Source organism: Benincasa hispida, chromosome 9 (assembly GCF_009727055.1).
Source record: "Benincasa hispida cultivar B227 chromosome 9, ASM972705v1, whole genome shotgun sequence".
Taxonomy (NCBI): Eukaryota; Viridiplantae; Streptophyta; class Magnoliopsida; order Cucurbitales; family Cucurbitaceae; genus Benincasa; species Benincasa hispida.
In genome coordinates this window covers 36,867,648-36,939,736 of record NC_052357.1, presented here as the reverse complement: position 1 = coordinate 36,939,736, position 72,089 = coordinate 36,867,648, and the positions used below count along the sequence as shown (strand labels likewise).

Genomic DNA, 72,089 nt, shown 5'->3' with positions numbered 1-72,089 from the left:
TAAGTAGAGGAGAGCGATCGGAATGAAAGAAAGTGTAGAAAAAATGTTGTGCTCTAAGCGGCTGAAAGACACGCCTTTTATAGGCCTTTAGAGCTGAACTTCCGCGAGAGGGAAGCGCGATCAGCCTCTAAATGTGCACGCAGACGACGGACGGCCAAAAGATGCAGACGGAAGACATGCACAGGGAAGACCGAGAAGATGCGGCCATTTTAAGCCTTAGTCAGATTAAATTGAGATGATTTAATCATTTTGGGCTTGTGGTTATTTATTAGTTTGAAGATGGGAAGAAGTTTGACTTAATGTGGTTGAAAAACTCAAGTTTGACTAAGTCAAACTATAGCCTACTAGGGTTAAAAAAAGTTAATTTTTGTTTGCTTCAGCCACAGTTTTGCCCTTCGTGTTGGTTGGAGAGTTGTCAGAGACTATATATTCACTGGTCGTGGGTGGACTTTGATTCCGCATATCGATTGCCATCGACAACAGCTAGTCACTGGGGACGATTTCAAACGCTGCATACCTTCGCTGTCAACCACCCTTGTGCAGCAATGCTACAGTTTCTTTTCCACTCAAGTTTCGTCACCAAAATTGTCTTTGGAGTGAGTTTTATTTTTTTATTTTGATTCATTCTTAAGTTTTTCTTGACTACCCACAAGATTTTGGCTCCAATCAGCTGATACTCTTTGCATTTCAACTTTAGATTGTGTTGTAAACTGCAAGACCCTCAAACGACAAACATGACAGCAACAAACGGTCAAGAAATGGCGGTCGGGCAAAGAATGGAACTTGCAAAACAAAAGCTCATTATAGGCTGAGTCGTGGAACTCGCTCACGTTTCGCAACTCTGCCTAAGTGTGCAAGCAGGTCAGAAATACTGCCACGTCGTCCCCAAGATAAAACAACCCGAAAAAGAAAACCTGATAAAAAATGCATAGTTACCGACCAGAACACACACCCTTTTGACTGAATGCTCGGAAAATGAAAGCGGGGAAAGAAAAAATAAGCAAAGGAGAGCGATCGAAATGGAAGAAAGTGTAGAAAAAATGTTGTGCTTTGAGCTGCTGAAGGACGCGCCTTTTATAAGCCTTCAGAGCTGAACTGTCACAAGAGGGAAGCGCGGTCAGCCTCTAAATTGCACGTGAAAGGCGGACGACCAAAAGATGCGGATGAAAGAAGCGTGCAGGGAAGATCGAGAACATGCGACCAATTGAGGAATTTTTTTAAAAAAATAAAAAGAAAATAAAAATAATGAAATAAATAAAATAATAATAATAATTTATTAAAAAAATAATAATCACACACACACATGCGCCTTGCCCGCCCAGACGGACAGCGGTGACGCACATGTGGGATGTCCACCGAACCCACATTGGTCTATCTTCTCACTCCCTTCAAAACATGGGTACCTCTTAGGACCCAAACCCATGGCCCAAGGTTGGAGTACAAAAATGAGACTTCCTTCTCAAAATTTTCTAATGTGGGATTCTCCAACCAAAGGTTGGTTTCCTTTTGAATTTTTCTTGAAAAAATAAATTTTCACCCAACAGATTGAAGATTGTAAGTGTTCTTAGTTTCGTTCAGCAAGGCTTGTGACCAATTGATCGGTTATTGGTAAGTTTCCTGTAGTTCTTGCTTGGCCTTGGATGCCCATTCAAGTTTGGTTGAATTTAATGTTTCCTTATGTTATATGAAGCTTAGATTTGAGTTTTGGAAGTGTTCGAGGCTGCCACTTAGTAGATTAATAGACCGGGTCGTCGACTTTTGGTAAGCTTTAAGGTTCAAGGATTTTATGGACTTGGGTGGTTAGTTTTTGGATTTGGGGTTTAAAACCTTTCTATACGGCTTATGTGCAGGTTAAAGTTTGTTCTTGATAGTTTGTATGTGGTTGAGTTCTGTTGTCGAAGTTGTGAAGCTCGTTCTTGGGGGATTTTGGTAAGTTCTAAGAGTTGACAACTCCATTTGAGAATTGGTTTTAGTTGCTGAAATTTTGGTTTAATCCCTTAGTTATTGGTTTATGCCTAAGTTCGAATCATTGAGAAAAGTTCAGGATCAATCTTGAATGAAGCATCAAGTTGGGTAAGCATTTGGAGATCATGAGGATGAATTTTATATTTAGCTTATGCCCTAATGATTTAAGCTAATTTCGATTTGTATGAAGGGTGAGCCAAGATTTTCTTTTACAAGTTAAATGAGACTAGTTTTCTAATTTGTTTGGGCATAAATATAAGGTAAGTAATCTTACTACTAGAACTACCATCATACCAGGCGACGTAATTAAATTGTTATTATTTCCCTAAGGTTGTATAGATATTTTGCTTGACTAAAGAGGAAGTATTAGCATGATGTTAATTTTATGGAATATAAGGATGTAGAAGCATGTTGTTAATTTTATGAAGTATGTTATGAGAATGTATGAGCATGATGTTATCTATGAGATAAGTCATGAGGATGTATGAGCAAGATATTAAGTTACCATGTTGTGGGACTCTAATTTATGTTGCATGGTAAATATGATAGAGATTGCCCCTACTTGTAGTCATGTACTCACTAGAGATTGTGTTTCCTTTGAGATTCACCAGAGGTTTGTGGGTATATCTCCTATGGTAGGGAGGTTTAATTATTTAGTCATGTTTAGTTGAGGTTTTTCATGTCCTACTAGAAAGTTGTATTTTTTAGACATAAATGCATAAGCCTGACCCCGGTAGTGGGGTTACTTAGTGAGTATTTTATACTTATTCTTTCTTATGTTATATTTTTAGGTAAAAGTAAGGACTTACTATTGAATGACAGAAGAAATTAGTGACCGTGTCATTGGGACCAGGGAGATGCTTCCACTCATGTTTTCATGTTTTAAATTCTAGTTTTGATGTTTGAATTTAGAATTCCATTGTTGAAATTTTTATTTATAAAGCCTCGTGAAATTTATTGTGAACTTATATTTTAGGGGGACTCCGATTAAAATTTGTCTAGTTATTTAGATTTTACAAAATCTATTTATTTAATAAAATTCTTTTGGTTTTAGTTAAAATTTATGAGAGAGTCATTTTGAGATTTATACATGCATGTAGTAACAACCTAATATAAATCCTTGAAAGTATGGTCGCTACACAAAAGTTTTGATCACGAAATACAACACATTATGTCATATTATACAAATTATAGATTGAGTATTATAATTTTTTTTCTTCAGAGTCGAGAAGTCTGCTTCTATCTACAAATGGTAACTCTTATCAATTTTTAGTGAAGAGTTTTTTTTTTTTTTTTTTTTTTTTTTTTTTTTTTTTATCAAGTATATGAACGAGTATGAATATACTACTAATTTAAATGGTGCAAAATCTTATCAACATTAATCCTACAAATTTGTATGAACTTCTTTTTTGATAATTTTTTTACTTTTATCTTGATGGAAATTATTTAGGGGTCTTTTTGCTATAAAGTGATTTTTTTTTTAAAAAATAATGTTATCTTAATATTTATTGGAAAAAATAGGGTTATTTGAAAGTATTGACAAATATGGAGTTGCGAAATCGTGGACGAGATCCACGAGTATCGAGTCAGCACATAAAATTGTGTACCTGATCCATGATTTAAGGTTTAATTGTGGACGAGGTCCACAATTTCCTAGCCACATATCATCAATATGTTGAAAAGTAACTTCACAAGTTTGTCTCGTGAAGTTACTTCACAGGACAATCTATTCATCTCCACGAGACGTATTTATTTTTTTCATGATGTTGTAAGTTTGTCTCATGAAGTTACTTCAAGGGACAATCTATTTATCTTCTTGAGACGTATTTATTTTTTTCGTAATGTTGTAAGTTTGTCTCCTGAAGTAACTTCGCGAGACAAAAGATAGAAATGAAGGAAAAATTGCAAAAACCACCCCTGAACTATGGAATTGGTTACAATTACCTTCTTGTAAGTTTGTCTCGTGAAGTAACTTCACAAGACGTATTTATTTTTTTCAGAATGTTGTAAGTTTGTCTCATGAAGTAACTTCATCATCAGCTTCGAGACGCCACTGGGTCGAGCTCGAGACAAGGGACGAGGCAAAAATGTCAAACAACTCACTTGGGTTATAATTGTTTATTAAGGTTTTCCTTCGACTGTGGATGCTTTTGTAGGGTTTGAGGTGACAACATATTATAAAGGTTGGTATTTTAAGGAGAAAGTGAAAGAGAGAGGACGAAGGGGAGACAAGAAGAAGAGAAGGTTTTGCCACGCCAGCCATCTAGTCAATTCTTTTGTTCAAATTTAATGATTTTTTAAAATAAAAATATGGAAATCGTGGACCCCGTCCACGAGTTTGGTCTTCATTGACCCGGTCATATGTTGACATGGAGGCTACGAATTAGTTTAACAATAGTTGTGTACCCTGTTTTTGTCATACTTTTCTCTTTCATCTTACTTTTGTAATTTCTTTCTCATGTACCCTATTTTTGTCATTACTTAAATAATAATGATTTTTTAACTCAACCCTATAAAATGCAAATATTTTTGGTATTCTTCTATTTATAAGAATTTTTCGATTATTTATATTATTTTCTCATAAATAATTCTTTTATTCTCTTACACATTTTATCACCGTATTTCCACAAATCAAAAAAACTTTTCTCCATCATGTAATCTCTCCACTATTTTTCTTTTCCTTATTAACAATATAAATTCATTATTCATTATAATAACAAAATAATTAAATTGTTATTTTTAATTATCTAGAATAATGAATTTTACCAAACACAAATTGATCTTCTTACCTTTTTAAATTTACAACCAAACACAAATTTTGAATTTTGAATTCAAATTTCAAATTTTTAATTTGGAACCAAACATGTTTTTGGATCTTATAAAAAGAAAAATTTATTTTCGTTTTCTATTAATTATTCGTTTTCAAAAACAAATTTTTAGATCACAAACCAAACTTGGCCTAAGGTTTCAAAAAAAAAAATTTCTTGAAATTTCTGGGGATAAGTAACTGCAAGAAAAATTATAGAAACTTAAAATTTGAGGTGTTAGAAATTTTTCTTCACCTTCTTGTAGCAAGAAAGTGCAAGAAAATTTATAGAAACTCAAAATTTGAGTTTGATTTTTAACCATCTAAAGATCTTATTCTCAACGAGGATTTAGCTTAAACTAATTGAAAATTTAAAACTACCACCAAAAAACAAAAGAAAAGCGAGAAAAAACAATTTATTTTAAGACTAAACAAATCAAACAAAAATTAAAAAGAAAAAAAAGAAAGAAAGAAAAAGGCAATTATTTTAAATAAAACCATTAAAAATATTTTTAAGTATAATAAAAAGTCACGATAGACATTTATCAATAGACGATAGATTAAGATCATCAATACCAAATGACATTTTATTATTTATAAATAAGTTAGTTTATTTTCTTTGATTGTACCTTATATCATTTAATTAAAAAAAAAGCCCCAGTTTCCTAATTAGTTTGTATTGTAACCAACATATTTTGTCCTTTTTTAAACTATTAGTATCCATCTTCTAATTTCCCAAAAAACTAAACCCCAAAACACAAAAACTAAACCCTAAACCTCTTCAAACGCCGTCCCAGGACGGAGCAGACATCGAGAAGTCGACAGCAACACCTCCATCCACGGTCAACCTCTTCCTTCGACAGCCGCACCACCGGCAGCAACTCCACCGCTCCACCTCCTTTCTTCTACACCAGCTTCACCCAGCGGAATCGCATTTCATATTACTTGTTCATTAGCTTTGTTTTCGGTCCTATTCGCCAATGGCGCCGAATAAGAGGAGTAGGGATAGGCTGCGAAACCCGCAGCCTTTTATCACAACAGATGACGATACGGTGCCCATCAAGCAACATACCAAAGCAAGAAAGTGCCGTCATCAGGAGGATGAGACGCTTTTGTCCTCTGGGATGAGCTCCAAGATATTTAGAGAAGCTCGTATTCAGCAGAAAGAGAATGAAATTGAAGATAGAAATCAGCATCATGCCAACTCTTTCTTTGACCTTCCTGATGAAGAGCTTCCCAAGGACGAAGAGGACATTGATGATTTTAGTGGATTTTCTGAAACTCAGACTCAAATTGGTACTTATAAGGAGGTAGCGTACCGTCTCTATATACATGAATTTGATATAATGTGCTTTAGGTTTTTGGACCATAGGGATTTTGGGTGATCTTTTTCTGTCTCCAAAATTTTCTATTGTATCAGGAGGACATTGCTGAGGAAGATGAACGCCTAGTGGAAGCTTTCCTGTCGAAGGATGGTGGCCCACAACATACTCTTGCCGACCTTATTGTTAGGAAAATCAAAGAAAACGATGCTATCGTTTCTTCAGGTCTAGACATATTTTAGTGTTTAAGCAAGTTTCAATTTGATGATACACTTCAGAATATTTCATTTGTGTTGTGATTTCATTGCCATTGATGTTTGCAAGTGCAGATGCACAACCATTGCCAAAATTAGACACCTCTGTCATAGACTTATACAAAGGGTATAAAGCTATCAATTCTCTTTCATCCTTTTTAAAAAAAGAAAGTTGGGATATTTTGTTGAGCTGAATTAACATACTTTATGCAGAGTGGGAAAATCTCTCAACAAGTATACGGCTGGAAAAGTACCCAAAGCATTCAAGCGTATCCCTTCCATGCCGCTCTGGGAGGAAGTTTTATATTTGACCGAGCCTGAAAATTGGTCACCAAACGCTATGTTTCAAGCCACAAGAATTTTTGCCTCCAATTTGGGAGTAAAAAAGGTGGAGAAATTCTATAAGCTGGTTTTGCTTCCAGCAGTAAGGAAAGACATCCAGAAGAATAAGCGGTTACACTTTGCCTTGTATCAAGCATTGAAAAAGGCCCTGTATAAACCCACTGCCTTCTTTAAAGGAATTTTGCTTCCCCTCTGCGAGGTATTTAAGTCTTATCCATGACTTTTTTTTTCTTTTTCTATTTTTAAAAAATTTCATAGGAAATAAGAATTTCGTCATTCAAATGAAACTACAAAAGGAAATTCCTATTGAAGTACAAAAAATTCTTCCAATGTATAAGAGAGCTTAAACTATAATCACAAAATGGGGAGGACGATTTACACCAAGAGAGTGCTAAGAAAGTAATATATGAAACCAAAGTGTCAATATCTCAGATGGCTTTCGGAAAAATCCAGAGGTGGTAGAATTACCAGCATGAGGGCCTCTAGTTGATATCCCTCTGAAAAGGGGATGTATAGGTCTAACTTTAGGGAGGATTTGACAACCACTCATATATTTTTTACTCTCTCCTGATTGGTTTCGTGCCTTCAAAGACTCCTCCCTTAAGAAATTATCTAGACCAACTTCCGATCACTTCTCATTGATGCTTTCTTTGGGATATTAGAGGTGGGGTCCATCTCCCTTCAAAAATTACCAGAAGCATGATGGCCTTTAATGCTTGGGCTATGGCAACTTTGCCCCTTTAACGTAATTTTATAAGGTACCAAACAAGGGATGTATACCCCTTACCCATTCCCATCTGTATTCCCATTTCATTCCCTCAATCCAAATGACCCCCTTCAAAGATTATAGGTATTGTAGAGGCATGATGGAGCCTTTTGTATTCCATTTGAGAAGGAAAGGGAAAGTTTTTGTACATCATTTTCATTCTGATCCTTTGGTGGTTGCCTAACATATACTTATAATTCCCCAGCACAATAAGTCTTTGGCTCATCGTTTTTCCCTGAATTTATGCCATTTTTCTTTGGAAACAAACGGATGGCAAAGAATTTGGAAAACATATTTGGGCTTGGTCATCATCTGTCTTGAGATAAGACTTTATCTAGAACTTCAAATCATCCATTATTTCAATGGAAAGTCTTTCTGTTTTTTTTTTTTAAAAAAAAATCCTTGGAATCATCCAAAAACTATTTCCAACAGTAACCTATTCTTTTCAACCTAGACTTCTCTACAACCATCATTTTCTTTAATAAGAAACAGTTTCATTGATGAATGAAATATTTAAAGAGTACAAAAGGGATATCACCCAATGCAATGCAAAAGTAGAACCCAAAAAGAAACAAACAGATAAGGATGTACAAAAGTAGGGATAGAAAAAAACAGGCCAATTCATAAAGGATGAGATTCAATACGGTGTAGAAAGGACACAAAAGCAAAGCACAAAGATCTCGAGGAAGAGATGTGATCAAAACGAATATGACCAAAACTTCATGTAGACCACTCGAGAGGAAAGAGTTCCAACAACATGTAGACCACTCACACTACAAACTGGTGTCACACTAATACAGATCCCTCTCTGAGCAATGGTTGAGCCTTTTTGTCATAGAAATAGAGCTTTCAAGATTTCGTAATTCTCTCAATCCTTTTTTTTTCCTTTTTTGAAAACTGGTTGGGTTGCTTCTTTGTTGGGATCGCTTTTTTGCAAAGACCAAGATCTTTAAACCAAGGGGCTAGAGTCACCAAATGTGGAGCAGGGTTAAAAGGACCAATAGATGAGGGATGGACAAAATCGTACCAATTTTCCCCCGTGTGGTCAAAGATGGAAGTGGGATGGGAAGAATCTGACGGGGTGGGGTTGGGGCTAGAAAGATAGGTATCATTGTCGGCATCCGATGGTAAAGCAATGATGGCGGTGGAGTGCTTGATGTTGGGGCGGAAGGTAGTCTTTTTGTTGGGAAAAGGGGATGAGTGTTGTTGGTGGTACTTGAAGGGGGATCCAGATTTGGAGGGGAAAAGGAAGGTAGTTTAGAGGGTGGATGAGAAAGCAAAGGGGCTGTTGATGAAGGCTTTTTTATGGGTGAAGATGGCTTGTTGATGGGAGAAGAAGTAGTTAGAAGGGGAAGGGTTTGTGGATTGACAAAGATTGATGGAGAATGAAGGATAACAGGAGGAGGATGCTCTTGGGAGACGCAGTGTTTGAATGGGACAGTTGGAGTGGAGGGATTGGACAAGTCAGATAAAGGGTTGGTCCTTTTCTGCAACATTGTATGGTGAGATCTTGATTGGTGGAGGGTTAGGTAGAGGGTTTGGTGAAGTCAATTGCAACTAACTTGAAGAGGAGCATAAGGTCAAATATGTAGGAGCATCAGTTGGTAAAGATACAGCAGGTGGAAGGTTTTTGGCTTCTCGATGATACTGTTTTTCAGCAATGTCCTCAGTGAGATGATGGGGTTTTGTCCTATGTGCATGGGGAAGGGGGGAGTGGGCCTCCTTGCATTGTTGTACACGCATCGGCCAAGGAATCGTACCATGATTCTCGGTAATGTACCCAATGAGAGGTAAAGTTTCGGAAAAAAAAGGGTTAATGTGGACAAAAATTAGCTCTGAGGATGAATAAGGAAGGATTATAGTAGTTGGTAAAAACCCTTATTGATTTTTCTTTACTTTCAAACAAACTTCCATCATATCCATACGGGATAGAGTCTTCTATGCTACTTCCAATAAAAAACCCCACAATGATCACTAATAAATTTGAAGGTTTCTAAAGGCCATCTATCAATGGGGTGATTTCTAATTTTAACCCGTCCTCCATAAGATGGGATCATTTGACTTTTATAGTATGCCTCAATGCACCATGGTTCAAACGTCACCATGAAAGAACCAACCTTACACCAGTTATGGATATTGCTTGAAATCAAGTCTTGTTCTTTACTTTCAACCGCTAAGATGGCTTTCTTGGGTTGTAGTGGGCTAATAGAGCCCAAGCCGAACACTTTCCCTTTGTAGAGCCCTAAGAATTTTGTACAAATCGTTGTGGAAGTATTGACAAATGATGATGATGCCTTTATCAGGGTAGAAAGCTGCAAGTTCGCTAGGATGGGGAGAAGATGAAGATGGTAGAGTATTGTCTGTCAAACCCCGGGGGGTGGGGTGGGGGCGTTATGTTGATCACAAGGCGTCCAGATAAAGATGTAGAAATGATACTGGTATGCTACTTGATGGTGGGTTGTGTGTTTGGTACCTTAAGAAGAGAGAAACTTTTCCAACCAACTTTGTTGAGGCCACCCGGTAAGATAATTTTATTTAAACCTCCATTAATGCCAAGCTTTGTGATCTCAGCAAAATGACCTTTTTTCTAACCAAAGATCATATTTAATCAGTGAGACTTGTTGAAGAACTTTTGGTTCATAGGAGCTTAATCAAAGAAGAGAAAGTAGTGTGTAACCAAGAGAGGGATTCTTTCTTAATGGAGAAAGTAAAAGACTTGTCTGTAGAGGATTCGGTGATTCTAATTTCATGTGAGACTTCAATGGAAAAAGTTATCCTATCAATGGTGGAGGAGGGTGAGGGAGGGAGATGATGCCATGCCATCTTCCCAAAATACGTCTTTGCTTGCCAGAAGATTACCAGAGATAGGCAAGGGGAAGGGTTAGCATCTTTAACAAGATCTTACTCGAACAATATATTTACTCTTAAGTTAATATTCTTTCTTTTTTTCCTTTTTTCTTTTCTTTCTAGAAACATTTCTCTACAGACTTCATCAAAAGCTTGAAAATCCTCCGACTCCTCTTTTAAATTTCTCCTAAATGTTACCCTCCATGAATTTGTAGACCAATTCCAATAATCACACACCTTCACATCTTTGGTCCTTGCTATTTCGAATATTCTTGGATACTAGACATCAAGGGGTTGAGAATCAACCCGTTTATCCTTCCCGATTAAAGATCTTTCTCCATTATCCATTATCCACCTTGACATCATTCGAAAAGCTAAGGTGCCTAAGAAGGTGCAAGTTTTTCTTTGGGTGTGCATTCAAGGAAACGTAAATACCATTTATTTGATTCCATTTACTACATTGCATATCTCCTACTCCTAGCTTGTGTTTTATGGTGAGGAAGGGTGGGAAATTCATGTGCATCTCTTCTCCATTGTGCTCAAGACACTTTGGCCAAATTATTTAATATATGGTGTTCTTTGTTGCTTCTCAAATAGAATTGATAAAAGCATTTTGACTTGCCATAATTGTAGTTGGTAATACTGCTTTTAATCTTTGTGCCATTACTTTTGCTATTATTTTGTACACATTGGTCACTGAACTTATGGGTCTGTAGTCTTCAATTCTGCTTGCATTCTCCTTTTTAACTTCATTCTGCAATGTATATAGAAATTGATTCCTCATCAACGTGTCTCTAATTTATTGCTTAGTTGAAATTTAAGGTGCTCTAATGAAACCTTGGTTCTTTCTACAGTCTGGCACTTGCAGTCTGAGGGAGGCTGTGATCATTGGGAGCATTATTGAAAAGGTCACAATTCCCGTGCTTCATTCAAGGCAAGTTAGTCATATCAAACTTTATTTTACATTTAGAGTTTCTTTCTTAAGATTAGATACACACCAAGACATGAAATACATTATTGCGAGTTGTTTAATTGGGAATTTTGGTTTTGTCTACCCATTGCAGTGTTGCATTATTTAAGCTTGCAGAAATGGAATATTGTGGCACAACAAGGTACTAGTTGACTGCTAAGTGGTATTGTGCATATCAATGTTTCATGAACTCATGCTAGAAGCTTCGATTTTGAAGACCTTTATAACTATCCTATAGGTTCTATCTTGTATAGTTGGAGTCTCTTTAGTAGGGTTCCTTCTTTTGTTGGCTTGGTTTTTTTTTTATCCCCGTTTAGTCTTTCATTTTTTTCTTAAATGAAAGTTATTGTTTCTATAAAAAAGAAATAATGAATAAATAAATAATCAGGAACTGTGTGAAAGTAGAATTTTTGTTTAGTGAGTATTGTGGAGAAGTGAATAAACTCTGAACTTATTAAGTAGTATGTTGACTTGTATGTTATATATCCTTGCAGAGAAATTTTTATAACACTACTTTCTAGCTAAATTACAGAAGTTTTCTGTTTCATAATTGCTACCCATGAGTTGTTTTTGTTTTTAATTTTTATTATTTTAACAATAAATTTCCTTCATCCAACCTAAACATAGCTCATCTAATTAAGGCATTGTAATCTTGGCAAAAGGTCAAGTTCGAACTTCCACCCGCACATAGTGATGAACTCAAATAATAATCAAATCCCTTGTTAGCAAGGCCTTTTTTGAGGGGCCTTTTCTTTGAAGTCTTCTTTTGTCTCAAGGAAGTGCACAAGCTTTCAAGATAACCAATCATGGAAAAGATCAAGTCCACCACCTTTGTTATTAGAATTGGGATCATGTGCAATTGTATCAGGATGATGACAAAATTATCTACTGCCAAAATCTTAATAGCAGGGAAACTTCAACTTCCATCATCATAGAATATTACCATGCATTTCAACAATATTCTCCCCCAACTTATAGAAGTTGACTATATTAACAGGAGGAATAGCTAATTCCAGAATGATAGTAGCTCAAATGGTTAAGTATTAAATTTGGAAGGCTCCATCCCAATCTGTAAAAGTTTGTACTTTGCAACAATGTAAACTATGATCATATTTTCTTAATTGTTTGGGATCAATGACATTGTCTATGAATAGTTATACAAGAACTTGTCATTAGATTTGTTGCCAAAGTCTGTATTTGTGCCTGGGTTTTTTTTTGGTGGTTCTTCAAGGGAGGGAGTGGTGGTAATCTGTTTGGCTTTAGATGGGGAAAGTGTCGTATATGTGCCAATAAATTTACCACATTTGGATTGTTGATGAAATTAATTCTTTTTAACTTTGTGTTACCTAACTTGTAATTGTCTAGCTGTTTTTTACTTTTTTCTTTCTTTTTTGAACTTTCTCTGCACATGGGCAGTGAGAAGGCAATACAATATCAGATGTTCTATGGTTTGTGTATAAAATTTCTTTGTGCAATGCCTAACTGGGGCCTCCTTTAATTATGGCAGTTATTTTATTAAGCTTATCTTGGAGAAGAAATATGCATTGCCGTACCGTGTAGTTGATACAGTTGTTGCACATTTTATGAGATTTCTTGAAGAAACACGAGTAATGCCTGTGATATGGCACCAGTCACTACTTGCATTTGTGCAGAGGTGAGCACAATTTTTCCTTTTTCCTGTTATATATTACCATGCATGTGCTAGGTTGCCCTCTTTTTAGGCACCAAATATATTTGCACATAAATACTACATCTTTAGAATAGTTTGTTTCAAAAATTATGTAAACAAATTTAGTTTGATCTACCATGTACAGTATAATTATCTTCTGGTTTTATTGTTTTCTTACTTGTATATGTCCTTAATATGTTTTAATCCCATTTCGTGCCATGACAACAATGGATCATAAGACAAATCACTATAATTTTATCATATATAATAGAAAAGTATAATTTAGCCAAATATAGTCTTCCATTTTTTAATGTCACACAAAAGATTATTTTCTTTCTGCCTAAGAACAAATTATGTACACTGACAAACATAACTCCCCATGCCCACATATATGACATAACTATCCACAATTATCCTAAGGATGAATACAAGCTGAACTGATTTTCATGAATTTTCAAAATTATATATTTTTTTTGTATGAAAGCACACATTCATTGAGAAAAAAATGAAAAAATTACAAGGACAGCCAAAGAAGCCAAGCCAACAAAGGAATCCCACTAGATGGGTCAAGAAAAATAAAACATAAAGAATAATTAGAAAAATAATCACAAAGGACCAAACGTCACTATTGTCGTACCCCACTACTATAAAAGGTCCTTCTGTTCCTCTTCCCTCAAAGCCCCCACGATAAAGCACACATTGGGTTGTTAGAAAAATCTTTCCCTCCCTTGAAATGGTGGATGGACGTGGAATTTTTTTATCATCTCATTGTAAACCCTAAGATGGGTAGACTCAAAGCCAAACACCTAAAAAAAGCAACTCCCCGATGTTGCATCTCCAAATAATATGATCTAGGTTTTCCCTGGCCCTTTGAAAGATGAATTCAACAAAATGGCCTAACCATTCTCAAAAGCCGATCAAGAGTATTAACTCTTTTGTGGATAACCTGGCAAACAAAGAAATTTCACATTCTGGCTTGTACAAAGACCAGGAAATAGACTTCCTAGAGGGAGTTAGGTCCAAAAAGACAAACTATAGGAAAAGCCCCCATAAAGGATTGGGCTCCACTAAACGTCATTTTTCCCTGATCTAAGTTGATCAAAACTCTGCTATCAAAGTTAAGAGAGTCATGATATTCATTGCTTTTGTTTCGGACAAAGAACTATGGAGACGAAGCAAAAAAGAAGAGCTCCCAAAAAAAAAATCTAGTACATCAGCAACAGAGCTGTTCATATAATAAATGGGGAAACAAAGAGTAGGGGGTTCTATCTGCATCCCCCACAACCCACCCACCTAACCTCAGAAATACGTTTCTTTCCCACCATCCACAATGCAGTGAACCACATGAGAAAAACACCATGTCTTGTTTCTTTTAAAAATCACATCAGTTGAATTGCCCAACAGTCCAACACCACTAACTTAAGTTCGAGTGCATTTAAATATGCAAAAAGCAGTGATCCACAGAGAGTTTCATTTAAGAGTGACATAACGTATCAGTTATCTCATCATCGAAGAGAGATAAATTGAGGGGAGAGGTGAACATTTTCCAATCTCTAGTGTGTAATTTTTTTATTTTTTTTTAAGTATTCATAGATCATATGGTGGAGGGTTGAACTCGTGTTAAATTACAAGGTTTGTTTTTTGTTTTCAATCATTGGTAATTAAATATTGCCATTGAGAAAGCAGAGCATCTATATTAAAATGGTGCTAATGTTCCGTTGCGGGCATAGAATAAATCGATTCCTTTCTCTGCTTCTTTCGATATGTAAGTTTGATTCTTCGTCAAGCAGTTTGCAGTTTCGATGAGGGAGGATTTTTACATTCATTTTCCTTATTCCTTTTTATCATCTTTAATTAAATGCGCATTACTGAGTGAAAGTCAAACTTGCTATATTAATTGATATATGTATTATGACATTTTTATTTGCTAACCAAGTGGACGTGTATCATAAAGTTTGTGTATAAATAAACAGTACTTACATCAATAGTCTCTTTATAAAAATGAACTGGATTTTATTAGTGTTTTTGAGCATCTCGTGCAGGTATAAAAATGAACTGACGAAGGAAGATAAAGCAAATATTAGAATTCTTCTTCAAAGTCACAGGCACAAAGATGTAAGACTGAATTCTTTTGATATTTAGCTTCACGAATCTTGATATTACTTTCCAGTATGGATTCAAATTAGCTTAACTAATGTGCCTTTTGGAGCTGTAGGTTACTCCAGAAATTGTGAGGGAACTAAATAATAGCCGCAGTCGTGGTGAGAAGGATACTACTATAAATATCCTTCAAAAGTAGTAAAATCTCATATAATTATTGTTAATTGTTTTTGCAGGCGGGAAATTTACTAATGTTTGTTTGTTTGTTTGTTTATGTATTTAATGCTAATGATTTTTGTTGGCCAACAAACGTTTCAGTTTCCAAAATCTTATTATTTAGGCTACATATTGCATTTGGTCTCTAAGCTTGAACATTTTCAATTTGGTTCCCATAATTTCAAAGTTTCAATTTGGCCTGTGTTATTTAAAATTTCAATTTGGTCCCTCCATATAGTTTAATCAAATTTTACAAATCGTTCTCTTCAAAATCATATTAAATATATCACATTTGGATGACTGTTTGTTGGGCTATATTAAAGTTTGTGCTAGAGTAATATATTAATGAAAGATAGTTTGGAACGATTTTTGAGGTTTAACTAAACTTGGGAACAAAATTGAAACTAAAACTTCTAGACTCGGTTTTTAGACTGTGTTGCATAGTAGCATTGGATACATGTTTTGTTGAGGATGAAGTCGAACACATTTGTGTTTGATTGATTTCAGTTCCTTTCGTTTGAGTTTTGGACTAATTGATGTGTGATGTTAAAGGAGTTTGTTCCTTGACTGGCCTTACCTCCAGCTCCGGTAACTAAACCTATGGAAGAAGACAGGTTCAATATGCCTTACGTTCCAATGGAAGAAGATTATTAGAATTCATCAATTTGTGTGCTGTGGCATCAACTTCAGCATCGTTGGTACTCAAAGCTTTTGTAGTTGAGAACTGAGATAATATTGATATGTAAAGATTAATTTATATATGCACATCGAGATCACAGTCTACAAAATTTGTTTAGGAAGATTTTCTTTTTCACATTCCGGTGCTGTGGTGCTCTATGGTCAATTTTGATGTAACATTCTAAAGTAATGATTATTTAAGTGATTTCTTTTGAAATTTTGTATCCACCAGTATTTTTATGGATGAAGGCTTTTTCTTTTCCTTTTCTTTTTTTGGTTGATTTTGACATTCATAAGGTTTGATTATGTAGTAATTTCTTTTGAAACTTGGTTGCTTGATTCATTGATATTCAAATTCTTATAAATAGAGAATTTTCAAAAATATTTATACCTCATGACAAAAAGTTCTAAATGTGCTTTAAAATTAAATGTAAATATTTTTAAATACTTTTTTATATTTAAAAATGTCCTAGAAAAATTCTTATAAATAGAAAAATCTAAAAAGTATTTACACTTTATTAAAGTTCTATAAGTGTACTTTTGGAACTTTTTACTATAAAGTGTAAATATTTTTAAACATTTTTTATATTTAATAAGATTCTTATATACAATATTTTTTTTATTTTTAGAACAAAATTTTAAATAAATAACCAAGTAATTCAAACCAATACGACCCACAAATTTCATAGTTAGAGTGAGTTTGGTTCATTTTTTAACAAGTTTTTTGGATTGGAGAAATTTATAACCTGAACAATTAGATTGGGTCTAAAAAATCATTCAATCCAACTCCATCCACGAACACCCCTATTAAAAATAGTGCCCCATGGTGGAAACTATTGACTAAGTTATTTCTCTTTTTTTTTTTTTTTTTTTGGTTAAAATGAAAGAGGGCTAAAAGGTAATGTGCCTCCATTTTTTTTGAAAATAGAGTTTGTTAGTCCATTTGTGTAGAAAATGACCCTAATATTTGGGCTATCTTTGTAGAATACCCTTCAGAATTTGAACTTACTTTTAGGGATTCTTGGTAGATGTTGTGCCCACCATGTATCAATGGATTTCGAAGACCGAATTTTGTATTTTTTATGCATGTGAATTTTAAAAAATTCAAAAGTTTAGGGATCTTTTCTTTGAAAGTAAAGGGTGTGGAATTTATATCCTAAAACTTTATAATTAATGTTTAATAATTATTTAATTTATAGTATCTAAAAATTTAATATTGTTAATATAATCTTGAGGCAGATGACAAATAAGTGAATCATATTCAAGAAATCATTAAAAAACATGTGAGTGTGCATATTTCATACAAAGAGTTTGTATAAGAGTAGATGACAAATATTTAAACTTTCTATACATTCATAAAATTGAAAGAATTAATTATTTCACGAGATGAGATTCTATTTCTCTTTCACTAGTTTTTTTTTCCAAAATCTTTTCAATTTCACAATACTCTTATAAATCTCGATTTTTCTCTCATATGCGAAAATCAAGATGCACTTTTCTTGTATTTCCATGACGATTTCCTTTCATAATAAACATGCAACAACAACACTTTCCTTTTACCACGGCAACTTTGATAGATATTTTGCAATTCTCTATAATTTCATCTCACACAAAAAAGAAACTTCCCCATAATTGAAAGAAAAATTCATTCAGTATTGGGGATTTTTAATATATTGAAGTTTGTGAATAGGTGGCTATTGTTTTCTTTCATCAATCAAGCTTATATACTTTACAAACCTTTTTTTAGTTAATGCATATCAGTTATATAATTGATATATCAGTTATTTCGTAAATTAGACATTCAGCTAATATACTCTCTATCTAGTATATTAGTAAATTGATATATTAAATATATTATTAGTTATATAATGTGTGTGTATAGGACTAGCCAGATTTAAATTGGGGTGATTTGATAGCATTCTTAATGTGCTATTAAATATCCTCAATTCGAACTAGTTCTATTATTCTCATATCAATTTTGTAGAGATCAAGTGATTTAAAGTTATTCAGAGGACTTTGGAAGGTTCGAGATAAAAAATGAAACGTATTAGATCTAAATTCAGCTTTGGAGTCATGAGAAGAAGAATCCAAACCAAATGATCCAAAGAGACAACATCAAGACGCAACAAGGAGTGTCGAGATGTTGTTGAGATGCATCAAAACAAGAAGATTTGATAGGACAACTTCTCAACGTTATTCCTAGCATTTTGATGCTATGGAGTTTAATGGATGAAGACTAGCACCTTTGAATTTCTGTATTTTATGAAATTATGGATAAAATCTTGACGTTGTCACGAGAATTTCTAGTTAATGATTGTTTGAGGAAAATAATATTCTGAAAATAAAATATATAATCTTTAATCCAACACATTTTGTATGGTTTCATCTTTTCAAAAGATGCAATTCAATAAAGACAAAAAAAAATCTACACTAATTTTGCAAATTGTCTTTAGACTTCCAAATTTTTGTCTCATAAATACCTAGATTTTAAATGATCTCGTTAAGAGCTTTTAAGTTTAATTTTGAATCAACTTAACATTTTCATCATCATTCCAAAATTTTCTAATTATCTAATTCTTCCTTTATTAACATCATTTTCAAATTTTGAATATAATTTTGAGTTAATATTCGTTATTGATTCATTTTGGTTGATTTTTATTCATGGCAGGATATTTCAAATTAATGTTTTCTTCATTTTAAGAGATTTTGTTTATTTTCTTCCATACATAGTTGAAAATCGATAACCTCTCAATTGAGATCTCGAGTATATGTCAAATACACTGGTAATATGTTGGACATGTAATATACATCGAATATGTTGTTCGATATATAAGACAATATATTGTACAAATAATTTTATTCATGCATTTATCAAATATACCTATTTTGTTTCTAGAAAATTCACATATATTCTTATTTCTAGAAAATTCAAATATATATTTAAATATATTGTATTGTATATGTCAAATATATCATATTATCTCTTTCGAGACTTCTTGTCGATTCTTGCTTTCGTTTATGAGGAACAATTTTCGAAATTTTTGGAGAAACAATCCTTCTTTGTATAGGTTCTAAAAAGAATACCGTTTTGGGCAGTTCCATACATGCATCCCTTACTTGTGTGTGTATATAATAACCCGGTAGGCTATTCAAGTAAAAAAAATATATATATATGAAATTAACAATTGTGTAATTTAGTCAATTTATTTAGGCGAAACTCTGGACCATATTTACCGTGGGAGATATGGGAGTCTTTCCAAACTTAATTATTTAATCAAAGTCATATACATCCAACCATCTTGCATGCTATATGGTTAATTATTTACTACTTATAGTGACATTGTATACTTAATCTTGTTTGAATTGCAATTTGAATCTCAAATTTAATGATCTAATTTTGGCTTTTCTTGGATATTTTAGTTTTTGTTTGCCTAATTCCAAAATTTTGTTGACTATGTTGAGTATATTTTTCTTTTTAACACGAGATTTCTTAAAATCAACATTTTGAGGTTTTGGCTTCTCATTTTGGCTGAAAATTTGGAGAATTTCTGTGGTAGATTTTTGCTTAAAAAATTACAGTTTTCTATCATCCCCTTTGTTTTCCACATTGTTTGTACAACCTAATAGGATAGCTGAACAAAAAGAAAGCTTCATGACTCGGTTTTCAACAAGGCTTAAAAATCATTATCGTAAAAGGTTGCAGCAAGGCACTAAAAATTTGGGTCTTCTTCGTTCATTTATTTTTAGGTGGGTTCATGATCATATTAACAAGTACTTGTTTGTAGTAAGTTTTGTGTTACTTGCAAAATATCTTGGTATAAGGTCGAGAAAAAACTTTCGGATTGTCGCCAAAACGTTTCTGGTTTGGTTATTCAAGATAAAAATCACTAGTCAGGACTAACACAAAACCATGGAAACAACGCCTATCCAGGGACAAGACTCTAGATGACTTTGAATTGGAACCTTCAATGAAACATATCTTTCATTTTGTAGGTGGTTCCGCCATCCTTTCCTTTGCTGGTTCCGCCTTCCTTTCCTTTGGTTTCAGAAATGGATCCTGAAAAAAATCCAAACATTCATAGGAATACACTGTCAATTAATACTATTTCCTTTTGAAAAGTAACCACCATTCATTGAAAAGAGAAGGAACAAAAGACAAGATGAAGATGAATCACATCAATTGCCACCAAGATCCAATAATGAGTAATTACAAAAGGATTTACAGATGAACTCCATTTTGTGACAAGGCTAATGCTAATCACCCTTTTTCCATAAGATAACACTATGAATAAAACTATCTGAAAATTTTCTCACCCTTTTCTAATGCCAAAGTTATCTCACGAAAGACGGCCCTAATAACATTGTTCCAAAGAATTTTACAGATTCCCTTATTTCTTAAATCTTACCAGCTAACCAAGTTCTCAAAGAGAGATCTTGATAACACTGTTCCAAAGAATTTTCTTCTTTGCTTTGAAAGGATTCCCGCAAAATATCTTAAAATCTTTATGGCTAATACTGTTACAAACATTTGAATTCCCCAAGATTTCCTTGACAAATTTCTACTTCACAAGTAATTGTATCCGTAGTTTGTCTCTTGTCAGAAAAGAAATTGTAGCCGTATGGGACAAAAAAAATTAGCTCTTGAAACTGATACTTTATCCAGAAGACATACTAATAATCATATTACCTGGTTACTTAATTCGTAGTTAAAATCGTTTTCTTTAAGTAACCAAAAACAGATGATATACTTTTCAAATCCAAAATAGGAGACCCTGCAGAAGCTCTACAATTAGTTCTTGAAAGATTAAAAAAATCCTCATTGAAGATGAACTCCTTAGATAATAAAATAATATAGTGCACAGTCATCGAAGATTTTTTTTTTTTTTTTTGTTATTTGGAAAATCAGCAAGGCACAAATGTAGACCCAACAAAAACAACAGTCGTGCTTGATTTTCTAGAGCCAGCCTCAGCAAAAGAGTTCAAGTATCTATTAAATTAGGGTGCATGCGCATTTAGCTTGTGCTTTGCTCGGCCTAGGGAATGCAAAGAGATGATTAACAAGTTCCTTTTCCATTCACTCTTCCACAATTGGAGAAAAACTCGTGATTGGTGTGTAGGAAAAAAACTGAACTTCAACCAACCCCTAGACACTACAGAGGAGTAAGTAATGAACTTCTTAACATCGATCTGTCTTGAGTGTGTGCAACTTTGTGGAACCATCAAGGTGAGAAGAAAATAGAACCTTTAGAGGAGGGTTGGAAGGACTTCAAGTGACATTAGGTCCTTCAAAAGATTCCACGTTTCTCTTTAAGCTTTGAGAGGGAAGTCTTTTTGTAATTATCCTTTTGGGTTTATCAAACCTTTTTTTTTTTTTTTTTTTTTTTTTTTTTTTTTTTTTTTTTTTTTTTTTTTTTTTTGATAAGCAACAATTTTAGTGATGAGATGAAATATCCAAAGATATACAAAAGGGGCCCATTTACAGGGAGTACAACAGATGCTTCCAATTTATAATAAGGAATGAGAACCTATGGCTCTTGAACGCCAGTAAATTTTTACAAAAAAAGAATGCATTGGAAATAGCAGACTGACTTCCTTGGAAGATTGGCTATGTCTTGGAAGATTCTTCCATTTCTTCCATCCCAAATTTTCTACAAAATGACAAATAATGTTAATCCATAGAAGTTCTTTAGTAGCATGGAAAGGATGATCCATAAGAAGTAAATTAATCCAAATGATCCATAAGAAGTAAATTAATCCAATTCCAAGAATCATTTGGAGCAACAATGGACCATTGGAGACCTCCAAATACATCAGCCCATATGTCGGCCACGAAGGAGCAGTTGATAAAAAGGTGATTGTGGGATTCACTTTCTTTTTGACATCAGTAGCACCATGAATGAGAAATACAGATCCAAGGGCTTCATTTTTTAAGCCTATCCATGCTGTTGAGACAAGAATGAGAGTGCTCCCAAATGGGGAAATTTATCCTTTTTGGAAAAGAAAATTTCCAAAATCTTCTAAACAGATTTTGATCAGACGATGGCTGTGTTGTTGTAGCTGAGAATAAAGAGATTTAGAAGAAAATATGCTACTGTTTTCTAGCTTCCAAACTCAAGGATCAGCTTGTTGCATTAAGATCAAATCAGGGATGAGGAGTGTGAGTGAAGCCCATTCAGCCATTTCCTCATCTTTTAGGTTTCTTCTGAAAGTAACCAAAATTTATTCTCAACATTCCAAACTTTGGCAATGGATGCTTCCTTGGAATTAGCAATGACAAAAAGTTTGGGAAAAACCTAGTTGAGGGGGCTACTACCGACCCAAGAGTCTGCCCAAAAAGTAGTGGACTCACCATTTTTAAGCTTGTTCTGAACATTGCTATCATTGAGACCTTTCTGGATTGTAATAAACTTCCTGGGGCTCTTTGATGAGACGTCTATGGAATCAAAGGCCTTTAAATCAAAGTGCTGTGAGCCAAATTTGGCTTTTATAATCCTCCTCCAAAGAGCATCGTTTTCCAAACCAAATTGCAAGATCCATCCGATGAGAAGTGATCTATTCCGTTGATATCCATAATGCCCAATCCACCCTCTGCAATGAGCTGTTTAATGATGTTCCATTTGAGGAGATGCTGAGATGCTTTATATTCCTGCCTCTGTGCCAGGCAAAAGAAAGTTTTTATGAAGCCTTTCAATTTCTTCAGCCACTGTGGTGGGAACATGATAGAGGGATAAATAGTATGTGGGTAAGTTGGATAGTGGGGCATTGACGAGGATTAATCTGCCTCCTTTCGAAAGAAAATTAAGCTGCCATGATTGCAATTTTTTGCTAATTCTGTCCAAACTGGGTTGCCATAAGGTTACTGATGTGGGTTTACCATAAACGGGGAGTTCCGAGTAGGAAGCCGGCCAAACACCCACCTTGCACTCATGCTTGGCTATGTACTCCACCCAATCTTCTTCACGATTAATGCCCAAGAATTCTGATTTGTTTCTATTGATGTTAAAAGAGGCTTGCTCAAAGAAAGTGATTAAGTTCAGAGATTATCAATGTCTTCTTCCTTATTAGAGGAGAAGAGCATAATGTTGTCAGCAAATAATAGGTGGTAGATATTAATGGTGCCTCAATCATCTTTGACCCATGGATGTATCCAGAAACAATCGCTAATGATAAGATGCGGCCAAGTGCATCCATGACAATGATAAAAAGGAAGGGGGAAAGTGGATCCCCTTGCCATAATCCTCTAGAAGTTCTAAATTCCCCTCTAGGCTTGCCATTAATAATGATTGAAAAATTGGTGGAAGATATACAACCTCAAATCCAGAGTCTCCATTTCAAACCAAAACCTTTGACTCTCAACAGTTCATCAAGGAAGTCCCAACCAACTTTGTCAAAAGCTTTCTCCACATCAAGCTTAATGGCCACTCCTTGGATTCTCTTTCTATGCCACTCCTCAATGATTTCATTAGCAATAAGAGGAGAATCAAGAATTTACCTACCCTCCACAAAGGCAAATTGATAATTCTTGATGGTTGGAGTTCATTTTTATAGTTCGACTCCTTTCTTGTGTGCTATGTTTTAGTATGACCTTGAGAAAGTTTTGTTAGGTGAGGCCCCAAGTAATGAACATGTATTTTAGGAGGGATAAAAAGGGTAACCCAAACGCTTGCAGTTAGAGGGAAATGCGGGCGAAGGTACGGAACCTTGAGAATGCATTTATAATAATGAGGGGACAGCATCGTGAGGTTTTTTGTGAAAGTATTGATAGGATGCTCGATGTGGATGAACCAGCTCATTCTAGGTGTTTCGGAATTTTCTGTTACGTACTGTGTTCTTGTTTTCTTTTGGCTAAGTCTTATGTGTATCAAGACACCTATGCTTTGTTAGCAAAAGATCTACTCTTCATTGTCCTGTATATTGGAGAGTGTGTTCATTTTACAATTGCAAATTACGGTTGTGAAGGAGGTCCCTAACGATCTTACTAGGATTAGCAACCTTATTGGCACCTCTTGGAATTGCTTGAGAAAAAGGAAGAGTACAATGTGAGGCACATATCTACACACCTAACCACTAATAGTGGGAAAAAATATTCATTATAGAGATTCATTATAGTGGCAAAAAAGATTTATCAGTATGCTCGGTTTTATTCACCAAAGGAAGAAAAATAATAAATGGTCTGACTATTATGATCCCTTCATCGTCAAAACATTAAATGGGAAAGCTAGGCTAAAAGAAACTATTAGTCAACTACATACTTCACTTCACTCCTAAGAAGCATAGACATGGACATGATACCAATTAACAAAAAAGTACATGAAACATTGGGGACACATTAATAGTTTGAGTCTTTGAAATATATGTGTGCATATGTCGAAATGTAATGAACACATAAAATTTTTTACCTTTAAACATTAAACAAATAACCATACGATTCAATAAAAAGATAAATGATAAGAAAATAAATATGCGAGAAGGCTGGACAATAACAAGAAGAAATGAAGTTGAGCTGAAAATTCTTTATGCAGCAAGCCCCCACTATTTTTCACTTAAGAAAATTGGCCGATGGAGGTAGCCTTGATTGCCGGTGGTAATGGGGGCAACGTTGCAGTGATGAAAAGAGTAAATTCAAATTAACCAAATAAAGATGTTGAAAATATTGATATTTTCTTGCTCCAAATGCTTAAACTCATAGATTTAATCATCACTCATTGCAAAAATAAAGAACCAATAGTACAATGTTATCTTTAACTATAGATTTAATCATCACTCAACCTAAGAAAAGAAAAACCATTTATCCGACCAAATTCAATTCCCGAGATTAGCAAAAATGCCCAAAATGCTCTTAGATTCCAAAATTGCAAGTTTCAAAAGAAAGGGGGAAAACGCCACATCCTTGTCGACAGAAGGTATTCATTCCATATTAGTTAAAACCAAATATCTCCTGCAAAAATTCTAAGTCGCAAAGCTATACCCCTTAACTGATCGACCAAAATAGAACAGAAGGAAATGTTGATCAATACAACTTCCAAATCAATGAAGAATCTTCAGGATCCCTAACTCTAGTCGCCCACATAACAACGCATCGAAATCAAAGCAAACAAATCCTAGATACGAAAACATATATACACGAATTACTAACACCTCAGTTGTTCGAAAGTATCAAGGTGAAGTAAAAACACGAAAAAGAAAGAAAGACAGCGAAAGGGGTTTGAAGAATGGGAAGAGAGAGATGGTCATACTTCTTTAACGAAGATGAAGTTGGCGACGGCGAGAGAAACAACTATGCCGCCCAAGATTGCCGGAGGGCCGGTGAGTAGACTCCATTTCCGGTGGATCATCTTTGGTTTCGCCGCTTCTCGTTGGATTCTCTGTTTCTTGTCACTGTAAATCGTCGTTGATGATCTGATCTCCAATTTAACAAAATGGCTGATAGGTTTTTTTTTGTATAACTCTAAAAAGGGGCCTGGCTCAAAGGAATGGACTAAAATACCCCTCATTCAAGTCTTGCAAAAATACATTTGGAAAAATAAAATAGTTACTTAAATTTAAATATAAAATTCATTAAATGAATGATCTCGCAAGATGACTGAAATAAATATATTTTTTAAAAAATACCTTTTAGGTGTCCTTTTTTACATAAATTCAAATGCTACATATTTTGTCCTTGAATTTTGAGTTTTGTTTCAATTTAATCTCTAAGTTTCGAAATGTTATAATTTTTCCTTAAGATTTGAGTTTTTATTCAATTTGGTTTCTAGATTTGAAGATTTTACATTTTAACTTTATTTTTTCATTAAATACTCACCTTCAATAATTGATGTCAATTTTTATCAACTAATCAAAAATAATTATGAAGTGAAAATTTTAATTTTATTTTATATTGATAAAAAATAGTGAAACTTAATTAATTATAATATTTTTTAATTTATTAACATAAATTAATATTAAAGACGAAAAATTAGTATTTAGTGAATAATTGAGGTTAAAAGTGTAAATCTTGAAACATATAAACCAAATTGAAGTAAAACCAAATGTCAAAGAGGTAAAATTGTAACATTTTGAAACTTAGAGACTAAATTGAAATCAAACTCAAAACTTAAGAACTAAATATGTAACATCTTTTAATCCAGACTAAATAGAAACTGAACCCAAAACCTAGGACCAAAAAGATATTTCTTTTCCTATATTCTTTAAATCAATCTCTCCACCAACAAATTTTAATCTCCAAAAGTTGATTAGAAAAGAGAGAGGATAAGATTAAAAAATATATACATTTTTTAGTCATTTTGTCATATCATCTATCTAGAAAATTTATTTAATGTTTAAATTTAATGGTTTGGATATTTTAAACATATTCTTGAAAACTCACTGAGAAATTTCTCCTCTAATTTTTAAAAGGATAATTGCAAATGTGTGTTAAGACTTAAATATCAACATTTTTAAAATAAAATTGCAAATATAATAAAATATATTCATGATAAACTCTACCTCAGATAGACTAATAGACTTGAAAGCTAGATCTAAATTTTACCATATTTGCAAATTCTTGTACATTGTGCTATATTTACAACCCCTTTAAGTCTGGATTGCTATATTTGCAATTGTCTCTTTTTATAAAAACTTTGACTTACAAAAATATATGTCATGTACCGCTAAAATTAAAATATCAATACTTTAAAACTTTGAAAAATTCTTATAAATAGAAAAATCCCAAAAATATTTACAAAAAGTTCCAAAAGTACTTTGTTTTTGTAATTATATTTTAGAGTTACTAAAAAAAACACCTTTCATATTCCTTTTTCCATATTTATTTTGAGAAAAATTACCTTTTTAGTCCTCAAGTTTTGAAGAATATGTGCATTTAGTCTCTGAGTTTTAAAAATGTACCTTCCGAGTCTGTAAGTTTATAAAAATATGTCTATTTGGTTCCTAAGTTTTCAAAATGTACTTTTTTAGTCCTTAAATTTATAAAAATAGTTTAGAATGACCTTGAAGTATTTTTGTTTGATTTTTTAAAAATAATTATATGATATTTAAAATTAGAAAAAAAAATAGTTTTACTTAGATGTGAATTTTAAAAATTATTCTTCTAATTTAAAATGTAATATAATTACTCAAAATAATAGTATAAAGTTATTTGAGGGACCTTATAAACCTATTTTTAAAAACTCGGTTACTAAAAAGTTACATTTTTTAAAACTCATGGACCAAATGTAGATTCAGATCTAACTCTCAGGTCTATTAATGATAGATCATATTTGTTGAAAAAATCAAAATATCTCTGATACCATTGTTGAGAAAATAGAATCGATGAAAAATAAATAAATGTTGCAGAAACAAACCAATATCTCAATGTTTGTTAAACAAAGAGAAGAAAAAAAAGAGTGCAATTCAATCTTTTGGTTTAAATAAGAAAAAGATTGGCGATTCCTATTTTACATGAGACATCACCCTTTTATAGGAACGAAATGTAAGTTTAATAACTTACAAATTAAAGACATATTAAAAGCATAAACTTAATAACTTGAAATTAAAAACTTAAAAACTAAAAACTAAAAAATAAATCAAACAATAAAGTAAATAACTTCAAGTATTAAAATTGAAACTAAAGGTGAAAAAGAAAAAACTCATAACTCAACATTCCTCTTTGAGATTTTTCTTTGTCACACCCAACTTGTGACGTAGAAATACAAATGGTCTATGTGGTAAGACTTTTGTGAGAATATCAGCAAGTTGTTGTTCAGAGCTACAGAAAGTAAGCTTGATTTTGCCTTCTTTCTCTACTTTCCTCAATAAATGAAATTTGACTTTGGTGTATTCTGTTCTACCATGTTACACAAGATTTAAAGCAATAACAATAGCAGACTTGTTATCACAGAATAATTTTATAGGTTCTTCAGGTTCAAATTCCAAATCACGAAGCAGCTTGCAAAACGATATTGCTTGATTTGCAGTTGATGCAGCTGATGTATATTCAGCTTCAACAGTAGATTGAGCCACGACTTCTTGTTTTCTTGAATTCCAATAGAAAATTCCAGTGCCAAGAGAAAAGAGCCGATTTGACATCTAGAGGGAATAGTTTTCCATCCCAAGTGGGCAGCTAAAGCAATGAGTAATTATGTAGTATCATGTCGAACAAATGTACCTCCATAATCAACTCACTTGTTGTGCATATCCTTTTATCACCAATCTTTCTTTATATTTATTGATCGAACCATCAAAATTGTACTTCACTCTAAACATCCATTTCACACCTAAAGTGTTCTATTTCTTGTGGTTGTTCAACAAGCTCTCATGTATTATTTTTATTGATCATCTTCAATTCCTCTTTCATGGCAGCAATCCATTTAGCAGATTGTGAAGCTTCAAGGTAGCTATTTGGCTCAACAATAACAAGATTACAACTTTTATAAACATTTGCAAGTGATCTTACCTTATAATTTGGATAATCACCAGTTGCATCAATAAGGTCATCTTTATTTGAATGAAGATTTTGGCCATCTTGATTATTAGAATCAATCGAATCATAAGACGATTCATTTTGTTCTAAGTTTTCAAAATTAGTGGATAAGTCTCTCACTATTCTTTGCTTTTAAAAATCCCAATAAGAATCTTTATCAACGATCACATCACGATTCAAGATAATCTTTTTAGTGTTCAAATAAAAATTTCTATATCCTTTTGAATCAATAGCATAACCAATAAATACTCCTTTAATTGCCTTTTCATCAAGTTTAGATCTCCTGATAGAAGGAACAAAAGAGTAACATATAGATTAAAAAAAACTCCAAGTTCTTAACATAAGTTTTTTTACCTGCCCAAGCTTCATAAGGAGTCTTTCCTACTTCTCTCGTAGATAGTCTATTGAGCAGATAAATGATAGTGCATACAACTTCTGCCCAAAATTTCTTTGGCAGTTTTTTTCCAAACAACAAACATCTTGCCATCTTCATCACGATTCTATCTTTCTTTCTGCCATACCATTCTGTTGAGGTTTGTGCCCTAAAGTTTCGTATCCTGTAGTTTGTAAACAACTTTGTACGAACACTTGTGAAGTATAATATACATGATATTTACTTCACTTCTTGATTTTGCACATTTAGATGTTTTTTATTTTACCACAAACCAATAAACTTAATATCCCTAGTTGTCTTTATGTAACTTAAGCATGTATGTAGTGACATACAAGTGGATCATGTCTTAAGTGATAACCAAAATAGTCTGTAGTATATGGATATAGGAGGGAAACCTTATCCTGGTAACACTACGGACGTGGCCCGCTTTGTGGAATTGTTACAAATGTTGTGATTTGTCACAAATGGTCTGGTCCTGATCATTAGTGTAGTGAACATGCGAGCAAGGACATCCTATATAAAGAGTTTGTATAAGACCTAACCTTGAAGTGTTAGTATCTTGTCATATGATTCCGTTCATGTCTGAGACTTCACTTCACTAAGATGACCATAGGTAACATGACATCAATCCTAAGTGAGTTGGGAACTCCTGTCATTAAGGGTGGTCCTTTGATTTGCATGGGTGTGAGTGGCCAGAGTGCCGACTCAAACCTACAAATAATTTTGGGGCTTCATCTGATTTGGGAGCTGAGAACTCAACTTTAGGGGTGTTCAAAAAACCAGTAACCCGACCAACCCGTACTACCCAACCCAAACTGGAAGGGTTGGGTTGGGTTAGATTTTATTTTGGGTTGGGTTGGGTTAAAAATGTTAAAAAAAATATTAAATTTGGGTTGGGTCAAGGTTACCCAAGTTCAGGGTCGGGTCGGCCCGACCCTGTCTCTTATACACATCTAGATGTGTATAAGAGACCGGCCCGAGCGAAGCGACCGGACTGTCTTGAAACCTTCGTCGATCGAAACCCTTGCCATCGACTTGAAACCCTCGTCGGACGCTGCTCCTCTCGCCATCGACTGCCGATCGAGTCGACTGCTTTCCTCACCGCTTCCATCGCCTCGTAAGCAGCGAGCCTGACTACACTGCCCGAGCAACCGCACTGTCTTGAAACCCTTGCCGATCGAAACCCTCGCCATCGACTTGAAACCCTCACCGGATGCCACTTCTCTCTCCATTGACTGCCGATCAAGTCGATTGCTCCCCTCATCGCTTCCATAGCCTCGTCAAATCAGATCTGGTCTCCGTCTCGTCAGATCTGGTCTCCGCCTCGCCTCGCCTCGCCTACTGCTCCAAGCTTCACGAACGACTCATCATTAGGGGTATTTTCTTCAATAAAGCAAGTAGATAACATAGAGACTCTATTTTTATAACATGAGCTGTTGTTTGGTTGAATGACTTTCTATTGAGATACCCTTTTCATGTTTGAGTGTCAAGTTTTATGAAATAACTCAAAGCCTCTTGTCGGAAATTTGATGTCAATGGAAGCAAGTGGTCATGATGGAGCTAGGTGCAAGTGTAACTATTGTGGTAAAGATGACGCATGTGATAGTAATACTTGTGGAACTAGTACTTTATGGAAGCACTTAAGAAATCAATGTAAAAAGTACCCATATAAAGAAGAAGAAAAAGGATAAACCATCGTAACTCTCGTATCTTCAAATGATGGAAAAGGAGTCAATGCTAGTAACTTTGTGACGACATTGTTTAGCCAAAAAGCGTGTAGACTAGCATGCGCTAAGATGATAATTATGAATGAGTTATCATTCAAATTTGTTGAGACAGAGAGTTTTAGACACTTTTGTAGTGTTTCGTGTCCTAAGTTTGATCGAGAGTCACAATCGCTAGAGATTTATATCAGCTTTATCTTGAGGAGAAAAAAAAAGTTGAAATCATTTCTAGTTAAAAGCTCTCAAAGAGTTTGTCTTACTACCGACACATGGACTTCGCTACAAAATGTGAACTACATGGTCATCACTGCACATTTTATTGATTCTGAATAGGATTTGCATAAGAAGATTTTGAGCTTTTGTCAAGTTGCTAATCATAAGGGGGAGACTATTAGGAAGATGATTGAGAGTTGTTTGTTGGAATGGGGGATTGAAATTTTTTTTTTCCATCACCGTTGATAATGCAAGTTCTAATGATAGTGGCTATTTCTTATGTTAAGAGAAGACTTAAAAGTTGGAAATCAGTTGTTTTAGATGGAGAACTATTACACGTGAGGTGTTGTGCCCACATTATTAATCTTATTGTGAATGATGGACTGAAAGATATGCATGATTCTATTGCTAGTGTTCGTAATGCTGTGAGATATGTTCGATCATCACCTAGGAGAATGGAAAAGTTTAAAGCTTGCGTGAAACAAGAAAAAATTCAGTGTAAGGCTCTTGTTTGTTTAGATTGGCAACTAGGTGGAATTCTACTTATTTAATGCTTGAACATGCAATTAAATTTGAGAAAGCTTTTAGAACTTTAGAAGAGGAGAAAAAAGACTCAGATTTTGTTGATTACTTCGAGGAAGATGATCGTGGAAATAAAAGATTGGGGCCCCCAAGTACATCTGATTGGTTGATTGTAGGTGTGTTTATTAAGTTTTTAAAGAGGTTTTATGATACCATCACAATGATAAGTGGATCTTCATATGTGACTTCTAATGTTGGTTATAAGGAAATTAATAAAATTCAATTTGCTTTAAACAAATGGAGCAACAATACCAACTCTGTTCTAAGTATGATGGCTATGAATATGAAGACTAAGTTCAATAAGTATTGGGCTTCGATTGAAAAAATGAATAAATTGATGTTTCTGGCTATGGTCATTGATCCTCAGTACAAGTTAAAGTATTTGAATTATTGTCTTTCCAATGTTTATGATAGTGATGTAGTTAAGGATATGGTTGAGAGTGTGAAATTATATTTGTATCGTCTATATGACTTTTACAAATCACATAACACTTCACTTCGAGGTAGTCATAATACCAATGATTCTCAACAATAAAAAACTGTCAATATAAATGAAGATGATCATGGGGTAGACAAAGATATAGATGATCATGGGGTGGACGAAGATATAGATGATCCGTGGATAACTTTTAAGAGGTTGAGAGAAGAAGAAAGTTCTTTGGAAGTGGAGAATGATTTGTTTTCTTATTTGTCTGACAAGGTTATAGAAGATAAAGATGATTTTGAGATATTGTATTGGTGGAAGATGAATGGCTACAAATATCCCATTTTATCAAAAATTGTTCGAGATGTTTTGACAGTTCCGATATCTACAGTCTCTTCTGAATCTGTGTTTAGTACATGAGGATTCTTGATTCCTTTCGAAGTTCTTGACTCCAAAAACAGTGGAGGCCTTGATATGTACACAAAATTGGATTCGTGGCGGCTCAGTGTTACTAGATCTCCATCCACAACTTGAAGAGTAAGAGACTTGGGAAAATATTGAATCAGGTAATTAAATGAATTTTTTATTGTACATATCTAACGCTCATAATTAATATATTTAATTTTGCATGATTTTTTTTGTAGAGAGTCCATCCTCGTCTGTTGTTTTGAAATAAGGAATTGAATTTGGAGCATAATGATGATTTTAATGGTAAGTTTTACTACAATAAGATCAAATATTATTATTACTTATAAATGACCTATTGGTTTAATGTATTTGTAATTTTTTCAGGAATTGAGAAGTGAAGTGATCAAAGAATCAAAGATGAAGAAGAAAACTCACTCAAGTCATTCTTCATGCTCATGGTACTTTTGAATGATTTGGAATTTTATGTAACAAATCAATAGTTATTATTAAACTTAGACTTTTTATTAAACTTGGAATGATTATTATTGAACTTTGTGTCTTTGAGTAGAGATTTTTAACTTGAACATTTGAATTGAATTATTTGAGGAAGTTTCTTTTGAAGTTTATATTGAATTTATGGTGATTGTATTTTAATGTCAATGCTAAAATTTCACAAAGATTACATGTTTTTTATTATTAAATTTTTATTAATTGATTTGATATAATATATTTAGAATTAGTTCACTGTTTTAAATATGAAAGTTTATTGATCCACAAAAATCAAATCCTTCAATAGAGAATGAGAAGAGAATGATTAAGGAAGTAATGAAAAAAAAAGGCAAATTAAAAAAAAAAAAAAAAAGAACCGAACCGGTGACCCAACTCGGCCCAACCCGAAAATTTTAGGTTGGGTTGGGTTGGGTTAAATTTTTGGATTGGTCCACAAAAATCTTCCAACCCGGTCCAACCCGGACTATGTATACCCCTACTCAACTTCACAAGATGAAGTTCACTCCTTCCCTAAAGTAGGAGTAAATAGATAGATTGCTCTCTTAAGGGTTGATCCCGGGGCTTGAACGACGTGATGCCACATACTTTCTCATGGCCCGAGAGGTGTTCACACATAGTAGGACTATGTTGTATTGTTCATTAGAGGGATCAGTGGTACTTAAGGAGGAAGATATAATTACAGAGGCAAAACGGTAAATTTCCCTACTGTAATTACGAGCATCTGTGAAGGATCATCGTACTGATAATTGGTTATATCCAATGGACATTCAAATATATCTATGACAAGAAGAGTTCAACTGTCGGTCTCTAGTGGAATGTCTGACAGTTAATGGATGGTGGATATTGTGACTAAAGAGTTTAGTCAGCTATTCACGTACCATTGGAGCTTCGAGCCATAGGTCCATAAGGTCCCTTAGTAGCTTGGATACAAGTTGAGAGTCAGTTTGAAATGGTCAAATTGACAAGAGGGAGTTCAATTATATATGATATAATCAAACGAGTTAATTAGATATGATATAATTAACTTTATGTATGAGATACATTAATTTAGAGGAAATTGGATATAAATATGATTTATATCTAGTAGAGGAAAATATTATAATTAATATATGATATTAATTTATATGTTATGAATATGATGAGATCACATTCATTGGACGGTTATAGAGGAAATGGGACGACATCTCTTCTGTTCTAATAACGAATGAGTGTATTGAAAGATCACTTTGAGATGCATAAATAACTGACGGTGTGTTAAGCATGAGATGGGCGGACATTATGTAAAAGAAAGTGTCATCGCTTAGAAAATCAGTGCCTATACGATAGTGCCTGCATGACCACTTACATATACGATATTACTAAATGATCGCTTATCTATTACACCTTCACGTGTTATTAACTAAACGATCGTTTAGCTTCTGGTATTTACTAAACAATCATATAGACGATCACTTAGTTTTTTCGTACACGATCGTTTAGACGATCGCTCACCCTTGTCCTACACGATCGTTTAGACGATCGCTTATCCTTTCCTACACGATCGTTTAGATGATCTTACTTTTTCCTACACGGTCGTATATTTCACCTAAACGATCAAGTATCTTGTCTATGCGATAGACGAACTTATCTCCCACTTGCTTGATCGTTGTATATGGTCTCTCTTCCTCCTTTCCTCCACCAAATCCGAACAAAGCCCACACTTTGGATTCTCACTCCAAGAATACTGATGGCTCTGAGTGGTGGTGTCATCTCCGTTTCCTTCTGTTCGAGTGGTGATTGTTCAAGGTAGACGGTTGGGTTTTAGACTCACTGTGAAGAAGAAATCTTCATCTGGTATGATCTCTTTAGCATTATGAATACATATTAGTATGTTTGAATGTATATGTGGTAATTTTGTCACAATGAATTGGAAAGATCTGCTTCCGCTTGTAGGTACTCTTGAATAAGAGTTCCTTCACATTCTTCTATGATGTATAAGCAATGGACAATTGATGTTAGATTCCCATGTCTTCACAAAATTTGTTAAATTGCTTGGAAGTATTTTCCTTGTTTTATCTATTCTCAAAGTTTTAAGCTTACAACCACTTTGAGTCTCAACCAAATTTACAATCTTCCTGAAAATTTGAAGACTTGAGCTTTTTCAGATAAAAAAATACACCCAAGTCATCTTGGTAAAATCGTCAAAAAGAGAATAAAATATTTATTATTCCCAATAGACATGTTACACATGGGACCGCAAACATCAGAAGACTCCTCTATGGCTGAGATCTTTAACTCAAATTTATCGGGAGCACTGACCATTATTTTTTTCATGACTCTTTGATCTGAAAATTTTTTATCAATTAATCTATCTGGTTTATAGTGGTCTTCACTTTTGTTGTGTAGTCCATCCAGAATCTGAATCATTCATTTTTAGCATCTCAAACTCTCTATTGAGAGTCAACAGTTTGACAACTTTCACTCTTGCACTTCCTTCAAACTCCTCATGCAATTTGTCCCAAGCTTATTTTGTCGTTTTACAATCAATAATCCTGGAAAATATAGGATCTGATAAAGTGGCATGAATTACGGATAAAGTTATGGGCTTCTTCAATTTCTCCTTTTCATGTAGTCTAATTTGATTCAACATTGGATTTTCTCCCATTTGTTGAGGATAACATTGAACTGATTCCCAAAGGCGAAGTGCCTTGAGATAGGATTACATTTTAACAACCCAAAACTGGTAGTTTTACCATTGAAATGGGACGGAGAGGAAACACCGAACTTGAAAGACATTTTTCAAATACAAAAAATGAAAAGAAAAAAAAACCACTCTCAAACGAAATCACAACCCTCTAAATCTAAGGCTCTGATATGACTGTTGAAAAAAATCAAAATATCTTTGATACCACTGTTGAATTCTAAATCTAAGTATAGAAAGGTTGTTTCATATAGTTTGAAAAGTGCTTCAGTGATTGACGATGTTGAACGTCGTGTATGGCTTTCTAAAGAAGACGAACAACAACTAGCGGCGAACAAGCATAAATGCAACTTTCATTTCATCTTTTCTAGTTTAAATATCCCTTATTGCCTAGTTCAACTACAAACCATCAAAGGTAGTCGGCGAAGATGCGTAGCGGCGAATAGTCTTGGGCCCAAGGTAGGTGCTTTGTTAGCTGAAAATTCGAAGATTAGTGATCCCACCGATTTTAATGGAGTGCTTAAAGGCATAACCTGTGTTGTCGTAAGTTCTTTTGAAGAAAGAACTATGGTACGAATCGATGAAAAATAAATAAATGTTGCGGAAGCAAACCAATATCTCAATATTTGTTAAACAAAGAGAGAAAAAAGAGAGAGTGAAATTACCCTTTGGTTTAAGTAAGAAGGTGAATCCTATTTTCTATGAGACATTACCCTTTTATATGGGAACAAAAGATAAGCTTAATAACTTATATCAAAAACATAAACTTAATAACTTCAAATTAAAAATAAAAAACTAAAAAACAAATCAAACAAAAAAGAAAATAACTTCAAGCATTAAATTTTGAAGCTAAAGGTAAAAAAAAAGCAAAAAACTCATAATTCAACAATATTATTCCATCAACTGTAGAGTTTGTCGCAAATATGTTTTATTGTATTTGCAATTTTTTAAAAAAATGTTGCTACATATTTAATTATTAGTCTCAAAAGTGTTACCCATTTGTAATTATCCTATTAAAAATGAGAGGAAAAAATACTTTTGATCCATGAGTTTCGATTTAAAAGTTCTAGAGCATTAAATTTAAACATGAAATACTATAGATAGATAATGTGGCAAAACGACTTGAAGAAAAATGTGTTTTTAATCTTATCCTCCTTTCTCCCTCATCTTCTCTGATCTACCTTTGGAGATTAAAATTTGAGGATAGAGAGAAAAAAAAAATTATTCATATCATCTTTGCCACATCATCAATTTAGTCAATTTTATATTTAAATTTAGTGGTTAGACGTTTCTGATCCATTCTTGAAAAGTCAAAAACAAAAATAGTCAATTTGAAATCTATTATCAAATGCACTTATTCTTAAAAGGGCAAATATAAAAAACTACCCCTAAAGTATAGTAATAACTGCAATTACACCCTTAAACTTACAATGGTAAAAATTGGACTCTCAAGTTTACAATAAATGTAGAAATTGAACCCATAAATGATAAAATTTGAACTCATAAACTTACATAAATGTTATAATTTATACAATAGAATTTCGTTGTTAATATGCCCAAAAATTCATTGAGAAAACTCCAATATCGAATCTCGATGTTAAATTGTCCGATAATTCATCGAGAAAACTCAAATATATAGAATCTCGATGTTAATCTACCCGAGATTAATACCGATATTTTATATATTTTTCATATCTTACCATTTTTTTTGTGCAAAATTTAATATTTCTCAAATTTTAAAAATCAAAATGGAAACATTTGAGATCCATCTACCGAAATTCATTCGATAATTGGTAAATTCATTTGAAAATTATAAATTGGGTCAAAAATTTAAAAAATTACGTAAGATATCGAATAAGCCTAACATTGAGATTCATATATTTAGGTTTTCTCGTGAATTCTTGGGCTTATTAACACCGAGATTCTATATAATTATTATAAGCTTGATGGTCCAATTTTAATACTTATAGAAGTTTATGGGCCCAATTTTTAGAACTGAAAGTTTGAGGGTGTAACTGCAACTACCACTATACTTTAGGAGTGATTTTTGTAATTTACCCTTTTAGAATAAGTACCTTTGATACTAGATTTCAAATTGACCATTTTAGTTATTGACTTTTCAAGAATAGGTCTGAAAGGTCTAACCATTAAATTTAAATATAAAATTGACTAAATGGATGATGGAGCAAGATGACTTGAAGAAAAATATTTATTTTTTAATTTTTTCTCTCTCCTCTTTCAAGGGATACCTACCAACAAATTTAAATCTCCAAAGCTAGATTAGAGAAGACAATGGAGAAAGGAGGATAAGATTAAAAATACATTTTTCTTAGTCGTTTTGCCACATTATCTATATGTAGTATTTTAGGTTTAAATTTAATGGTCTAGAACTTTTAAATCAAAATTCATGGATCAAAAGTATTTTTTCCTCTAATTTTTAAAAGGGTAATTGAAAATGGGTAGCATTTTTTAGGTTAATAATTAAATATATAGCAACATTTTAAAATAATTTGCAAAAACAGAAAAATCTATCCGTGATAAACTTTACCACTCATAGAATAATATGATCTATCACTAATAGACTTGAGAGCTAAATCTGAATTTTTCTATATTTATGAATTATTTTGTATTGTATTATATCCACAAAATACTAGTCTAATTGCTATTTCGCAAGGGTCCCTTTTCATAAAGGTTTTGACTTAAAAAATATCATCATATATTGAGATATAAATATTTTAAACTTTATAGAAATCACCAAGTATTTATTTTAATGATTTTTCAAAGTGAAATAAAAAGAAAGTTTTTCTTTTTAAATATTATATTATTCACAAATTTGTCGCAATCAAAATTTATAATTGAAATCTCTTTAAAAAAATCTTTGAAATCAACATTTTATAAATTTACGTAAAAAATTATATATTTTAGAAACTAATTTACTTTTAAAATCGATAATACAATTTATATTAACCAGTTAGATTTTAAGAGATGAAAATAAATTTTAAATCTTAATTTGTTTGAAACTAATTTATTGAAATTCAAATCAATAAAATCAAAATTATTGCAAAAGGATACAATCATAAGAATACAATTGTGTTTATAAATAAACTCTAGTGTTATTTAAAAAAAAAAACAATACCCTTCGTATTGGGAAAATTGTCGGAAATAACATCTTCAAAATTTCACTTTTCAAAACTAGTATCCTTTATAAAAATTAGTTAGAATAGTTTTTGTATTCATCTTGGACGACATTGACCACAAGATTGAATTAAACAAAATTTCTATGTTATCTTTACCAAATATTATATCAAATATTTATGCAATGTTTCAAATCTTGAACGCAATTTCTGCTTCATCAATTATATTGAATTTCTTTTTTGAAATTTGAAAAAAAATCAACTTTTGTAAAATATAAATAAAAATAAATAAGATGGGAGAAATATATAGAACTTCGGTGTTAATATGCTCCAGAATTCACCAAGAGAACCCAAATATATGAATCTCGGTTTTAAGCAACTCGATAATTCACCAAGAAAATTCAAATATATAGAATATCGGTGTTAATTTACTCTAGATTAATATCGAGATTTTATATATTTTTCATATCTTATTAATATTATTTTCTTTTGTAAAATTTAATATTTCCCAAAAATTTAGAAATCAAAATACAATCACTTGAGATCCATCTACTGAAATTCATTCGACAATTGGTAAATTTATTTGAAAATATAAATTGAATTAAAGATTTGAAAAGTTACATAAAATTTTGATATATTTTTGGTAACGATTTAAAAAATTACCTAAGATTTTAATTTGATAAAGATAATGGGGATTTGAAAGATTACATAATATCATAAATATTAGTAGAATCTTGGTGTAATCAATCTAGAAAAACTATTCAAACTGGTTCCAAAAAGGAGACTAGTTTTGGACTTTAATGTAACATTTCTGACCATTTCTGACCATTTCTCCTTCATATCCTTTTTCCATATTTGTTTATATTATAATTTTATATTATTAGAAAGAAAAAGAAAAAAAAAAAGGAGAGAAATAAACCCTTCGGCCCGTCGCTCACATCCTCCACCCCGTTCTATTTTTCTCAATTTCGGTATTTCAAACTTTATAGATTAAATACTTGATGATCACCGACCAGGTAAATGCTTCGGATCAGCTTCTTCGTTTGGTTTCCCAAAAATGCTTTGAAGATCTGTACAGTGATGCTTTCAATCTGAATTAGAGATGCCTCATTGTAATTACCATTTGCATTTGCATTTTAAGAATGCGCTCCATATGGTGAACTTTGCTTTACGGGTACTTCTCATTTTCGCCCTCCATGTTTTGCAGCATGTACGTAGTGTATGAATTGTATTTTAGTGATTTCCATTGTTTTAGCATTTCATTTTATCACTTTTGCTTCAGGATTTTCTTTAGGCTTACTAGCTTTGTGGTTTCATTCAAATTGAAATGGGTATTGCTCGGAAATTTTCGGTTAATTTTCTATCGAAATACAACTTGTTGAAAGATGAAGTATTATACAATGATTGGATGAAGTTCTTGAATTTTTCTGGAAAGTTATGTTTTTTGATGTTGATCAACTCCATTTTCCCCCAAACCAGGTATGAACCGAGATTTGGTGGCATTGTTATGATGGGTCTGTTTGGGAACAATAATGAGCAGTTACCCGAAAGAAGAGCCATTGTTTCTGGATTTTTTAAATCCTTCGGCAAAGCGGAATATGGAAGTAGGGCTGTCCGTCGAGGAAGAAGGCTTGGTCGAACTACCAGAAAAAGATTCTCATGTTTGTTTTTAACGCTTACAACTTCCTTCTTGTTGTATTTGGCGGTCTTTGGCTTGAAAATGAACTTTTATGGTAAAGTTTCATTCCTTTCTTTCTGCTTATGTATTATAGAATCAGCACGATTATACAGTTATAGAATGTAGTTGGAAATAAGTCCCTCTCTCTCTCTCTCTGGTGCTACAGTAGCAAATTAGTTAAAGAGGGCTGTCCCTATTTCTTTATCCATGTCATTGCTAACTGAGTAGAGTTATTTAACTGTCTTCCTCCAGTTATAATAATTCAATCGTTTTAACTTATGTTTCGTGACTATGGACATCACTAGAACCACATCAGATGTCATGACTGGCTTTTTCTTAGGCATAATATCAAATGGTGCGTAGAACATAAAAGATTTGATATGAATGCACAAAACTAGAGTCAAATAGAGGCTCAAACCACAAAAATCAGATATGGATAAAACTAGAAATTTGAAACCCTATCCCTCTTTCAAAATGGTTCCTCTTCTCCATTGATTTTGACTGAATTAAACACTTAAAGAGTATGAGGACAAGTCAGTGAAAAAATACTTTGGCCTCTCACATGCCTTCATGTGCCAAATGTGAGAGAACGGAGGCAGAAGCTTGTGATACTGAATGAACTCTGTCTGTGATGAATTTGGCAGCTAGAAATTGTAGAAAGATTGATCCATGGCTGCCTCTCTTCCTGTTATGGGTTGTACGTACTAGTTTTCATGCTAATGTGGTGACCCAAACTCCAGTGTCCAAATCCAGGCCTCACTTAGAATGAAAACCGTTAAACAAAGCCAAAAGACTTTGAGGAATTTTATCTCTTTGATACTGTATATATAATCTATTCATGGGAACCTTAAACTGAAACATAAAAAATTACAATGAAGTCAGAAGTCAGTGATAATTTCCTACAAGTATAAGCATATGTATTTTTGTATGACCTTGTACATTCATATTTCTCAAAGAAAATTCAATTTATTTCAAAAGAAAATACACTATATAGCATCTCTCAATGAAAGAGAGACAAAAAGGAGGAAAGAGAAAGAATTCAGCTATCAATCTCAATGAATTTTGGAGATCTTGTATTTTTCTTGATAGATCTTGGCTTTCTTGTATTTCATGGTTTTGACATCTTGTTTTTGGGTGGTTTGTTACTTTTAACCACAACCAGCTGTTTGTCCGACTTAGATTTTATGTTTTGCAGCCTTTATCTTTTAGTGGTTGGGTTTTTAAGTTTTATTTGAATTAGTTGCCAACTAACCTTCTGTTGTAAGGTAACTAATTGTCCAACCTATTTAAATGGTTGTTTTCCTCATTAAGAAGCATTGTACAGTAAACTCTCTCCCTTGTCTACATCAATTTCTTTCTTTTTCTTCTTCTTCTTCTTCTTCTTTTTTTCTTTTCTTTTCAATAAATGATTTTAAACAATGATGTATGTTCATCTCTTCTTTTGGTTTATTTTAGAATTGAATCTAATCACTTTTTATAATTTTGGTGGGATTAGAAATATAACTTTCACTGTCAAGATAAAATTCTCATTTCATAGATAAAACTGGAGATAGCATGTCAGTGTCAGAAGTACAAGGAGAACATTTGGTATCCAGAGACCAGAGACCACCAACTAGCAAGCATCGTCGCAAGCAACGTAAGTATTCTTGGCTTGTATTGATGCACACACGTGACTGAAATACCTCAATGATTTTATTCAGTACCCCATAAGTACAGCTGCTGTCATATTTATAGGACTGGCTGTAATTGAGTTAGAAAAAGGGAATTACAACTGGCTGAATAGGTAAAGAAATAAAAGAGTAACACTTACACTATCCAACCAAATATTAATAAGAAAGAAAGAAAGACTTTAACAAGATGGCAAGATGGGCAAGAAAGGTCAAGAATGCCAAGATTCTCTACATCAGTTCCTTTCCTTCAAAAGAAAACTTGACCCGTGAGTTCATTCAGCTAAAGAGAAGCATACGGGGCTTGATAATCAAATAGATTTGAGACATAAAATTCAACTAATGCATAAAATGGTGGCAAATCAATTTTGTAGGCATTGTGTCCAATCTTTTCCAGAATAAGAAATGACCTGATTTTCTTGTTTGTGAGTTTGTTGTGTTGACGTGAAGGAAGTCTGGTTTTCCTCAAATGTACCATAACAAGGTCAACAACTACAAGAGATTTCGGGTGGCGATGAGCATCGGCTTTCCTTCTTTTTTTTTTGGTGATAAGAAACAAGAATATATTACGCACAGAAGATCCAAAAAATACAGCCTAAAGGCAAGGGAGAAGAGGGAACCCCCTCCCTAAGAAGAAAAACCAACCAAACTATAGAAGAACTTTCCAATTCATTTTGTTGCTTTGATTCGTTAAATATGCATATCTTTTTTTAAAAAGGAAACAAATCTTTTCATTGATATAATGAAAAGTGGCCAATGTATTCTTTTATACGATTAATCTTAAAGAGGGGAAAACAAGAAAATAAACCAAAAATAGACAAAGGATACGAAGGTTTTTGAATGAATGACAAGTACCCTTCCATAAAATTAGTGAGAAGATTTCAGCTATTGGATGAAGACAAACAAAAGACTTCTTGAAAGAGGAAATGCTTAACCTTGACTTAATGCATTAAATATGTATATTCTTATGTATGCATAAAATGACTAAAATTGTTTTATAAAAGTTAACCATAAATTAAGAGTTGAGACTAATTTAGAGACCAAAATGGTATTTTAACATTAGATCTTTAATACATAGCTCTAGATTTAATTCATTTATATTTTCATCACAACAATTTTCAGATTTCCCTTGTGATGTTGAGTTTGCCGAGTCAGTTGCTTACCTTGTGGAGCCCGAGGGTTTCATGAATGTTACTAAGTTCTCCTTAGAGTTCATAGAGCATGAGGAAAAACCATCTGAAACTTATTTATATACGCCTAGATTTGGAGGACATCAAACCCTCGAGGAAAGGGAGAAATCCTTTTATGCAACAAATCAAAAACTTCATTGTGGTTTTATTAAAGGACCACCAGGATACCCAAGTACGGGATTTGATTTAGATGAAAAGGACGATGCATACATGAAAACATGCAAGGTTGCTGTTTCCTCCTGCATTTTTGGGAGCTCTGATTTTCTGAGGCGGCCTACTAGCAAACAGGTAAGTTTATTGTCCTTTGTTAAATCCTTTCCCTGAGATGTTTATAAGACTTGATGACTTCTTTCTGACAAAATGATGTGATTATAGATACTCATTGGACAATGTACATCTGATGGTTTTTTCCATTTAATGTATGTGCGTGGTTTTTTAAGGATAAGATGCAAATGTCACTTCAAATGCGTGAAAATTCATTTGCTGTACTTTCCCTTTTTACAATTCCTGAATATCATATTTGTTTTTCCTATTACTCATACTCCTTAGATAATATATACCTTATTTTCAGATTATTTGTATATTTATGTTCCCTAAGTAGATTATCTTTAGTCATGTATACGTTGCCTTGGTCTAAGCTAAAATTTCATTTGCTGTATGTTCCTTTCTGCTTTTTCTGAAGTTATTGTGTCGTAACAGTGGTTTAGTTCTAGTCTTCATGGTATGCTTCTCTACTTCACAGATTGCCTAATACAGACTCAACATAAGATCTTATTATTTTAAATAAAAGTCAATTCCCAGGCTGAAAATCCTTCAGAACAAATACTGCAAGGGAATTTCAGTCGTCAGGTTACTATCATTATTGAAAATTTCAGTCGTTGGGTTACTATCATTATTGAAATGTATCTAGGCTTGTTATAGGAGCTTCCAAGTACAGTATAAGGTTTTACACGAAGGGCAACAATAAAAGTTGTTCAGTTAGATATGCAAAAGCACCGCGATTAAACTAGTTGCTTTCTTGATTAAACATTAGCAACGTGTGATGCAATCAAAATGAGTGGACTTGGGAAACATTGTGCATAAATTTCCTTTAGGCAATAACAACAACCTCTAGACAAATGTCTTCTACCAAAAACCCGTCAACTTCAAATCTACGATCAAGTGATGAGCTTTGTATTGCGCTTCATAAAATCTGTATGCACACACTCCTTTTTCTATTTTGTATCTTCTAATCACTTGGTCTCCTTCTTCCATGCATTTTCGTACATCTCTATATTCTATTTCCTTTTTCAGTACAGTTCAAGTTTGATATGGCATGACTCTCATGTTTTTGGCTCTTTGGAAGATCTTATACTTTCTTTAAGTTTCTATTAAGTTCTCTTTCTTGTTCTTTACTTTACAATGGGTTACTTTTTAATTACCCTTTGACTAAACTGAGTAATCTTTTGACAGTTTTCTGGTTAGTTGGCCAGGTTGTGGCCTTATGACTACCAATTTCAAATAAGATGATTATTCTCTCTATATTACACTCCTCATTTATATTCTAGTCTATAATGCCATTTCCTACAAAGTTATAGGCAATAACTTGAAAGCATCCTACACCAATGGGATAATCCGGAAAGAATTCTTCTGATCTTCAAATGGAGTTTTGTTATCCTGTCTTACCTTTTCCAATAAGTTCCATTCCAATGTATGCAATCTAGAACATCGTACAGGATCATCGCATAGACGGACTACTTTGCTTGCTTTTTCCTTTACTGAATAAGCTTGGTTTCCGTCACTCTTTCTCCCCTGACCAAACAAAAAACCATAAAGCCAAGATCTCTATAAAGCAGAATACAGATGTGCAGCAGAGAAGAAAAGGATCAATTTAGATAGTCCTTTGTGGCTCCGATGGCGACTAGATCAACGCGTTGTATTTTTCTAATCCTGTAAAAGCACATTATTTTCTCATGTTAAACGTGGAGTTGCTAGCCTTATGTCTGAACACCATGCTGAAACATGTTTTATCATTACACATGAAATGTATACAGGAGTGTAGCACAATGTTTTCATTTTTCCATCTTAATTATCTGTTACCAAGGATTATAACAGGGATTGCCGTTTTTCTTTGCCACAGATCAGTGAGTATTCCAAGAAGAATGTTTGTTTTGTCATGTTTGTGGATGAGCAAACACTATCAAAATTGGCAGCTGAGGGAAATATTCCTGATGATAAGGGATGCATTGGACTGTGGAAGATAGTTGTTGTGAGGAATTTACCCTACGAAGATATGCGCAGAACCGGAAAGGTGCCTAAATTTTTGTCACATCGCCTTTTCCCTTCTGCTAGGTAATCCTCGCATCTTCCATTAGGTACATGATGCAAGGCACAATGATTCCCTGTATGTATATGTTTATTTACCTTTCTTACTCTTCCATGCGTTTCCAAAAGGTATTCAATATGGCTAGACAGCAAAATGCGTCTTCAGATAGATCCAATGCTAATTATTGAATATTTTCTGTGGCGAAAAAAGTCGGAGTATGCCATTTCAAACCATTACGACCGCCATTGTGTCTGGGAGGAAGTACAGCAAAATAAACGTCTGAATAAGTACAATCACACTGCCATTGACGAACAGTTTGCTTTTTATCAGTCTGATGGCCTTGTGAAGTTTGACCCCTCTGATGTCAAGAGCAGTCTTCCTAGTTGTGAGTGTTCCATGCATTTTACTGTTGAGTTCTTCATTTACTTTCGTATCTTTTATAGTTGATGCATTGGTTTTCGTCTCCATTACAATGCAGTTGTTCCGGAAGGTTCCTTCATCGTCCGGGCACATACGCCAATGTCGAATTTATTTTCATGTCTTTGGTTCAATGAAGTTGACCGCTTTACCTCACGTGATCAGTTGAGCTTTGCATACACTTACTTGAAACTCAGGAGAACAAACCAAGACACACCATTCAACTTAAACATGTTCAAGGTAATTTACCTTTCTCTAAAATATGTTTTAGATGCGACGGTTTAGCACCCTTATTCTTTCCGAAGTTACAAAATTACTCTTAAACTTTTGCAAGCATTTTGAAACTTCCACTGAAGTAAAAATCCTTTAAAATATTAGATAGAAAGTGGGACTTGAAACGGTTTGGTCGTGACTTAGAATGGTGTGGTGATCTAAATTTCTATTCTATGTCATTGTCACTGCCATATTCTAGGTCCTATTTTCCGTCTGAAATTTTAAAGAACTTTTACATGTATTTTCAACTTTAGTGAATGTTCTATTTTGAAAGTACAAAGGTACATTTGAAAGAAATGACAAAGTATAGAGATATCTTTTTTTTTATTTAACTTTTTAAGTAATTAGATAAATTTACTGTTTTCCCTCTCTTTTTCTTTGATAAGGACTGTGAACGGCGATCACTAGCCAAACTTTTCCGTCATAGATTATTGTCACCTCCAAATATTGATCCTTGAAGGTTAGTTTTGAGGTACTTCAATTATTTCTTTTGTAATTATAACGTTGTACACATATCATGACCAATTAGGCATCTTTTTTTAACCCTTTGGTCATGTGGGGATATCTCATCTCCCCCTTTGTATGGTTTTCTTATTTCTTATTATTAAAAGGGGAAAAACCTTCAAGCTTTTGCAGTGATTTCAATATCAACCTCATTTTCTGTTTTTTCACTCAAGAAAGAATGATGACGTTTAATTGGTTTTTGCCGTATGTCGTATGTGGTAGTGAAAGTTAAAAGGTAATCTATTAGTACATTCACTCTTGCAACCACCTTGGACGAAGACAACCTACAGACAACCACTTTTGCGTAGTCAATTCAGACGACTACCTTCGATGACAACTCTGATGATGATTGTCTTGACTTACAAATTCCATCGACATCTCCAACTACTATACCAACTCAATTGATCATATATGAAATAAAAATCTTAATTAAGAAAGCGTTTTTAAATCAAATTTGAAATATTAGTTCATAATATTTAATACTCATCTTTCATATTAATTTGACGTTAATAAAAACACCCCGATTAATTTGACATTAATAGAAACACCCCGAGTATCTATCAAATGTCAAAGTCATTCTCATGAAAGGATGATTTTTTTTTCAATTTTTTTCAGTAAATTATCTTGGTAGTAACCTTAAGAAAAAAAAAATTTATAAAAATTTGAAGGAAAAATAGGATGTATTTCCCTCCATAGCCCTGTTTGATGGTTTGAAAGTTAATGTTCAAGGAAAAAAACATAAACTACAGGAAAAAGTATTTAGTTTTTTTTTTTTTTTTAAANTTATTTATGTAAATAATATTTGAACCTTGTTTTCATAAAAAAAAAAAAATTATGCATTATATTTAAAATTGTAAAATATATTCCTTTTAATTTATAAATTATTTAACGAAGAAATGCAGTAAATTTTTTTTCTTCACAGGTTGTACGAAATTCTATTTTTATAATTTATATTGTAATTTTTTGCTTTTAGAAATTATCATCATTATTATTATTTTGTAATGAATACTGTTTTAATTTCCATAAACCCAGTTTTTATTATACTATAAGCTTTTCAAACAAATATTCTTTAGAAATGAAGGGATAATGAGTATAATATAATTGAATCACTATCATATTTTAAAAATTAGATTTAGGAGATTATATTCTCAAATCTTCCTTTATATCTCTTACCCTTCTTGATTCTTACGTTTTTCTCATACTTCAATCAGCTCTCTTCCTTATATCTCTTCAACATTCTCCTTTTATTAATTTATACAACTAAATAACCACGTACTTTTTTAGAAAGTTAAGACTTCATTTGATAACTATTTTATTTTTTATTTTTGTTTTTTAAAAATTAAGCTTATAGACACTATTTCCACTCCCAAATTTCTTCATTTGTTATTTACTTTTCACTGGTAGTTTAAAAAACCAATCCAAATTTTGAGAACTAAAATAGTAGTTTTCAAAAGGTTGTTTTTGTTTTTGGAATTTGATTAAGAGTTCTCAACCATTGTACTAAATCATTATAAGAAATGGGAATGAAATAAACTTAATTTTAAAAAACAAAAACAAAAAACTAATGCTCCGTTTAGTAACCATTTGGTTTTTGAATATTAAGTTTATTTTACCATGATTTCCATCTTTTTTAAATACAATAGTTAAATTCTTAGCTAAAATCCAAAAACAAGAACAATCTTTTGAAAGCTAACTTTTTTTTTAGTTCTCAAAATTTGGGTGTCTATGGACTTAATTTTCAAAAATAAAAACAAAAACAAAAAATAAAATGGTTACTAAACGGATATAAAATATTACATTTATTGGAGGAGGAGAAGAAAAAAAAAAAAAAAAACTTACCTTGATATATGGGAAGAAAATGAATATAATAATTGAATTAACAATGAGATTGGAAAAAATGATAAATGGTTTGGTATTAAAATTAATAAGATTAAAATAGATGTTACATAATATCTCCCCATTTTCTAACCCATCCATCCATATCTCATTATTTCCTCATTTTCTCAAATCCTCCCTCTGTATCTCCTTCTTCCCTCTTCTTTTTTCCTCTCTATTCTCACTATTCCAGTAATAATAAACAAGAACATATCAATCAAAATAAAGCTACAATAAAGCATTTACAGGGTTTACAGTTTTTATTGAGAATGCCGGGGAAAGTGCACTTACAAAGAAGAACTTAAAAAAAAGTAAACAAAAAGCAAAAAAACACACAAGTAAACTTTATTGAAAATGCTTTTCTGAAGATATTATCGGTGAAAGCGCAATAATGCTGTCTTTTGGAGATGTTCCAGGTGAAAGTAGAATTAGAAGGGAAGAACTAGGGAAAACAAAAAAACAAAAAACACACTAACAACAAACATGCATCTTCATAGAAGAAGGTGGAAAGCTGTATTTTCTTGTAAAGATGTTTTGTTGGAATGACGTCATTTACTGGAAGGTTATGAAGGCTTTGATCATAAGTTTAAATAAATTTATTAATAACTGACCATTAAAGTCAAAGAGTATAATTTAAACTATATGTTCCACCAATTTATACAAAATTAATTGGATTTTAATTTATGTCAAAAGCTAAACATTTTTGTCATTTTGAGAGGTAACTTGGTTAACATGGATGAAAAAAAGAAAAAGAAAAAGAAAAATTATATTACATTAAGATGCAATTCATGTGTTTCATGTATAGAGCTCTCTTTTTTTGGAGGTACACAAAAATGTGAAACAAAATAACTAACTCATAATTGCATGATTAAGATATTGACTAGCAAGAGTACATACCATATCTACTACAAATTTAAATGCATAATTGAAAAAGTAATCATTTTTCATTATCGTAAAGCAATCGAGAACACAGGTTGATCAAATATTCTCTTCAAGGAGGAGGTTGCAATAGTCGAACTTTAGGGTTGTAGGAGCGGATAAGAAGCTCTCTAAACTTGCACAATGCGGAATATAATTTGCATAAGCTTCACCCTCTGTCGATTATGCAATTCAAAAATACCTTCGAGTTGGCTCACGACTTCCGAACGCAGTTCGACCTTTGTTGCAACTTATCTTTCGACCATTCTACAATCGCCTTCAACTGGTCATTTGCAAAGTCCATCGCATTACTATTAATCTCCGCCATTTCAAATTGATATCCACTTCGCTTCCTCTTACTTCCTTTTGAAGAATTTTCACCTTCAGTACTTCGACTAATATGTGTTCCATGCATCTCATCCTGTGACATGTCCATTCCTTGACTAGACATCGTGGGGATGTTCAGATCCTGTAATTCACCAACAAGGACACTATCATTAATATGGTTTGGCACATTAGACTTGATGTTTGGATAGGTTTGACTGTGCTCCCGTAGCTCTATCCTTGTCAAAGACATATGCTAGATCATTATGGTATGGGAATGACTTGTGTAGATGCCCCTTTGCTGCAAAATGACTCTGCACGAACAATAAAGTGGATGTTATGATTAGGTTCCCAATATTCAAAAAATAATTTAGATAAAATTGCATCTCCACCCATCCATCGAATGTCTCTCACTCTACTGTGATGCATTGAAATTTTTCATTCTAGCCGAATCCATTGCAAGCTGGTCCTCTCATTTATGCGATCACTTAGTAATTTTTTTTTTCCAGGGATTTGGCTCGATAATTTATAGTCGGGATCCTTGGATATTATGGTCGGGCAACTTTTCTACCATCATACATAGCAGTTGTGCCAAGCAACTAGGTGAAAACGTCCCATTACTCGACCTCCATCTACCAGATGTGACCAAGCCCACTAAGCACTCGACAACTTCACTTCTTCCTCTTTAGTCCAAGTGTGCTTCGGAGCTTTAGAGGAACTTGACATTCTAGTGTATACATGTACATGTTTTATACAATCAAACTATAGACCATTACAAATTATAAATAATTAACTAGTTGAAGTACAAAATATAGTAAATATAATGATAGTAAGAGAAATCCAAATCAAGTCATTTTCATAACACATGACAAATAAAATTAAGCGTTTCTAATTGATTGAAGAAGCATAAGGCACTAATCATTACGTAACTCCCATTCAGAAAACATCTGTTCTACCAATTCATCCCTCCACTGGGTCCATTCATTTGAACTCTTAATGTAATTGATCTTATATCTTCTTAGTTGAAGCAAAGTTGGAGTCAACCTCATCCAAATCCTCAGCTAGTTCACTGTTATTCATCTCCCTAGTGATAAGATTATGCAAAAGGCAACATGCCATGATGGTTTAACATTGGATTTATATGGGTAGTATGATTTTCCTTGTAAGATTGCTCATCTACTCTTTAACAACCCAAACACTCTCTCAATGACATTCCATGCAGAAGAATGCTTTATGTTAAAGAATTCTCGTGGAGCTGCTGGTGTATTACCTCCTCCAAGCCACTCTAAGAGATGATATCTTTTGTCTTTATATGACGTCAAGAAATCCTTTGCATTTGGGTACTTGGCATCACATAGATAATAATACCCTGTTCAATGTCCAACCGTTTCAAACCTTATCTTAGTAATACAATGATGAGTAGGAAGAGATAGCATGAGTAACTAGTTACCCTTCGGAACCTTCAGTTTGTTAGGTCGTGATATACTCGAGAATCAGCTTCCCATCCCGATAAGACGAATACAAAGTCGCCATTTGTATCACAAACAGCGAGTACATTTGTTGCAATTTCGCTCTTCCTCGTCCTATACCTTGGGTGATCAGGGCATTGACATTTACTTTGATGTACGTACCATCTAATACATCCAGACAATTTTGTGATAAAACAAAGTATGGAATATTCATGTAGTCACGTATACCTAACAAAAATGTCACACCAAACTAACATTGTTGAATTGTACCTCAAACCATTTCCATCTCTGATTCGTACATGAGTTTGTGATTGACATAGGTTTTTTCAACAATACTCCATGTAATCGTAACACTGCTAATAAAACGGAGTTGAAATGCCTAGAAATTGCCTTACCACACTAGAAGAAATTCGGGCTTTAATGTCGATTGGAAAAAGTGAAATCGGATGTATAATGTTGGTTTAAAAAAAAACGGATCTTTAGTGTCGGTTCAAAAGTAAAGATTAGCAGCTGTAAAAACACAAGTAAAAATGAAAATTTGTGACATTCCTTCAAAAGATTTACATAAAGCAAAAGGGAGAAAGAAAGTTTAACCTCAACAAGAGAGAGTGGGCAAACAATATGGAAGTGATTGTTTTCTAACAAGTCCAACCCTAAAACAAGATATAAAGGAAAAAAATTAGTATTATACGAAACTAAAAACAATAAATGGAGGAATGAAGACACATGATAAGAAATAATGGAGGAAGAGGGAAATGACATACCAATTGAATCTAGGAAGTAGATGGAATGGGGAGGTCCTTAAAGTTGAAGGGAAGTGATACCTATACATAGAGAACACAACTGATGTCGAATAAAGGCTAACAAAACCATCTGATAACAAGAAAATAAAGTCAATGAGTTTGAAATATACCTACCTAATAAAGAATACCTAACAACTAATGTTAATCATCCTAAAAATAGGGGATATGGCAATCCAATGAACCGAATAAACAGTATTAAAATACTATTATCAATCAATGTAAAAAAAAGCTTAGAAATAGGGTATTGACCGAATAATGTGAATTTATTTTATAAAAACCAATTGAATGAGAATAGGGTCCAACCTCAGATATATAGATTTCATTCATTGAGATTCAAATTTCAGAATATATCATGAATAATGGTAAATCAAAAAACGACAACGTAGATACAAAAATCAATAATGTGAAATCAGAAACAAAAAAATGTCATTTCATTCAAGGCAATGTACAATGAAGCAAATGAATTGAAAATCAGAGATCAACATTGCAGATATAAATACTAACAATGTGCATTACAAATCAAAACATACACAAAAGTTCATGGTAATATTAAATGAAGCACATGAACTGAAAATCAGAGACATACAATGGACATAAATAGACCTTTAAGTCAATGATTTTGAAATAAACCTACCCAATAAAGAGTAGGTAAATACTAATGTTAATAAGTATACAATAAACCATCATAATAATAGGGGATGTGGCAATCCAATCAAGCCAATAAAACCCAATAAAAAGAAAAATCAATGTACAATAAAGAAAACAGACTTAAAAAACAGGGGATTGACCAACCAAAGTGAATCTAGTAAAAACAACCAACGAATGAGAATAGGGTCCAGCCTCAGAGATATAAAATCCAAATTTCAGAATATATCATGATAATGGTAAATCAGAAAGTAGCATAAGCCAACAATGGAGATACAAATACCAACAATGTACATTAGAAACCAAAAGATGCACAAAAGTTTGTGGTAATGTGAAATGGAGCACATGAACTGAAAATCAGAGACCTACAATGGTCATACATAGATCACTATTGTGCATTAGAAATAAAACAAGAACATAGACCACAAACAAGCATATAAGTTTTTAAAAAAATTGACCAACTAGATAGAAAAACACCAGAATCTGCCTTAGTTGGGAAAATTCAATTAGTAACAAGATTAGGGCATGAATTTCGATTGAAGAAAAGAATAACAAAGAAATTACAAACATTACAGAATCTAAGCAGAAAAGAATGATAGAATACAAAACAAAATATACAAGAAATTTCAGACCAATGCTTAAAAAAAAATGCATGATCCTCATCATCGGCTGGGAAAGGAAGAGAAACAAACTTTTGACTTCCTCCCCTACCAAACTCCTGTCCACATCCTTCAACCCCTACCAAACTCCAAAGGAGAATCTTCATCCCCACCATGTAAAATCGAACGAAGCGGCAAAGGGATCCTTTGTTTAGAATGGCAAGGGGAAGAACGAAGGGATGGATCGACAAGGAGAAAGAGGAAGTTAGACAAAATGGGTTAAGATTTAGGAAAAAACATGCATTTCGAGTACCAAACAAATGAAGATTTATAGATATGTGAACGGTTATATGAAATAAAGTTAGGGTCTCATCAAATCAATCCAAAATCAGACTCTTGGTGTTAAAAGTGGTAATGTATAGACTTATTAAGTTTGTTCATTTTTTCAGCAACGTTAAATGGCTACAACCATATTAGCTCTATTAAGCACCGATAAACTGACTGACCAAAACTACGCTAGTTGGAAACTCATAATAATAATTATTTTGATCATTGATGACTTGAGGTTTGTCCTTATAGATGATTGTCCTCCTATTTCGACTCAGAACGCCACTTGAAATGTTCGGGAGGCTTATGAGAGATGGACATGGGCAAACGAAAGGCCCGAGCTTACATCTTAGCCAGTGTAAACGACGTTTTGGCTAAGCAGCGTGAGCCTATGATCTCAACGCATGAGATCATAGAGTCCCTATGGGGAATGTTCGGACAACCGTCTGGATAGCTCAAGCATGAAGCTCTAAAAAGCATATTCAATTCCAAAATGGAGCAGGGTACATCTATTCGAGAACACGTTCTGAACATGATGGTCTACTTCAATGTGGCAAAGATGAATAGGTCGCACATCGATGAGGGCAGCTAAGGTACATCAATCTCAATAGGATTGAAAGTTTGGTGAAGAATGGACTTCTAAGTGAGTTAGAGGAAAATTCTTTACCTGTATGCGAGTTAGGTCTTGAAGGCAAGATGACTAAAAGACCTTTTACTAGAAAAGGTTATCGAGCCAAAGAGCCTCTAGAGATAGTACATTCAAACCTTTGTGGTCCGATGAATGTGCGAGCCAGGGGAGACTATGAATATTTCATCACTTTTACTGATGATCACTCCCAGTATGGGTATGTTTATTTGATGCAACGGAAGTCAAAATCCTTTGAAAAATTCAGAGAGTTCAAGGCTAAAGTTGAAAACGCATTGGATAGATGGATTAAGATTTGATCAGATCGGGATGGAGAGTTTTTGGATTCTGAGTTCTAGAATTATATGATAGAACATAGAATTGTTTCCCAAATCTCAGCGCTTGGTACGCCTCAGTAGAATAGTGTATCACAGAGGAGAAACAAAACCTTGTTAGACATGGTTTGGTCGATGATGAGTTACGCTTCCTTACCGGACTCATTTTGGAGTTTTGCAATTGAGATTGCAGCTTATATCCTCAACTGTGTTCATTCCAAGAATGTTGCCAAAACACCTTTGGAGTTTTGGAACGGGCGTAAAGTTAGTTTACGTCACTTTCATATATGGGGTTGCCCAGCACATGTGCTTGAAGCCAATCCAAAGAAACTGGAACCACGATCGAGGCTGTGCCTATTGGTAGGCTACCTCATAGGTACACGAGAGGGTTACTTTTATGTTCCTAAGAAAACAAGGTGTTTGTGTCGACGAACGCTACATTCCTGGAGGAGGATCATATGAGGGAGGACAGTCTATGTAGTAAAAACGTGTTGTGTGAACTTTCCAACGAAACTACTGAAGCTTCAACAAGCGTTGTTGAAGGGCTGTTCCATCAACAAGAGTTGTTGATGAAAGTTCATCTGGTAGGTTCGATCCACTTCAAGAGTTGGGGGAACCTCGATATAGTGGGAGGGTTGCGAACCCAACTGTTCACTATATGAGTTTCATTGAAATCCTGGTTATGGTAGCCGATGGGGAGGTTGAGGATGTTGGGATTGGTGTCCTAATTCTCCCAGAGTCTCGTTGTTTGTAATGATACACATTGTTTGATGAATAAAATAATTTTTATTTCATTCTGGCATTTACTCATATCCAATAAACAAAGCTCCTTGGTTATCTTATGTGAACCTAAGCATGTATATGTGATATACAAGTAGATCATGCCTTAAGTGATAACCTAAATAGGTCTGTAGTATAAGGATTAAGGTTGGACACTTGATCCCAATGACACTATGGATACGACCCGCTTTGTAGATATTTGCAAGTGTTGTAAACTACTACAGATGGTAGATCATGACCATTCATGAGGAGACGTGCGAGCGGGGGTATCCTATACAAAGAGTTTGTATAAGACTCGGACCACTAGACTCTGTATATAACGCCGTTAATACTAGAGACTTACATCTCACTTAAATGGCCATAGGTGACACGACCTCAATCCTGAGTGTTTTGGGAACTCCTGCCTTTGAAGGTGGTCCTTTGACTAGCCTACCTTTTTGGGGACTGGTCTGATCTGGGAGCTGGGAAATCAATCCACAAGATGGAATTCCCTCATTTCCTGTAGCAGGGATAAATAGAGAGATTGCTTCCTTAAGGGCTGATTCTGGGGCTTGAACATAGTGGCCATAACTTCTCTTTGGAAGAGAGGACTCAGTCATAGTAGGACTATAACTTATGTTCATTAGAGGGATCAATGGTACTTAAGAAGTTAGATGTAACTACGGAAGCATACAGTTATTGGCCCAGCTGTACTTACGAGCGATTTGTGAAAGGTTGTCGCACTGCTGATTGGTTAAGATGGACACATAATATATCTGTGGTAAGGAGAGTTCAACTGTCGGTCTTTAGTAGAGTGCTTGGCAGTTAACAGATGGTGGATTCCGTGACTAAAGAGTTTAATCAGTTATTCACATACCGTTGGAGCTTCGAACTACAAGTCCATAAGGTCTCCTTGGTAGCTCAGTGGATTCAGTTGAGAATTAGTTCTTGGTGTTGATTTGAAATGTTCAAATTGACAAGAGGTAATTCAATTATATATGATATGATCGGTATGGTGTATGAGATACATCTAGTGGAGGATTAATATAAATGAGATTTACATTAAGTACCATGGAATAGAAAAAGAAATACAGTTTATATGTTTCATGAGATGAAATATTAAAACTATAGGTTATAAATATAGTATGATAAGTTTGTTATCATTTATGTTTATATTAATATTAGTTATTGGATAATTAATACTTTTTTTTTAAATAACCAAAGTAGTGGGTGGTTATTGGATCATGGTAATCGTGAGTTTAAAAGGAAAGTAGTTTCCTATTTTCAAATAGTAGTTTTTTACAAAAGTTTGAAAAAGTATTTTGAGTTTTCTCTCCGCGAAATAGAAACTCACGGTGGTCGTCAAGTAAATTCGGATTTACTAAATAACTGCTAGGCTAGCTAAGCGGTCATGCAGAGGCGAGCTGAACGATAGACTAAACGATCATGTAGTGTATGTAGGCGACATACCGAGCTAGACGATAGACTAAATGATCGCATAGCTTTTGTTAGACGATCTCATAGCTTTATCTAAATGATTGGGCATCTACCTATACGATAGTGCTTGGAGATCAACATGCAAAGAGAAGAATTGCATGAGTTGCAGCTCATGCTTGGAGAAGACAAGACAATGATAATGCTTCATGTGTGAGCTACTTAGGTGATGGATAATGGAAAAACTCTTTTTTCCATTTTGTGTGTTTTTGGTTTTACAATTTTTCAATTTTATCTAAAAATCAAAATTTGATTTTATAAAATCTATTTTGATTTTAAAAATAAAAATTTGATTAATTTCGTAAATTAATTATTAAATAAAACTTAATTAATTTAATATCAAATATTAAATTAATTTTAACACATATCCATCTTTATATATTTAAATCATATTTAAATATATAAATTCTCCTAAGCCGTTTAATTCTAAAATTAAACATATAATTATATCACATATAATTACTAAATCCCTTAATTCTAATTTGAACGTTTCAAATTAACTTATCATGCTATTCTAAAGTTAGTCCGTTACGAGCTAGTAGAGGGTCCTCGCGGACCTACAGATCATGGGCTCTAACGATCCTAGATTAATTGGATAAACTCATTAGACCAAATTAATCTCCATTTGTTAACTAATGGGTTGCTTCACTAAAGCCCATAGTTGCACTCCCCTCACTATAGATATATTATGTCCACATGATTTAACCATAATCAGCAAGTCGACCCTTCACAAGTTGTTCGTAATAACGGTTGGATCAAATATCTGTTTTACCCCCAAGATTACGTCTTATTCCTCAAGTCCCTATTGATCCTCTAATGAACAACTGGTTTGTGATCCAATCACTAAACCATCTCAACCTAGTGAGAGGGTGGGGCCCCTTGTTCAAGACTTGGATTTAGTACTTGAGAGAATAACCTTTCTCCTATCTTTAAATCGGGTAGGTGTGAACTCCGTCTTGCACCCTATGTCCCCAACTATTTATTCGGTCTTACCCCTGAAATGGGAGTCTTATTGAACCGACGCTGTTGAGCCAACCCTCAACTATGCAAATCTAAGGGCATCTCGAATAAACAAAAGTTCATAGTTAGCTCAGAATTAAGATCGAGTTACCTAGGTCATCCAGGTGAAATAGTTAGTCTTAAACAGTAAACAACGTTATAAAGTAAGAGTGACTTATTTCTTGGTCCTAATCTTATGCAAACTCATTGCACAGGATGCCCCCACTCCTTATGTCATAACATGTATGAATTAGGATCACATCGTATGTAGCACTTTACAACTCTTTGTAACAACTACAGAGTAGGCCACATCCAATGGTGTTACCAGAATAAGGTACCTAAACTTGTTCATGTACCATAGATCATTTTGACTATTTACTCAAACCCGATCTGCTTTTATATCTCCACAAAAAGTTCAAGTACTCATACAATAGTCATGGGTCTTAGTTTATTGGATTTAGACTTTCATACAATTTATGAGATCAATAACAAATATATTGATAATAGAAAATGTTTATTATTTTACAAATTGCGAGTTTTTAGGACATAAAACCCAACACTTAGTACCCTAGTTTATTGTTTTGTACTTGTTGTTATCTTGTACACCCACTCGCTTTAGGACAAGTGGGAGATTGTTGGGGTTGATGCCTTAAATCTTGTAGGATCCTGTAGTTTGTAGACAACTATATGTACAAACGCTTGTGATATAATAATATGAGATATTTTCTTCACTGTTGTCTATGAAATATGAGATATTTTATTTGTATTTACGACAAACCAATAAACTAAGATCCCTAGTTGTTGTTGTAACTTAAGTATGTATGTGGAGACATACAAGTGGATCATACCTTAAGTGATAACCTAAATGGTCTGTAGTATATGGATAAGGGAGGGAAACCTTATCCTTGTGACACTACAGATACAACCCGCTTTGTAGATTACAAATGTTGTAAAGTGCTACAGATGATCTGATCCTGATCATTTATGTGGAGACATGTGAGCGGGGGTGTCCTATACTAAGGAGTTTGTATAGGACTGGACCACGAAATGTTTAGTCTCATTATATAATTCCGTTCATGACAGAGACTTTCATTTCACTAGGATGACTATAGGTAACATCACTTTAATTCTAAGTGAGTTGGAAACTCCTACCTATGAGAGCGATCCTTTGATTTGCATGGGTGCGAGTGGTGAGATTGCCAACTCAAACCTACCACTTTGGGGATTTGTCTGATTAGGGAGCTGAGAACCCAACTACACAAGATGTAATTCACTCCTTTCCCGAAGCAGGGGTAAGTAGATAGATTGCTCCCTTAAGGGCTGATTCTGGGGCTTGAACAATGTGGCGCCACACACTTTCTCATGGCCCAAGAGTTGTTCACTCATAGTAGAACTATGATGTATTGCTCATTAGAGGAATCAATGGTACTTAAGAAGTTAGATGTAACTATAGGGGCAAAATGATAAATTGGCCCAGCTGTACTTACGAGCGATTTGTGAAGGGTTATCGTACTGTTGACTGGTTATATCCAACAGACACAAAAATATATCTATAGTGAGAAGGGCGTAGATGTCAGTCTTTAGTAGAGTGCCCGACAATTAACAGGTGGCGGATCTCGTGATTAAAAAGTTTAGTCAGCCATTCATGTACCATTGGAGCTTCAAGCTATAGGTCCATAAGATCTCCTTGGTAGTTCAAGGGATTCAAGTTGAGAATAAGTTTTTGGGTTAGTTTGAAGTGTTCAAATTAACAAGACGATTCACGTATTTTACTAAGTGATCGCGTGCCAAGCGAGATTTACTAAACGATCGTGTAAACGATCAAGCCTGTTTTACTAAATGATCGTGTACCTTTGAGTTTTACTAAAAGATCAAGCATGTCAGTCTATACGATAAACAACACATTCTCCCAGGTTGTATGATTCGATCGTTGTTTCCTCCATCCCTCTACCAAATCCAACAGAGTCTACACCTCCTGAACTCTCACTCTGAGAATACCAAGGTTGCCAAGTGGTGATGTCTAAGGGGTTGCTTGTTTGTGGAGAAGATTATTCGTGATCTTAGCGATAGCAAGAGATTGGCTAGACGATTGTAGCGATAGCGAGAGGTTGCTGTTCCAGTTCTTCACAAGAGCGAGCGATCTTCAGAAGAAACGTTCTTCAAAGGTTAGTCTCTCATTCCTTTTGTATTTAATTATGAAAGCATGCTGTAACTTTTTAAAAGATGCATAACTGTTTTGTATGTTTGTGAATGCCTTTAATTCTGTGACAATGGGCTTGGAAAAATCTTGCTTCCTCTCATGGGTTCTCTTGAATAAGAGTTCCTTCAAGAGATCTACAGAAATAGAAGTAAAAGAGAATTGTTTTTTTTTTTTTTTGTCAGTTAGACTATGCTTCTAAAGTACAAAAGGGGTTAAACATGGAAAATACCAAGACCGTTTGCACTCCCATAGCTGAACATTTTAAACTCTCAGCTCAAGACTCTCCATCTATTGAAGAACAGAAGAAAGTGATGGAGAAAACTCCCTATTCTAGTGCCACAGGAAGCCTAATGTACTTAATGGTGTGTGCTAGACCTGATTTTAGCTCACTGTTCCTGCTTAGTGAGCACATATGAGGAACCCAGGGAAGGCACATTGGGAAGCTACCAAGTAGGTACTAAGATACCTTGTTGGCACTCAGAAGAAAGGACTCTTATAAAAAACCTCTGTCACAACTAGTCTAATCCTATCAGGTTACTCAAATTCAAACTTTGCTGGTGATATGGATAAATGAAGGTCTCTAACAGGGTATGTGTTTCAGTTTAGGGAAAATACTATAAGCTGAAAGTTAAGTCTATAGTCTATTGTAAACTTATCTACACAGAAGTAGAATTCATTGCATTAACATAAGCTATAAAAGAAGAAAAATGACTATTAGGAATCATAAAAGACTTTGGTTTCATTCAAAACATAGTGAGCATACATTGTGATTGTTGGGGTTTGTGCCCTAAAGTCTCGTGTCTTGTAGTTTGTAAACAACTTTGTAATAATACTTGTGATGTATAATACATATGATATTTACTTCACTTATTGACTTTGCACATTTATATGTTTTTATTTTACCACAAACCAATAAACTTAATATCCCTGGTTGTCTTTATGTAACTTATGCATGCATGTAGTGACATACAAGTGGATCATGTCTTAAGTGACAACCAAAATAGTCTATAGTATATGGATATAAGAGGGAAACCTTATCCTGGTAACACTACGGACGTGACACATTTTGTGGAATTGTTACAAATGTTGTGACTTGTCACAGATGGTCTGATCATGATCATTCTGGTAGTGGACATGCGAGCGGGGCGTCCTATACAAGAGTTTGTATAAGACCTCACCTCGAAGTGTTAGTCTTGTCATATAACCCCGTTCATGACTGAGACTTCACTTTCACTAGATGACCATAGGTAAGATGACCTTAATCCTGAGTGAGTTGGGAACTCCTGCTATTCAGGTGGTGATCCTTTGATTTGCATGGGTGTAGAGTTGCCAGAGCGCCCAACTCAAACCTACCATTTTGGGGATTCGTCTGATTTGGGAGCTAGGAACTCAGCTTCAACAAGATGGGAGTTCAACCTCTTCCTAAAGCAGGGGGTAAGTAGATAGATTACTCTCTTAAGGGTTGATCCTGGGGCTTGAAACGATGTGACCCACACACCTTCTCATGGCCCGAGAGGTGTTCACACATAGTAGAACTTATGTGATTATTCTTATAGGGAATTGTACTTAGGAGGAAATTATATAGGAAAAAGTTAAAATTGGCCGCTGTAATTATGAGCATGTGAAGGGCATCGTACTGTGATTGGTTAATTATCCAATGGACATCAAGAAATATATCTATGCAAAGAAGTTCACTATCGTCTTTAGTAATGTTTGAATGTTAACGGGATGGTGGATATCGTGAACTAAAAGAATTTAGTCAGCTATTATCATGTACCATGGGAGCTCGAGCCTTAGGTCCATAAGGTCCCCTGGTAGCTTGGATACAAGTTGAGAGTTAAGTTTTGGGTCAGTTTTAAAATGTTCAAATTGACAAGAGGAGTTCGTATATATATGATATAATTAATTTTGTGTATGAGATACATTAATTTGGAGAAAATTGGATATAAATATGTATTTATTATCTAATGAAGGGAAAATTACTATAATTAATATATAATATTAATTTATATATTATGAATATAATGAGATCACATTTATTGGACGGCTAAAAGGGACATGGGATGGCATCTTTTCTGTTTTAATAATGGATGAGTGTGTTGAAAGTTCACTTTGAGATGCATAAATAGCTCACCGTGTGTTAAGCATGAGATGCGCGGACATTGTGTTAAAGAGTGTATCATCGTTTAGAAAATTAGTGCCTATATGATAGTACCTGCATGACGCGTATCTATACGATATTGCTAAGTGATCAGTTACCGATTACACCTTGGCGTGCTATTTACTAAACGATCGTTTAGCTCTTGATATTTACTAAACAATCGTATCGACGATCGCATAGTTTTTTCTACACGATCGTTTGGATAATCTCTTACCATTTTTTCGAGACGATCATATAGACGATCGCTTACTTTTTCCTATAAGATCGTATATTTCACCAAAAAGTCAAACATCTTGTCTATGTAATAGACGAGTTGATCTCCCACTTACTTGATCGTTGTGTACGGTTTCTCTTCCTCCTCCCCTCTACCAAATGCAAACAAAGCCGACACTTTGGATTCTCACTCCAAAAATACTGAGGGCTCTAAGTGGTAGTGATATCTTCGTTTCCTTCTATTCGTGTGGTGATTGTTAGAGGTAGACGATTGGGTTTCAGATTTGTTGTGAAGAAGAAGTCTTCAACTGGTATGATCTCTTGATCTCTTTAGCATTATGAATTAGTATGTTTGAATGTATATGTGGTAATTCTATCATAATGAATTGGAAAGACTCGCTTCCACCCGTAGGTACTCTTGAATAAGAGTTTCTTCAATTTGATGCATGCATGCAAGTTAAGGCCAGTTCATTAAAAAGTCTAATGTGACTACTTGGATTTGTTTTATTTTTTATTTTATTTTATTTTATTTTCAAAGACAAAAGTTTCTTTTGAGTAAACTTAAATAAGTGACTTAGATTATTATCAGTAGCCGGATAGTCTAGGTTAATAAACCCCTCGGTAGAACATTTGATGCTTGGGGCATTTAATGCTTCATTTTCACCTCCCGCGTTTCTCCCTCATAGTCCACACTGTGAGATCTATCATCGGCCTTGTGACACCCTGGGAGTGTCCCCCTAAAAGATGATGTTTGGGTAGATCAATATCAAGGTGGATGGAGAGAATTTTCATAGTAAGTGGGAGCGGGAAGTGCGACAGCATATCCCACGGTCTCTCTTGTTAGATGAATAAAGTTTCTACACATTGCCTCGTGGCACCCTGGGTGTGTCCCGTTATAGGATGGTTGTTTTGCGCATTTCATTATTTGATCTTCTATAAGAGGATAAGGTTACTTGGTCTCTTGTCCTAATCTGCTTTTTCCCTGTGGTGGGCGCATTAGGGCAGGACTCTGGGGCTGAAAATGAGGGGTTACACTTACGCGAGATTGTTAAGGGTTAACAGTTTTGTACTAAAAAAATGGTGGCTATTAGGTTCAGTTCCAAGAGTTGGTTTTGCCCAATGGTTAAGAATGTCTCATCCCAATGAAGGGACATATGATCACCTCACTGGTGACATTTGTTCTGTCTCGCTGGGGCATCATTGCAAAATAGTAGTCTTTTCACTTAGGGTACTTGGAATTTGTTTTGTTAAAACTAATTGGTTAAAAAAATTGGTCTTTAAAAAGTCTTATAAAAGGTTATTCATTTTTCCAGCAACGGTTTTTAATGGCTACAGCCACTATCAGTTACTTAACACCGAAAAACTGAATGGCCAAAACTATTCAAGTTGGAAACATATGCTCATGACAATACTCATCATCGAGGATCTAAAATTTGTCTTTACGGAGGAATGTTCTCCTATTCCACCTCAGGACGCTACTCGAAATGTTCGGACGGTGCATGAGCGTTGGACACGGGCAAACGAGAAGGTCTGCTAGTCTTAGTGACATATTGGCGAAGAAACACGAGTCCATGATCACTGACGTGAGATCATGGAGTCCCTATGGGGAATGTTCGGACAGCCGTCTGGACAGCTCAAGCATGAGGCTCTGAAACACATCTTCAGCTCCAAAATGGAGGAAGACACCTCTGTTCGTGAACATGTGTTGAATATGATGGTCCACTTTAATGTGGCGGAGATGAATGGGTCTAAAATCGATGAAGGTATTCAGGTTAGCATCATCCTGCATTCATTGTCGCAGAGCTGGAGGCTGGTGATGATTATGCCTGAATAGTAGATTCAGACGTCACTAATCATGTATGTCACTAATCATGTATGTTATTCTTTTCAGTAGATTAGATCTTGGCGACAACTGGGGGCTGGTGAGATGACGTTTCGAGTAGGCACCGAGCACGTCGTCTTAGTTGTGGTAGTGGAAGGCATCCAATTAACTTTACAAAATAGGTTTCTTATATTAAAAGATGTCTTTGTAGTTCCTGAACTAGAAGGGAACCTTATTTCTGTAAAGTGTCTGTTACAATGCTACACTCTTTCTTTTAAATTGAATAAAGCATTCATTCATAAGGTTGGTGTTGAAATTTGTACAACTAAACTGGAAAATAACTTGTATGTGCTAAGACCATTAGCCTTAAGTTTCCTCCATAACATAGAGATGTTTAAATCTGCCGTAACTCAATATAAACACCAACGAGTTTCTCCAAAAGAAAATACCCAACTTTGGCACCTTCGATTAGGGCACATCAATCTCAATAGGATTGAGAGATGGATGAAGAATGGCCTTCTAAATGAATTAGAGGAAAATTCTTTACCAGTGTACGAATCTTGCCTTGAAAGTAAGATGATTAAAAGACCTTTTACTGAAAAAGGATATCGAGCCAAAGAGCCTTTTGAATTAGTACATTCTAATCTTTGTGATTCTATGAATGTGCGAGCTCGAGGAGGCTATGAGTACTTTATTAGTTTTACTGATGATTACTCGAGATATAGGTATGTCTATCTGATGCAACGAAAGTCAAAATCTTTTGAAAAGTTCAAATTATTTAAGGCCGAATTTGAGAATGATTTGGATAGATGAATGAAAACACTTTGATTAGATCGAGCTGGAGAGTTTTTGGATTATGAGTTCCAGGATTATCTATTAAAACATGGAATCGTTTCTCAACTCTCGGCACCGGGTACACCTCAGCAAAATGGTGTAGCAGAGAGGAGAAACAGAACCTTATTGGACATGGTTCATTTGATGATGAGTTACGCTTCCTTACTAGACTCATTTTAGGGTTTCGCAGTGGAGACTGCGGTATACATTCTTAATTGTGTTCTTTCTAAGAGTGTTGTAAGAACACCTTTGGAGTTGTGGAACGGGTGTAAAGTTAGTTTACGTCGCTTTCGCATATGAGGTTACCCAACACATGTCCTTGAGACAAATCCCAAGAAGTTGGAATCAAGATCGAGGATATGCCTCTTTATAGACTACCCCAAAGGTACATGAGGAGGTTACTTTTATGATTCGTCCGAAAACAAGGTGTTTGTTTCCACGAATGCTACTTTCCTAGAGGAGGATCATATGAGGGAGCACAGTCCACGTAGTAAAGTCGTGTTAAGTGAACTTTCCAAAGAAACTACTGAAACTTCAACAAGAGCTGTTGAAGGACCTGCTTCATCAACCAGAGTTTTTGATGATAGTTCATCTGGTAGGTCAGTTCAACCTCAAGAGTTATTGGAACCTCGAAGTAGTGAGAGGGTTACGAACCCACCTGATCACTATCTGGGTTTCACGAAAATTCTAGCTATGGTGACAGATGGCGACATTGAGGATCTGTTGTCCTATAAAAAGGAAATAGAGGATGTTGACTGGGATGAATGGGTCAAAGCCATGAATCTCGAGATGGAGTCGATATACTTTAGGTCGGTATGGGATCTTGTAGATCAGCCTGATGGGATAAGACCTATAGGTTGTAAATGGATCTAAAAACGCAAACGGGGTGCTGATGAGAAGGTGCAAACCTTCAAGGCTCGACCTGTGGCAAAGGATTATACCCACGTGGAAAGTTAACTATGAGGAGTCTTTCTCACTATTGCCGTATTAAAGTTGATCTGTATCCTCCTATCCATTGCAACTTATTATAACTATGAGATTTAACAAATGGACGTCAAAACGGCTTTTCTGAATGGCAATCTTAAGGAGACCATTTACATGGCAACCCGAAGGATTCATTACCCAAGGTCAAGAGCAAAAAGCTTGCAAACTGAATTGGTCCATTTATGGGCTGAAGCAGGCGTCTTGATCTTGGAATATTCGATTTGATGCTGCGATCAAATCGTATGGCTTTTACCAAAACGTTGATGAATCTTGTGTTTACTAGAAAATAGTCAACGGTTCAGTAGCTTTCTTGGTATTATATGTAGAAGATATACTACTCATTGGGAATGATGTAGGTCTACTAACTGCAGTTAAGAACTAGCTAGTGACCCAATTCCAAATGAAAGACTTGGGAGAGGCTCAGTTTGTTTCGGGTATACAAATCTTTTGGGTTGTAAGAACAAAGTGCTAGCGCTATCTCAGGCATCGTATATTGAAAAAATCTTACTCAAGTACTCGATGTAGAACTCCAAAAGGGGCCTACTACCATTCAGGCATGGAGTCACTTTGTCTAAGGACATGTGTCCTAAGATGCCTCAAGAGGTTGAGGATATGAGATGGGTCCCATATTCATCTGCCGTTGGCAGTTTAATGTATGTGATGCTTTGTACTAGGCCAGACATCTGCTATGCTGTGGATATAGTCAATAGGTATCAGTCTAACCTAGGCCAGGGTCACTGGACCACAGTTAAGAACATCCTCAAGTATCTTCGGAGAACGAGGGACTACATGCTCGTGTATGAGTCTAGGGATTTGATCCTTACTGGATACATGGATTCTGACTTTCAGACTGATAATGACTCTTGAAATTTCACTTCAGGGTCAATATTTACTCTTAACGGAGGAGCTGTAGTGTGGCGGAGCACTAAGCAAGGGTGCATCGCCGACTCCACGATGAAGGCCGAGTAGGTAGCGGCTTGTGAAGCTGCTAAAGAGACGGTCTGGCTCAGAAAGTTCTTGATAGAGCTGGAAGTTGTTCCAGATATGTCTAGGCCCATCATCCTCTATTGTGACAATAGTGGTGTTGTGGCGAACTCCAAGGAGCCCAGGATTCATAGGCGCGAAAAACACATAGAGTGAAAGTATCATCTGATTCGCGAGATAGTGCATCGAGGAGATGTGATCGTCACGAAGATCGCCTCGAAACAAAACGTTGCTGACTCGTTTATGAAAGCTCTCACGGCTACAGTGTTTGAGGGGTCACCTTCAGCACATGGGTCTATAGGAAGGCTTGTGGCTGGACTAGGGCAAGTGGGAGATTTTATTGCACGTTTTTATGCCCTAGTTTATTGTTTTGTACCTATTTGTTTCTATTCCCAACTTCGCTTTAGGACAAGTGAGAGATTGTTGGGGTTTGTGTCCTAAAGTCTCGTGTCCTGTAGCCTAAAGTCTCATGTCCTGTAGCTTGTGAACAACTTTGTAAGAACACTTGTGATGTATAATATATATGATATTTACTTCACTTCTTGACTTTGCACATTTAGATTTTTTTATTTTACCACAAACCAATAAACTTAATATCCCTGGTTGTCTTTATGTAACTTACGCATGTATGTAGTGACATACAAGTGGATCATGTATTAAGTGACAACCAAAATAGTCTATAGTATATGGATATAAGAGGGAAACCTTATCCTGGTAACACTACGGATGCGACACGCTTTGTGGAATTGTTACAAATGTTGTGACTTGTCACAGATGGTTTGATCATGATCATTCGTGTAGTGGACATGCGAGCGGGGGCGTCCTATACAAAGAGTTTGTATAAGACCTCACCTCGAAGTGTTTATGTTTTGTCATATAACCCTGTTCATGATTGAGACTTCACTTCACTAGGATGACCATAGGTAACATGACCTTAATCCTAAGTGAGTTGGGAACTCCTGCTATTAAGGGTGATCCTTTGATTTGCATGGGTGTGAGTTGCCAGAGCGCTGACTCAAACCTACCATTTTGGGGATTCGTCTGATTTGGGAGCTGGGAACTCAGCTTCACAAGATGGAGTTCACTTCTTCCCTAAAGCAGGGGTAAGTAGATAGATTGCTCTCTTAAGGGTTGATCCCGGGGCTTGAACGATGTGGCACCACGCACCTTCTCATGGCCTGAGAGGTGTTCACACATAGTAGAACTATGTTGTATTATTCATTATAGGGATCATTGGTACTTAAGGAGAAAGATGTAATTATAGGGGCAAAACGGTAAATTGGCCTGCTGTAATTACGAGCAACTATGAAGGGGCATCGTACTGATGATTGGTTATATCCAATGGACATAGAAATATATCTATGGCAAGAAGAGTTCAACTGTCAGTCTTTAGTGGAATGCCTAGCAGTTAACGGATGGTGGATATCGTGACTAAAGAGTTTAGTCAGCTATTCACGTACCGTGGGAGCTTCGAGCCTTAGGTCCATAAGGTCCCCTTGGTAGCTTGGATACAAGTTGAGAGTCAAGTTTTGGGTCAGTTGAAATGTTCAAATTGACAAGAGGGAGTTTGATTATATATGATATAATTAATTTTGTATATGAGATACATTAATTTGAAGGAAATTAGATATAAATATGATTTATATCTAGTGGAGGAAAAATACTATAATTAATATATGATATTAATTTATGTATTATGAATATGATGAGATCACATTTATTGAACGGTTAAAAGAGAAATGGGACGGTGTCTCTTCTGTTTTAATAACGGATGAATGTGTTGAAAGATCACTTTGAGATGCATAAAGAACTCACAGTGTGTTACGCATGAGATGCGCGGACATTGTTAAAGAGTGTGTCATCGTTTAGAAAATTAGTGCCTATACGATAGTGCCTGCACGATCGCTTACTTATACGATATTACTAAGCAATCGCTTACCGATTACACCTTCATGCGCTAATTACTAAATGATCGTTTACCTTTTCCTAAGCAATTGTTTAGCTCCCGATATTTACTAAACAATCGTATAGAAGATCACTTAGTTTTTCCTACACGATCCTTTAGACGATCACTTACCTTTTTTCTACACGATCTTTTAGACGATTGTTTACCCCTTTTCCTACACAATCGTTTAGACGACCACTTACTTTTTTTCCTACATGATCGTATACTTCACCTAAACGATCAAGCATCTTGTCTATGTGATAGACGAGTTCATCTCCCACTTGCTTGATCATTGTGTATAGTCTCTCTTCCTCGTCCCCTCTACCAAATCCGAACAAAGCCCACACTTTGGATTCTCACTCCAAGAATACTGAGGGCTCTAAGTGGTGGTGTCATCTCCGTTTCCTTCTGTTCAGCTGGTGATTGTTCGAGGTAGACTATTGGGTTTCAGATTCGCTGTGAAGAAGAAGTCTTCAACTGGTATGATCTCTTGATCTCTTTAGCATTATGAATTAGTATGTTTGAATGTATATGTGGTAATTCTATCACAATGAATTAGAAAGATCCGCTTTTGCTTGTAGGTACTCTTGAATAAGAGTTCCTTCAGTGATAACCAAAGCGCAATACACTTAACTAAAAATCCCCAATTCCATGATAAGACAAAACATATAGACATATATTTACATTTATCAGAGAAGAGGTGGAAAAAAGCGAAATTAAAATAGAAAAGGTCAAGATAGAAGAAAACTTATCTAATTTTTTGACTAAAGTTGTGCTTCGGTCTGAGCTAGAGTATTGCCTAAGTCTACTAAAAATAGCAGACCATCCAACTGAAGGGTAAAACTATAAAACAGATTCAAGGTATGAGAAATTTTAGCTTAAGGTGGAGAATTATAAAAGAAACTAAGCTAAAATTACCTTTCAAGATAAAAAATCAGCTGAATACCTTATGTTCTAGTTCATCTCATGCATGAAACAAAAAAGATAGTTAGAAAAGTTGACTAAAATAGAAAGACCAACTTCTCAAACTTACAGTTTTTTTCTAACAAATTGTATATGTACTTATAAAAAGGTGAGAGAGAAATCATCTATTAGTGTATCTATAAACAAGCATAGAGAAAAATTACTTTGAAGCTCGAACAAAAAAGTCAGAATCATACCTTGAAAGTGGATGTAAGTCTAAAAAGACTAAACCACTATAATCACTGTGTAACTCTTCTTCTCTACTATTTTCTTTGTTTGCATATTTCTTGATTCCTCATCCAAATTCTAGGCAAAAATATCAAGAATTTGTGAAGAGAGAGAAAGAGGAAGTAAGAACCCTAGAGAGAAAGAAAAATTCAAAAAATTATGTCTGATTGAGAGCTGAACATTTTTCTTTCCGTTTGATGTACATTAGCTAATCTTTACCACACTTGTCACCAATACTTTTCAAAATCGGACCATGCAATTCTGAAGTATATTTTGGTTTGTGCTTAACAAAGTATGAATGATAAGACATAACAGACCAAGTCTTTTGGGCTTAACATCAACTTTAATGAAAAATGGTCAAAGAGTGATCCTTATCACAGATACTTGGACTTCCTTACAAAAGATCAATTCCATAGTACTTACAACACATTTTGTTGATTTTGAAATTTATAGAAAAGAATATTGATTTTTTGTCAAGTGCCTAATCATAAGGGAGAGACAATTGGTGTAAAGTAATTGAATGTTGTTTATTGGATTGGGTATTGATAAAGGCTTTTCAATTACTGTTGATAATGCAACTTCAAATGATTCGGTAATCTCATATATGAAGAGAAAACTAAAGATTTGGAAGTCTCTTATTTTAGATGGTGAATTATTGATATGAGATGTTGTACTCATATTATGAACTTGATTGTCAATGATGGATTGAAAGAATTGCATGATTTGATAGTTAGTGTACGAAATGTTGTAAGATATGTTAGATCTTCCCCTAAACGATTGAAGAAATGTTTAGAGTATGTTGGACATGAAAAGATTGAATCTAAAGCATTTGTTTGTCTGGCTGTGTCTACAAGATGGAACTCAACATATTTGATGTTTAATCATGCTTTAAAATTTGAAAAGGCTTTTCAATGCTTAGAAAAGGATGAAAATTTTGTACCTCACTTTACTGAAGATGAGAATGGAAAGAAAAGAAAGGGGTCATTGATTTTAGCCGATTGAAATCATGTTAGAACATTTGTAAAATTTTTTAATATGTTCTATGATCTTACATTAAAGGTTAATGGTTCAACTCATGTCACTTCTAATACATTCTTTCATGAACTTTATGGGATTCAATGACGTTTAATAAGTTGGAGCCCAATGTAAATAATGTGATATATACTATGGCTTCCAATATGAGAATGAAATTTGATAAGTATTGGGGATCTCTTGACAAGGTGAACAAAGTGTTGTTTCTAGCTATTGTGCTTGATCCACAATATAAGTTGGATTATGTGTCTTCTTGTTTATAAGTATCTATGGAGATGGAGTTGTTAGAACAATGAATGATAAGGTGAAAGTTAGTTTATGAGTTTTATAAGACTAGTGGTTCAAGTGGTCGTGCCTCTAAACAACCATACTACATAGTTGAAATAAGTGAGGATTGTGATGACATGGAAATGGATTTACAGTTGGAATATAGACGAAGAAGAAAAGAGAAAAATTTGAATGAAATAAGAAATGATTTAGAGAGATATTTGTCAGAACCTAACGAGGATCTGACCGAAAATTTTCGTATTTCGAATTGGTGGAAATTAAATGCTTCCAAATACAACGTTTTATCACAAGTTGCTCGAGATGTCTTAGTTGTACTAGTGTCAATAGTTGTTTTTTAATCAACATTTAGTATAGAAGGTATTCCTACTTGACTCTTCTAGAAGTTCTTTAAGTCCTAATATGGTGGAGGTTTTAATATGTATACAAAATTAGCTACGTGTGAAGCCGATGTTATTAGATCTTACTCCACAAATTGAAGAAATGGAAACTTGTGATCAAGTTTTATCAGGTATATCATGTTACCTTTTATATATTTACTCTATATTAATATATTGAAATTGTGATAACGTTCTTATATAATTTATTTTTTAAATTTTGTTTAAGGTTCAAGGAGCAATGCAAGATTACAGCCGAAAGGTTTGGAAAATTATGAGAGTTTCTCATATAAACACTCACAGGAAGTGGATTTTGTGGTAAGTGATCAATAAAAAAAGTAACAAAAATTTGATAGTACTCTAAATGTTTTCATACATATATAGGATCATGAAT

At 34.3% G+C, this 72,089-nt stretch overlaps 2 protein-coding genes across 6 annotated transcripts; both read left to right on the top strand.

The window, feature by feature from the left end:
- The first annotated feature begins 5,480 nt into the window (after positions 1–5,480).
- Positions 5,481–16,163, top strand: LOC120086481 (bystin). Its single transcript, XM_039043156.1, has 10 exons — positions 5,481–6,081; positions 6,192–6,318; positions 6,423–6,474; positions 6,561–6,888; positions 11,157–11,236; positions 11,367–11,414; positions 12,780–12,926; positions 14,984–15,056; positions 15,157–15,223; positions 15,835–16,163. Exons 1-10 carry the CDS (start codon positions 5,752–5,754, stop codon positions 15,909–15,911), a joined length of 1,329 nt encoding a protein of 442 aa, XP_038899084.1. The 5' UTR covers positions 5,481–5,751; the 3' UTR covers positions 15,912–16,163.
- A 23,180-nt stretch (positions 16,164–39,343) lies between these two features.
- LOC120086852 lies at positions 39,344–49,934 on the top strand. Of its 5 annotated transcripts, XM_039043668.1 has the most exons (9): positions 39,351–39,671; positions 39,941–40,194; positions 41,677–41,775; positions 42,929–43,284; positions 45,116–45,327; positions 45,430–45,686; positions 45,780–45,958; positions 46,378–46,451; positions 49,329–49,934. In XM_039043668.1, exons 1-8 carry the CDS (start codon positions 39,658–39,660, stop codon positions 46,447–46,449), a joined length of 1,443 nt encoding a protein of 480 aa, XP_038899596.1. In that variant the 5' UTR covers positions 39,351–39,657; the 3' UTR covers positions 46,450–46,451; positions 49,329–49,934. The 5 variants fall into 5 exon arrangements, with proteins under 5 accessions (XP_038899598.1, XP_038899596.1, XP_038899595.1 ...); XM_039043670.1 differs by lacking the exon at positions 49,329–49,934 and having other exon boundaries at positions 39,344–39,477; positions 46,378–46,662; XM_039043667.1 differs by lacking the exon at positions 49,329–49,934 and having other exon boundaries at positions 39,352–39,671; positions 46,378–46,662.
- Positions 49,935–72,089: the final 22,155 nt, after the last annotated feature.

Excerpts from the sequence above, each read along its gene's own strand:
- LOC120086481 (XM_039043156.1), top strand. The coding sequence starts at position 5,752 with ATGGCGCCGAATAAGAGGAGTAGGGATAGGCTGCGAAACCCGCAGCCT. Across the intron at positions 6,475-6,560 it reads GTCATAGACTTATACAAAGG|AGTGGGAAAATCTCTCAACA; the intron begins GTATAAAGCTAT and ends TACTTTATGCAG. Across the intron at positions 11,415-12,779 it reads GAATATTGTGGCACAACAAG|TTATTTTATTAAGCTTATCT; the intron begins GTACTAGTTGAC and ends TAATTATGGCAG.
- LOC120086852 (XM_039043668.1), top strand. Across the intron at positions 41,776-42,928 it reads CAAGCATCGTCGCAAGCAAC|ATTTCCCTTGTGATGTTGAG; the intron begins GTAAGTATTCTT and ends AACAATTTTCAG. Across the intron at positions 45,959-46,377 it reads TCAACTTAAACATGTTCAAG|GACTGTGAACGGCGATCACT; the intron begins GTAATTTACCTT and ends TTCTTTGATAAG.